The sequence below is a fragment of the Herpailurus yagouaroundi genome, unplaced genomic scaffold (genome assembly GCF_014898765.1).
Source record: "Herpailurus yagouaroundi ecotype Mexico unplaced genomic scaffold, PumYag 210, whole genome shotgun sequence".
Taxonomy (NCBI): domain Eukaryota; kingdom Metazoa; phylum Chordata; class Mammalia; order Carnivora; family Felidae; genus Herpailurus; species Herpailurus yagouaroundi.
Window position 1 is genome coordinate 13,819,086 of NW_024412441.1, and position 71,529 is coordinate 13,890,614.

The 71,529-nt window shown below is 45.3% G+C and overlaps 1 protein-coding gene and 1 pseudogene across 1 annotated transcript; one reads left to right on the forward strand and one right to left on the reverse strand.

Moving 5' to 3' along the window:
* Positions 1 to 14,381: 14,381 nt before the first annotated feature.
* On the reverse strand, positions 14,382 to 18,890 carry TMEM247 (transmembrane protein 247). The gene is made up of 3 exons (XM_040453845.1): positions 18,667 to 18,890; positions 17,653 to 17,991; positions 14,382 to 14,570 (listed from the first exon to the last, which is right to left on the reverse strand). The coding sequence occupies exons 1-3, from the start codon at positions 18,781 to 18,783 to the stop codon at positions 14,382 to 14,384; spliced, it is 645 nt and encodes a 214-aa protein (XP_040309779.1). The 5' UTR covers positions 18,784 to 18,890.
* Positions 18,891 to 30,666: 11,776 nt separating this feature from the next.
* On the forward strand, positions 30,667 to 57,620 carry LOC121016235 (keratinocyte-associated protein 2-like; annotated as a pseudogene).
* Positions 57,621 to 71,529: the final 13,909 nt, after the last annotated feature.

Here is a 71,529-nt window from a genome sequence, read left to right on the forward strand (position 1 = left end):
GAATTTTATCCTCCTATATTTTTATGATTGAATGACTTTTATGTATCACCTTATCATACTTCTCTCCTAAAACTATGTATATAAACTGAATTAATTTTTTAAATTTCCTGTGACCATAGATTCTAAATATTAGAGAATATTCTATCTGGGTTTGTACCATGACAACTAGTGAACAATTAATCAAAACAAATGCTATTAGGAATTTTAATAGATTCTAAGGAAGCATAAAAAAAGCTTAATTGGAAATACATTTCTTAAAGAGATGAAGCTTTTTTTCCTGCCCCAATTAGTTCATATATCCATGGATGAATATTACTCATTGCTAGATGAAGTCAGGGTTCAGCAGTAATTCTATTTGTGTGTGTGTGTGTGTGTGTGTGTGTGTGTGTGTGTGTGTGTGTGTTTTAATAGATGCAAGTGCTGACCTCAGAAACCTTTTCACAGAAGTACAAAGAAATATAAGGAGTTTTGTTACAGCAATGTCAATCAATTTTATAAATTCCTTTTGAGTTATATGTCAAAGATCATGTGAGTGGGTCATTGAAAATCTATCAGCTGACAATGAGAAGAGATTCTCCTTCGCTTTGAATGAAAGCAGAGAATTGGAAGCTCTTTGTTGATTTACCTAGTCATTAGTCATTCCTTTCCTCAACACGGATACCAGGATTCAGATTGAAGCTTCCTTGCACCATCCATTTTTTCCCCAAGTCAGTGCACCATGGTAACATTTAGGATGGGTGAGAAGAATGCCTTTCTTTTGAGAAGTGGCAGAAGGGTGATTATGAAATGGGAAGTGGGAGGGGAACCAGCAGCATCCCTGGACCATGACCTCAGTGACCTCCATGCGCCCAGGCAGCACATCCGAGGGGGAGGAGTGTGTGGAAGCTGAAGGCTCACTCTGTGAGGCTCTTACAATGACCCACGCCAAAATATGTGCCCTGTGACCATCTTCGTGTACCTCCAAGAGCACTGAACCCTGGTTTCTCCTGGCCCACTGCTGGCTGGATGGGCAGAGAAAGGGAAGTGATGGGGCAAGGGGTTTCTGGAGGTTCTGAATGTCTCTTTGTAGGAGGGGAGGTACTTGTGGGCAGAGGTTCCTCCCTGAGGAGTGGTTGCCTAACTGCAGGGCCTTTCCACGGAGGGGTGGCAGCGGCAGTGATCCCAACCCACACACTGGCTGCGGTCTGACTCCAGGTCCAGGCTCTTCTCTCAGAGCTTTCCTTCTCCTTTGGGTTCAGCCTGCTTTGAGCTCTTGAAAGAACTTCTGGTCATTCTTCCATGCAGGGCCCCTGCAGGGCAGGGCGGGGTCCCCACAGACCAGAGTGGAGAAGTGCAGTGGCCAACCAGGGCCAGAGAAAACTAGAGCCCCTGATGGAGTGGGGGCTACTTCACTGGCTTGCCTCTCCTCTCCATCCCAAGGCATGCTCGTTTGCAGGGCCTTGGCTGGCCTCTGTGGCGCTTGTGTGTCATTAGAAAAAGGGCCCCCTCTGGACAGATCCAGCATCATGAGCCTATGAGGTGGGGAACACAAGATACCTTTGTACGAGGAAAAAGGCTCCCTTTCCTCTGGGCTGACACAGCCCGGTGCCCAGGGGCCTGGCTTGGCTGGGGGAGGGTGGGCTGCATTTCACCTCCCACTTTCCCCTCAGCTGGGCACTTTGGGCATTGCACACACACCTGCATGGCCATGTGGGGTACGCTCTTGCCTCTGAGCACACTGTTTCCCCTACCTGGAATCCTCCCCATTCCTTTGTGGCCCAGTTCAGATGCCACTTCCTCCTCCTAGAGCCAAGCTCTTCTGGCCCACTCTCATCTCCCCCTCCTCTGGCTTCCTGTGATGTCTTCAGTCTATAGACTGAAGTTAATCTTACGGGGGAGATGGAGACGATGGGCCGGGATTTACATTAGAGCAGTAGTTCTCAACTGGGGACAATTTTGACCCTCCCCCCTCCCCCAGGGGATGTTTGGTGAGGTCTGAAGACATTTATTGCTGTCACAACTAAAATGGGGAGCCTGTTACTGGCATCTAGTGGGTAGAGGCCAGTGATGCTCTTAAATAACCTACAATGGGCTGGACAGCTCCCTACCTCTGACCCCCCCCCAGCAAGCGAAGAATTATCTGGCTCAAAATGTCAACAGTGGCCAGGAGAAACTCTGGACAAGATGATCTCTAGTCTTGAGAACACTTCGTGTCACACCCTAAATTATATTGTTGGTATTTTGATATTGTTTTAGTGATTTTAGTGTCAGTGTTATTTCCTCAACCAGGTGGCTTCTTCTTGGAGGACAGAACCATATATCTTTGCAGGTCCAACCTCAAGGGCATTCACATAGGATCCCCCAGGGTTTTCAGCCATCAGAAAGATATAGAAAAAAGATGAATGAATACTCTCTGGCCTGCCCCAGCCCTGCCCTCTGATGTTTCTCGTGAGCTTCTGCTATTATTCCTTGCTGGAACCCTATTACATCATATCTTAAAAATCAAGAACAAAAACAAAAAAAGAAAGAGAGCCAGACGGACACGGGAGTCCTCAGTATGGCTCACGGAGCCTCCCCAGCTTCCGACCGCACCTTAGTAAGGGCCTGAGCCGTAAGCTCAGGTGAAAGACGTTGAGAGGCGACTTTAAATTTCCAGGTTGTAGGCAGCCACACGTCAGCTTTCTCTTCAGCCTGGAGCAAGGGATCTATCAACTGTGTCTCCCAAATTGATAAATGCAGTCTGGGAATACCCCACACCAGGATTCATGAGAAAGAAAAGCTCTAAAAGATTTTTTTCCCCTTAAACGTAGCATCTCCCAGCAGGCCAGATCTTTCTATTTGTGGGGTCCAGTGCCAGAGGACAAATGCAGGTACACAAACTATATATTTAAATATCTTACAACAGTAAAGCAAGCCAACAATTGTTAAATGTTCAAAACTCTTATCTTGAAAAATATGTCTTCATCCTGAGCTGGAAGATCAAGTTTGAGTTGAGAATTCTCAGACTCCTCAGATCACCATACTGGAACAGGACCCCCAACCCCCTACTCATGGCCCATGGCCTGTGCCACTTCTCTTCTCACTCCTAGCTTGTCTCACCATTTGAGGGGCCTGATATGGGCATTCCAGCCTATGTATCCACATTCTAATCATACCCCTTGTATGCTTACCCCCAATTCAGTCTACCCTGGGAAGATGGACCTGGGGCACAGGACTGCAGGATCTAAAAAAAGGTTTGGGACCTTTTGGGCAAGGAATTTCTGGGTCCTGTATACCCAGGTTATGGTCTAGGTCTAAGGTGTGAGTGTGGTGGATATGTCCACTCGACCCCACAGGCTCCTTACCCCAGGGGGAGGGATGAGCCAGAGTGGAGCCTTCTTAAGGTGCCAGCCCAGAGCACTCTGGGTCTAAGGGAAGAAATGACTCCCCAGGTAGCAGCAGCTGCAAGATGTGCCCTGGGCCTTCTGGAGGCTGCCCCCCTCCCCACTCTCACCCCCACCATACACTGACTGGATAGGAATTTCAAGACCTTTTTTGGGTAACAGCTTTATCGAGATATAATTCATATACCATACAATTCACCCACTTAAAGTGTAGAATTCAATGGTTTTTTGTATATTCAGAGTTGGGTAACGATCGCCACAATCAATTTTGGAACATTTCACCACCCCAAAAGAGACCCTGCATCTCACCCTAATTCCCTTATTCCCCCAACCCTAAGCTGCTTTCTTCCTATAGATTTGCCTATTCTGGACATTTCATATACATGGAATCATACAACATGTGGTCCTTGGTGATTGGCTTCTTTCACTTAGCATAGTATTTTCAAGGTTCATTCATGTCATACCATGTGTTAGTGCTTTATTCCTTTTGTCACCAGATAATATTCCATTTTACAGATATCCCATGTTTTAGTTATCCTCCCACCAGTTGATGGACATTTGGGTTGCTCCAGACCTTTCACAGTCTTTTCCTGGATCCTCTTGTGAGGGCTCTGTATGTTGGTAGTGCACAGCCTATGCTTGCCCGGTGGGTGGGGGGTGGGTGGAGGGAGCTTCCCCCAGGAGGTCCCCTCACAGTGAGGCTCTGCAGCCATTTCCCCTGGCCCTGTCACCAGTCCCTCAACCCCTCATAGTGCCAGAGCAGGGCTGTCTTCCCTCAAGAAGTGGGGAGATGTCTCCCTTTCCTGCTGAGGTTGCGCACATGAGAATTCCACCTCTCTCCACGTCTCCTAGACTCCCTGGTTTAGGTTCATCTCCACATCTTTCTCCACAGGACAGGCTGGCAAGAGTTGCCATATTTCCAACTCATACAATCCTCCTTTATTTAGCCAAACGGGAAAGCCTTTACATGACTCAAAACACTTGGCTCCACGTGACAGACACCCAATTCAAATCAATGTTAAAAGCAACTGAAAAGGTTAGGGATGTTTCTCATTTTTGGAAGATCTAGGGGCTCAAATCATGCCAACAAGGACTCACTTTATTCTCTCTCCTCCTCCTCCTTCCCACCTGTCTCCCTGTCAGTGTCTCCTTATCTCTTCTTGGCTCTACTCTTCTCTTTGTAGTCTTTATTCTCAGGCAGGCTTTCCCCTAATGGAACAAGATGGCCACCAGCTGCTCTGGACATACGGTCTACTCGCTCAGAGCTTATCTTCCCAGGACCTCTAGCAAAAGTCCCAGGTTTGAGACTCCTTGGTCAGGCTTGGGTCATGTGTCCACACATGAACTAATCATTTGGAGCAGGAGGTGGAAAGCTCTGATTGGCTGGTCTGGGTCTTAGGCCCACCCTTGATTGGAAATCAGTTCACCTGTACCTCATGGACTAAGCTTAGGGAATAGGGAGCGCTCCAAAAGAAAATCAAGGGGAAATAAATGCTGGATATGCACAGCAGATATCACTGGAAACCATCCTATGAACTGGCCTATCTGGGGCCGGCCACATGAGTTTATCATACATGTTCAAATATGTCTGAACCTACTGGTAGACATGCCTAGGCTGAAGTGGAAACCCCTGCTCCATGTGATAGACTAATTCCTTATGAGATTCTAGAAATTGATATCCAGGATGTTAGCCTTCCTAATGAGGGTTTGTAATTGAACATGAACAAATCCTTATCCAAGAAATTTTGCCCTGTTGGTGGAATTATAGGCTTTATGGCAGGACAATGGAGAACCTATTGTTAATTCAAGAGGCCTTTTGGAGACCCAGGGGCACAGTAAGTAGATACTGGTCCATCCTCCCCATGTTTCGAATCTAAATGTCCTGGATGTAATTTCATAGTAATTTATCTGTGCCAGTGATGAGCAGAATCAGGTGGGGGAGGGACCAGGGGAGAGTCACAGACAAGGAGCCTGGGTGGAGAGGAGAGAGCTGGTTGTAGGCAGCAGCACAACATAGCTCTTCTCTCAGATCCCCCTCACTCTTTCTTCCCCTTTCCTTATTCCTCTGTCACCATGACAACTAATGATGCTCCCTCATCCTCGTCCCCTCTCTGGCTGGCTCTGGTCCCCAGGCCCCACCACTCTGTCTGACCAACCTCGCAGAGCCTTTGCCAGCCTCCTTCCACATCACTCAGCCTGGTACCCAGCCTAGCCCTCCACCCCCAATACACTCTCCTGTCTCATTTACCTGCTTCCAGGCCCCTGCCCTGCCCCTGCTTTAATCCTGATCCAGGCTTGAGCCAAATTCCCATCTTCCTTCAAGAAGTTGTATGGAAATTAGATTTTTGCCACTCTAACTGGATTTGAAATGCATTAAGAGATCTGTCTCTTGAAACACCTCAAGGTGAGGCAGTTGTGGAGAAGGATCCCTTACTGCTGCTTCCGTGCTTCAACACTGCTGGAATGAATCACATTCTATTTTTGTACTAGGAAAGCTTTCTGTTTCAAGAAATCCCCCAGCAGGTCTCTGAGTGAAACAGAGACTGTGACATAAGGGAAATCACATCTCAAGTTCAGAGATTGTGAGCCAGTGGGCCTGGCCCACAGACTTTTGTTAGGTCCCTAGTATGACAAGCAAAACAAAACAAAACAAAAAAACACAAACCAACAGTTCAAAATCAGCAGGTATTACATTTAAAAAAAAAAAAAAAAAAAGACTGGATTCCTGGCTGTTCTTGACCTGGACAGGGACCCAGCATCTTTACATGGTGAAAATGGGGGTGGGGGGAGGGGAGTAGGGGCTGCCTCAGTTGCACTGGCTCATCATTTCCTGTTAGCCACACATCTGACCAATTTCCCTGTTTTGCCTGCTCCACCTGGGCCCTCTGGGCACCCCAGCTTTTGATTCCTGCCCTAGCTGATTTGTTTTGAGAATCAGGATTGTTCTGCACTGTGTGGTTTGCTTAGGGCAGTTATCTGGAGTTCCTCTGAAGGTAGCCTGATATCAGCTTTCTACACTTTGCTGTGTTTCCCGGGTCTTCCAGTCAAAGCTCATCATTTTCTAGGAACCCACTCAGGCAAGTTCTGATGTGGGCTGGGTGGGAGAGTTGTGGCAGGTGCTTTGTGTTTATGAGGATACAGAAATCCCCAGAAGTGAAAGTCAGTGAGAGTAAACCCTAAGATTCCTCTCTGGGTCTGACCACCTCCCTCTTCTTTTACACACCTGTCATGGTACCCTGTTCTTGACAGAGCCAGGCATGGCTGATTCAAGAGGGAACACTCCTAGGCCAGCTACAGACTCTCACGTGATTTGAGGGATCCAGTAGAGGATGTTGGGTGGGGTCCAGAGGCGGCTCTCCAGGGCTTTGAGTGCGGATCTCCCACTCCCCTCCCAAGAAAATGGTGGATATGTGTGGAACAGGTGGGCCAGTGAGTGAGGACTTACATCCTCGTCCCCTCTCAAAGAAAGACAGTTCCCTCCACAGCCTTTGGTGGGAGGAAAGGAGACACTGGGTGGAACAGAAAGGTAGCTTTTTAAGCCAATAGCTTTGAAGCTGCTACCCCTAGATATACATATTTGGAGGGAACCAGTGGGTCTGCGCAAGATGATTGGAAATACACAGTACTCTTCATATATGTTATCAAATAAGCTCTGAATCTTCATCCACAAACCCAAATGGGCAAGACATAGATTTGCTCTTTTTAAATCAATTTTTAGCTCCTTCTCCTTGCCACACTTGGTCTCTGCCACCTTCTGGCTGAGTAAGCTCAGGCAAATCCTGAACCTCCCTGAGTGGGTTTTCCCATATGCAGAGTGGGGATGGGAATAGTGCTCCCTGGGGAGTGGCCTCGGATGAAATAGACACAGAGCACACTGGACAGGGCAGAATGCACCGTGGGTATTGAGTAAGTGTGTGCCCCCCTCTCCAGACGCCTTCACACAATGCTTTAGCTCTCCCAGCTTGTCTCAGGTTGCCTATTGCAGCCTTTTGTTCAGTGGATTGTTCATTTTTTCGGTAAGCACTGTTAAGTCCCCAGGTATTAGGTGTTAGCCGCTCTGACAACTTGGCCAGGGTTATTGGAGAAGAGCTGCTCCGTGTTTGAGAGCCTCCCCCCCCCCCCCCGGCGGGCACGGGCCCGTCCCGGTGTGGAGAGGCGCCCCCCCCAACCCCCCCCCCCCCCCCCCCCCCCCCCTTCTCATCCAGGGTCGCCTTGCTCAGCACTTTCTCCAGGGCTTCCTGGTGGCTGGCTTCCAATGCCTGCTCTCTGCACCAGGACCCTACAATGGCTCCTTTGATGAAAAGTTTGAGGGAAAAGGACTGTGTCATTTGATACAGTGAGGCTCATAGGGGTAAAAAATGGAGCTTTTTTTCCTCCTGTTTTGGGATTTTTGAGTCCAGAGAAAAATGATTAGTTGAGTGGGGCTGGGGGCAGAGGCCAAGAGGGGGAAATGCCCTGGAGGAAGACTTGGAGAGCCTGAGGTTTCTTGAGTCCTGTGATTAGCAGCTGCTAGCCTGGAGCTTCCTCCTGCCCAGACTCTGCTTCTAGAGCCAGTGGGTGGACAAGGGGTCCACGTGGCCCGGGAGAAGTCCTGTCCTCCCCACAGATCACCAGACTCAGCCTCCCAAGTCTGCTCCCAGGGTCCCCGCACCTTTTCAAAAGGCACAGAGCCCGCTCCCCTCCCTCTGGCTGATGGGGTGGCCTGGGATATAGCCTCTATACCCTGAGAGTCTCTTCACCTACCTCCAGGTCTGGCCTCATGGGCTTACTGTCAGGGCTGTGATCCCTGCTGTGCTTGGGAACCGCTGCCATTGTGGGGGTGGAGGGTACACTTGGTTTCCAGGCTCTTTGGAACAAGGAACCTAGCATTGTCCTTTCACGCTGGGCCCCACAAATCGGGAGCCTGTCCCCCCCACTTCCCCTAGCTCTCCCAGTCAGGTGGCAGTCAGGACACATTCCCTGCTCCTCTCTCACTAGCACCTCCCATTTGTATAGCTCTGCATTATCCATTCCCCCTCCTCTCCCCATCATCCATACCTGTCACTACAGCTTGTGACAGCTAAGACCACCAACTCACCGCTGAGGAAAAGGCCTTATGGGAGTATTTGTCCCTTCACCATAGGCTCCTTGATGCCACCCCTTTGTTCTCCTTGAGAAACAAAAGTGCTACCTGCTGGCACTATCTGTGACCCCCTCCTGCTTAAGGGTGGGTAATTTGCAAGTCCAAAGCTGATCCTGCTCTTTGCTCTAAAGAGCTACCAAACCCTTTGAGGGTGCTTAATAAATACTGACTAGTGAGCCTCAGCTGCTGCTCCTTTGGCTAATTAAATCTAAATAAGTCACAGACTTTAAATTATGCAACAAGGCTTGGCCAAAACAGCTGAAAAAATGCGGGAGCCCTAGCTTTGCTGCTGTGCCCTGTGGAAAAAGCCCATCTTTTAATCATGCTTAACCTTCCTGAAGGAACAGTGGCAACCTTTAAATAATGAATGAATGCATATTAGCAAGATTTTCCCAAGCTACACGTGTAGAAGCTAGATCAAAAAAGGGACAGAGGCAGAGACAGGCCTGGGGGGATTCCAGAAGTTTCTGGTAAATCCCTGAATGCTGGGATAAATCATTTGGTTCCTCAGAAGCCCAGAGCCAGGGCTCATGAAAAGGCACAGAGGGAGGAGGGGCGGACACAAGGCCACCCTGGGCTGTGCCAGATGTTGGTGGCCTGCCCCCCTCCCCCTCAGCACTTCTAGGGGCTACAGGCTCAGTCGTCCTCTTTCTCCTTCCCATCTTGCCTCCACATCCCCTTCTGGAAGATCCTCCAGGCCAAGAGCAGTATCCTTGCTCAGAGGACAGGTTGAATTGAATTGAATTGCATCACCTACAGTAATACTTCCCCTGAGAGTCCCTGGGGATATTGTCAAATGGAGCAGTTAACAGTGGGGTCTGGGCAGCTGGGGCTGGGATGCTGCATTTCTACGATGCCCCAGGCAATGCTGAAGCTGCCGGTCTTCAGATCACAGGTAGAGTAGCCAGGAGTTGGCCTGGGTGGCTCAGTTGGCTAAGCGTCCGACTCCGGCTCAGGTCACGATCTCACAGCCCGTGAGTTCGAGCCCCGCGTCAGGCTCTGGGCTGATGGCTCAGAGCCTGGAGCCTGCTTCCGATTCTGTGTCTCCCTCTCTCTCTGCCCCTCCCCCGTTCATGCTCTGTCTCTCTCTGTCTCAAAAATAAATAAACGTTAAAAAAATTTTTTTTTTTACAATACGGCTGCACATTGCAATCAACTGGAGCACTTTTGAAGCGACTGAACCCAGATCGTTTCAGTTAAATCAGAATTCTGAAGTCAGACCCTAGGATTTGGTCCTTTCTCTCCCTCACTAAGAGTTTCAGCAATTTACAGGTCATCCAAATGAAGCCTAGAAACCTTAACCAGCTTGCTTGCAGTCACCTGCTCAAGTGAGATTGGAGAGGCCAGGAAGTGGCCTTTGGAACCAAGCCTGTTCCCTCTTCCCTCCTGCAGATTCCAGCTGTCTTCAGGATTCTGCTTTTGTCCTTGGGCTTGGGGTAGCGACTTGTGTGATTCCATCTGGGGAACAGGAAAGATTCTTCTATCTTTCCCTCCAGAAGCCTGCCTGAAAGTTAACGATTAGTGTTTGTCTGTTTGGACTAAAGCTGAGTGGCCCTTTATAAGGCGTAGGATCTGTCATACCCTCAGTCTTTGGCAGCTTGGGGTGAGGGGACTGACCGGAGAGACGGGGAATGGGGGCACTGGGCTCAGTTCTGTGGAATCTGGGACTTGCGGGGGGGGTGGGGGACTCTAGGAGCAAACCTGCATCTTGCAGCTGTGCTGAGGGCACTCAGCACAGAGGGGTGTACCGTCTAGTGCCCCGGCCCCAGCCAGGGCTGCTGTCCTGGATGTGTAGGGCCTTGGGGCCTCAGGCAGAGGTCAGGAAGATGAAGGCAGAGCTGCTCCAGCCGCCCGTCCAGAGGAGAGGTCTGTGACCTTCCTGCTGTGGTATGTGAATGCCGCCTTAGGGCAGTAGTGCTGCAGTGCTCCAGGCCCGGACTGGCCACAACTGTGCCCCCAACCCATGTCTCAACCCCACTAAGACCGGCGCAGGGCTGGGAGTGGAAGCTGGGTCTAAGAAAGCAGGCTATGCTAGACATAGTTATTTGATTCTTTGATATCCATCTCTCCCTCCCCCACACTAATTCTCCCTCCCCAGAATCCTAATTTTGTTCAAGGCTGCAACGGTGCGCAGGTAAGAAACTTCCCATCTCAGAAAACATGCAGCTAAGAGCAGCCACATGACCCAGTCTGACCAATGAGATGTAAACAGAAGTCTCTGGGTGAGTCTTTCTAGAAAGCTTTTAAAAGCTGCCCCTTTTCTTTCCTCTCTTTTCTGAACTGGAGTTGTGGATGTGGTACTTGGGGCGGCCGCAACCATTTTATAATCATGGGGCTGAAGGCCATAGGGTGAGGAGGATAAAAGCTGAGTGCTAAGGAGCGAAAAGTGGTGGAGCAAAAAGCAGCCTGGGTCCCCTCTGATTTCCTAGAGCAATCTCACCAGTCGCAGACTGTCTTACCTGGGACTTCTGAGTATGTGAGAAACATAAGTCACTATATGGTTTAAGCCACTTTGGTTGAGTTTCTTTTACAGCTGAATGCAGTCCTCCACGTGGTCAAGGCAAGAACATGGTCCCCAGGAGAGAGGGGGAAAGGAAGTCTTTTTTTTTTTTTTTGAGGGAGGTTTCTAGCTCACACTACACTCTTCAGGGAATTCTCTGTTTCCCAAGGGATTAAGTTCATATTCCTCAGACCAACATTCAAGACCATAACACTTGGCCTCCTATCAATTTTCTAGGCCTCTTACCCTTCACACCATTTATTGGAGCAGAATGAGCCTTCTCTTTCTTCTGTACACTGTGTATACACTCCCGTCCTGACCTTAGTTTGTGTGAATTCCCTTTCTTCCTTTCTGCCTATCCCGGGCTTACCTGCTCTTGTGGGCTGCTCTTTTGAGAGGTCTTCCTATCACCCTGGGTTCCAGGAAACTCTCCTTTGATTTCCTTCATCACTAAGGTCTGTGTGCGACATTTTCACGTATGTTAACCTCATCCTGCCAGCAAGGCTGTGAAATCCTTCAAGGCAGGATCATGGGAGCATAGTCATGTAGGAAGATCACGTGTTTAGGAGTCAGACTTGAGATCTAAGACGATTTCGGGTAAGTTATTTAACCTCTCTGAGCCTCAGTATCCTTATCTGTGAAATGGAGATAGTAAACCCTTCCAGGGTTTGAAGAGCGTCTCCATAAGGCATTTAGCAAAGTGCCCGGCACGTTGGAAGTGTTCGAGATATTCTTGGATGTTGTCTGTTTCCAACCCCTTGACTGTGCCTTCTTCCTATGTTGTACAGCTCTCTCCACGTTCATCTCTCTCCCTTCTGATTTTCTGCTCTGAATTTGAACAAGGAGAACTTTACCACGTTTGGGGAGTGACCGTGAGCTGTTCTCATTTTCCCAGAGGGCAGATCTGACACTACCAGCTTCAGTCTTCAGTCACAGGACGAGGAATAGAAGGGAGATTTCATGCCCCTTCTAAGGATGGGATGCTAACTTAACTGTTCGAGGGAGTTAATTAAGTCTTTCTCTGAAGATTTGCAAGGAAAATGGATGTATTTAAGTCCAATTTACCTGGCAACAGGGCAGAGAACTAAATGGCCTTTTAGCACTTGGTATTTTTCTTTTTTTTTTTTTCAAATGTTTATTTTTGAGAGAGAGAGAGAGACAGACCATGAGCAGGGGAGGGGCAGAGAGAGAGGAAGACACAGAATCCGAAGCAGGCTCCAGGCTCCGAGCTGTCAGCACGGAGCCCGACGCGGGGCTCGAACTCACAAACTGTGAGATCATGACCTGAGCCGAAGTCAGACACTCAACCGACTGAGCCACCCAGGCACCCCAGCACTTGGTATTTTTCACAAACTCCCAGTTCCGTCTGCTATAACAAATACCTGGACCTTAAATCTTTTTGATACCCTGATTTCCTTCTCCTCTTACCTCAATTCCACCCCAGATCAAATAAGATGAGTGTGAGAGAGGACCCATAGCAAAGACACCTATCATTCGAAGTTTAACGAGAAAGGAGAGTTTTCCTACTTTCAGGTAAATACGCGGCGCATGCAACTATGAATGGGAGTGGTGCCCCGAGCTGGGCGGGAAATGATGAGTCACTGCAGACTCACGTGGCTCGATAATGTGTTCGGACATCGAGTCCCAGGGCAGTGCTCTTTTTTTCATGTGTCTTCACTGAGTATCTCTCACAGAGCCCGAGGAGACAGAACTGTATTCTTTCGTCCGTCTCAAGGCTGAGATCTATGCCCCAGAAAAAGAGGGGTTATGACAGACTTGACTGATTACAGAACTGTGTCCACCCTCGTTCAGTTTGCTGCATTTTCCTGAGGGCCTCCTGTGCCTTAGCCAGGTGCCAGTCCTCTCCAGGCAGGGCTGGTGGGGCCGGAGCAGCTGATGGCCTGCTAGCAGTGTGGTGTGTGTGTGTGTGTGTGTGAGGGGGGGGCGGGTAGGGTATTGGCGATGGGGGAGTTGAACTCTTTGTTACATACATACCGGGAACCCTATTTTGTGCCTACTCTGGACCCTCTAATGTTCAAAGTCGGCTCATTTTCATTGCTGCTGCCTGTTTATTTGGGGGTGGGGGACTGTGTGTGTCACTGTTATGGACAACTGCTTATTTGCTATGCATCTGCGTGTGTGTATATGTGTGTGTGTGTGTGTGTTTGGGATTTGAGGGTTGAGCTGTGTGGCCTGTTTTTTTTTTCTCTCCTCCTACTTTTCACTAATGAGCACTGCGGACTTGCTCTGGGCCCTGTCAGGCATTAGAGCCTCCCTTCCCCAGTCCCCTGGGAGCAGGCAGGGACTATGCTCTCGAAGTCTCACCCAGGCAAGCACTGCTCAGAGGTAGGGATAGCCTTTGCCTATCAGATTCTGACAGGCCTGTCCTGGGCTCCCTGGGGCCTCAGAGGCTTTCTCTGAACTGCCTGTTGCCTGAGGGTAGGGTCTTCGCCTACGTGACTGACTGTACAGTCCTGCTCATGCCCAGTGTTAAACCAACTCTTGCCCATGGCCTGGCGCTGCTCTCCTGACATGTGTGCGGAGCTGGAAAGAGCTCGGGGAGTCTTGGCTCCTGTATTAGTTCCGTGTTGCTGCTGTAACACTGTACTACTTAGTGCTTAAAGCAACTCAGATTTATTCTCTTTACAGTTATGGCGGTCTACAGGTCTGTCTAAAATGGGTTGGCAGAGTTATGTTCTTTCTGGTGGCTCTCAGAGAAAATTCATTTTTGTGCTTCTTCTAGTTTCTAAAGGCTGCTTGCATTCCTTGGCTCGTTCCAACCTCCACTTCTCCGAGGTCACATCCCCTTCTCTCTCTCCCTCCTGTCTCCCTCTTGCAAAACCCTTGTGATTACGTTGGACCCGTGGAATAGTCCAGGCTTATCTCCCCATTGGGAGGCCTTTAATCACATCCCAGAGCCTCTTTTACTATGTTAAGGTGAATTCACAGGTTCTGAGGATTGGGACAGGCACATCTTTGGGGGGGGCTTATCCCCGAGCCTACCACAGCATCCTCCACCTCAGAGAAGATCTGTGCAAATGAATAGATGTGGTGGATCCCGAACCAGCCTGGTCATAGTATGATTCCTGTGATTCTAACAAGGCTTTCCAAACCCCTTCTCCCTCTAGAAACCTCCCTAGCTTGATAACTTCCGAAGTCCTCCTCTTAGGGCGTAAAGTATCCTCAACCACACTGAGAACCCAGGCTTAGAATGAGGCCTGAACGCGTTTCTTCACACTAATATGTAAATGGTTGACAACAGAGCCTTTCCTAACAGCCAGTTCTGATTGGAGGGAGGCCCGTATGAGGGAAGGAGGAGGCAGGGAGGCCACAGGCCGACTTGGATCATGTCCTAATTACCCATGGAGGTTCCCAGTGATGGAGGGAGCGAAAGCACCTAGAAGTACGACCATAAAGTTTTAATCAAACAGAGCAGAATGGCCGCGATGCAGAACAGGTAGTGCTTGGAGAAGAGGAAGAAGACCATCTCCTTGGTGACATAGATTATGTGTATAAAGATGAAGCAGTACAGGAACATGGCAAACTGGTTCTGGGGGAGCAGGAGATCCTGGAGGCCTCCGGAGAACTGTGGGGGAAAGAAGAGAGTGGAGCTGGCCAAACTGGGCTCGGGTGCCAGGCAGGTCTGTGTGTCAGTCCTGCTCTTGTCCCCTCCGGAATGGGACCCGGGGCAGGTTGTCTTCCTCATCCCCTGCTCACAAGACTGCAAGAGGAAGAGTGGACCGAGAACCGAAACATTCCTAGTCAGGTCACTGGCACGTGGAGGAACTCATGGGTTTTCACTTCTTGAGTCTGCCTTTAGCCTTCCTGAGCCAGGCTCCAGGTGACACCTTCCCTTCTCTGTGCGTTCTGTGCTGTGGCTGAGTCACACAGGTGGCAGTCTCTCTCTGACTCTGAGGTCCCCAGATCTGGATGCTGGGTTCTTGGGAATGTTCTCTGCATGGTTTGCCCTGACACTCAGCCTTGTTTTCTGGACAGCGGCACAATGAGAGGATGTCCCTTGGGCGCAAGTGACTGTTTCGGACCTCTTGTACTGGCATATGTCTCCCAGGGTCAGTCTGTGGTCTATCAGTCTAAGGTTGGGTCTCCCTGGGGGATAGGTGGTGAGAGACAGGTGATAGAGCCTCCCTAAACCCTCACGGTATTGAGGAGGAGGAAAGCAGCTCAAGTTAGTTCTGGCTGATTCTGCCTGTGTTCTTGCTGCTCATTTCTGGAATCTATAGAATTGAGATCCAACAAGCCTCCATTTTAACTGTAGAAAGCATCAACATCGAAGTACAGCAAAAAAGCTGATATAACTATTTTGATCTGTAGTTAAGAAGCCATCACCCATGGTTTATTCTTTAAAATATCTTTTAAAATCATGCCATGTTTTTTTGTAAGCAGGCAGATGGCAGGAGCTGTGATACCCCAAGCTGGCTAGAAACAGACAGAGATACTTTTCAATACAATGAAATCGATCTACCCACCCATTCATCCAGAAAAAGAGAGTGGGGAGGGGCTTAAAAATCAAGTCAGCTCTCTACCTGTCAATAAATGCACAACATGTGAAATACTTTTGTAAACGATTATGAAAGACAGCAGTTTCGGACACACCATTGTTGGAGTAACCACATACAATGCGAGGGCAAATAAATAAACCCGAGGGGGCAGAAAATGACTCCAGGAATGCCATTTCCAAAATGAATAGCAAGGCAGGTTGAAGAGCAGAGGAAGAAACCCAGTGTTCTAGAGGGAGGGGTGGCTGCACGGGCCCTACTGGGCACCTATGGACCTGCTATGGCTCTGGGTCCATGGATTTCCAGCGGCCCCAAAGCAGCCAGCATATGCTTTCAGTCTAAAATGCTGATGGGTGATAATTATGATATTGACAACCAGACATGCATTTGTGAAACCTTTTAGACTTTTCACAACACTTTCCACGGTCTATCTTTTGAGCAGAAGATAGACAGCAGATAGGACCATACACCCAGGGTTTCAGCTCATCCAACAAGAGTAAGCTTTTCAAACTAAAAAAAGGGAAAACAAATATGGTTAGAAGGAAGCATAGAGCAAAGGCACAGTACCTTAACCACAGGTGCTTTAAGTAGTTTCAGTGTCCAACTCGGGACACATTTTATCCCAGGATACTGAGAATAAAACCCCAAGCCTGGACATGGAACTTACCTGTGAGAAATCAAAAATCTGAGGAATGTGCCAGAATCTTAGAGACAAGCAAATGTTTGTTCTATTTTTTCTTTAAAGAGGGAGTAAAAAAGATGGGATTCTGGAGATCCCACTTCCATCAGCTTGACTTGGCTTAGCAAAACCATTCGGTGTATAATTAAGCAGGCATTTTGTGAGCAAGAAAAAAGTGATTAATTGTTAAAAGCCAGCATGTGTTCATTGAAAACAAATCATGCAAAACCAATCTCATTTTCTTAGGGAAAAAAAATTGACCCGTCAATTAGGGAAATTCTATAGGTAGTGTAATAACAATTATGGGAAACTGTTTGACGGTGTGTCTGTCTCAAGATAGTTTTTCTGGACAAGGTAGAGAAATGTGAGCTGGATAAAATGTGACGCAAGGGTGGTGATTAATGGAACATTGCTAACCTGTAGGGAGATCTTTTAGTGGTATTTACTTTAGGTCATATCCTCCTCAACAATTACAGTGATGACTTGGATAAAGACAGAAGGCAAGTTTCTCAGAATTGAGGATGACCCAGAGCTGGGAAGCATGGCTAATACATTACATCCCAATAAAATTGCCAAGTGATGAGTGTAAGTTGTTGCATTTGGGTCAAGAAGTGAATTGCGTGAGTGCATAAAAAAGGTAATAGCTAACATTTATTGAGTGCTTACCTAATCTGCCAGGCTCATTGCAAAGCACCTCACATGCAGCCTATCACTGAATTCTCACGGCAACCCTATGAGGTAGGTACTGCTTTCCAGATGCGCAGAGCGAGGCTCAAGGAGGATTTGTAACTCGCCCAACGCCACGCAGTTCATACACGGGAGAAACAGAGTTTTAACCAATCCTGTCTGATTTTAAAGCCTGGGCAACCTGCTTTAAACAATGGCGTCTTGTGTAATTTAGGACTTGTGGTGGCCCAATCACACAGTGCTAAGTCCTTCACATCCCATTTAATCAAGAATAGGCTTTTTTATCCCCATTGAGTACAGGTTAGGGGAGAGCGGCCCATTTCTTGCCACAAGACGTCTAAGCCTTAGATGGCAACAAGGCAGAGCAAACAGAACCAATGCAGCTCTGATAAGGGGAAGGTGATGGTTTTATCAAAATCCACTGGCCAGACTGCAGGAGGGCTCACATCTCTTACACAACAGGCAGAGAGGAATAGAGAGTGGTGAAAAGATGTTGAAGACTTTTCCCTGAGGAGGGAAGCTGCCCGCAGGTGGGTGGACAGGTGGTTCTGGGCCCCCCCCCCCTCCAGGGTCAGGGTCAACTCTCCTTAAAGAGTTGATCTCAGCTGAGCAGGGCAGCTCTAAAGCAGCCGGCAACCCATCTCTGGCCCCGGGGCAGGGTGCAGGGGTGAAGCAGGTCAGGCGGGCTCCCCATGCAGGCAGCCCCCAGCCCTCGGGCGGGGAGGGGGCGCGGGGGGGGGGACCTGAGGGCCTCTGGCCAGCGCCCCCACCCTCCCGGCACCTACCAGGCGGGGCATGGCCTGCTGCTGCAACTGCTCCATCACCTCCTCGTGCTGCCGCTGGCGCTCGTTCTCCTCATGCAGGCACCTGAGCCTCGTCAGCTCAAACTCCATGCGCACCTTCTCCAGCTCCATCTCGGCATTGCGCTCGGTCCCCGGGGTCCCGGGGGTGGCCAGGGCCCGAGGCAGCTCTTCGAGTTCGGGTGCGTCGCCCGCCTGGCCCTTGGCGGTGGGACCGGCCTTGGAGCACAGTGACTTGGGCGGCCCTGGACAGCCTCCGTCCTCACGAGCTTCCATCTCCTCCAGGTAGTGGTAGGAAGAGTCTGGCTTCGGGGACTCCGCCTCCTGGAGCAGCAGCGAAGGGGCAATTCTGGGGCCTGGGGCCGCCCACATTCCCCCACAGCACATCTACAGCCCCAGGCCACAGTGGGCGGGGGCGTGTGAAAGAGGGCTATGACCTGTAAGGATCTAGAGTTCTAACCAGAGGTGCACTTACCTGGAGTTACACGGAAGGGCAGGGCACACTGACGGGAAGGAATGGCACCCTGGAGTTGCAGGGGGAGGCTTGGGGCGTTGAGGTAGAAGTCTGACTTCCTGATGACTTTCCAATCACCACTGGTGAAACTTTCCCACCCCCCACTCTATGTAACTCTGAGGCCAGTTATACACCCGGTCCTCTCTGGGCTACAGAGGGAGGAACCTCCACATAGAGGACCAACAAAAAAGGGCTACGGGGGAGCCAGATCCCAGTCACAGAGGGAGGAAAGGGCCCTGGATGGGGCGCTAGACGGGAGAGACCAAAGCCAGCTTCCAGTGACTTCACAATCTCATCAAGGGCTACCTGGTCCCTGGTGACAGCTGGGGGCCAGTTGTGGGGGTGGGGTGCACATCACCTGCTCTTGTTAGCAGCTCTCTGGGAACCCCTAGCACTTAGCTCCGATCCTGTGTTCCCTCAACACTGTCCTCCCCGTGTAGGGACAGGGTGGGGCAGTGAAATGAGGCACCCCCCCCCCCCCTTACCAAAGAAGGCCTTGACTTCCCTTCAGACATGGGGTCATCAGGCACCACCTTGGGGGAGGCTGGGCCGCTTTCTCCTGCTCCCCGGGCTTCCACTGATTCCCTGTCCTCTGCTGCCATCCAGAAAACTACAATGCTGTCAACTGCAGCCAAAGGACATCTTTTGAGGTGCTGACATTTGGTCTCGCTGGATTCCACAGCTGGGCCACCATCACAATCCCCTGCCCTCATAATAACCCACATTCTATTAGTTGCTAGGGCCCCTTTGGCAGAGGGTGTGACACACCTTTGAGGTCCAATATGAAGAACTGCAGGATAAGTCTTTGCCACCCTAGGGACTGCTTTAGAAACTAGAATTCCACCACTTGAAACCCAGAGTTCCATCATTTGAAATGTCTTCCCTTGGGTCCCTCTTTTATTTGTATGTATGTATGTGTGGCTATTGATTGAGGAGGGGAGGGGAGAGGGAGAGAGAATCCTAAACAGGCTCCATGCTCATCACAGAGCCCAACGCAGGGCTCGAGCTCACAAACCATGAGATCGTGACTTGAGCCGAAATCAAGAGTCAGACGCCTAACTGACTGAGCCACACAGGCGGCCCCCCACCCCCCACTAGGGTCCCTCTTTTAAAAGCAGACTGTATTGGGATGAGTTACAGTTGGCTCCACAAACCCTGTTATAGGCTGAATTGTGTCTCCCCTCCAAATTCATATGTTGAAGCCCTACCCCTCAGTTCCTTAGAATGTGCCCTTATTTAGAGATAGGGCCTTTAAAGAAGTGATTATGTTAACATGAGGTCATTAGGGTAGGTTCTAATCCAGTATGACTGATGTCCTTATATGAAGAGGAGATCTGGGCACAGACACGCACAGAAGGAAGGTGGTGTGAACATAAGGGAGAAGAAGCCCATCTACAAGCCAAGAAGAGAGGCCTTGTGTTAGTAGTCAGTGTTCTCCAGAGAAACAGAACCAATAGGGGCCATACATATATATGATCTATTATAAGGAATTGGCTCACGTGAAGAAGTGGCATGATCTGCTGGCTGCCAGTGGGACCTCCAGGAAAGCTGGTGGTGTGAATTCCAGTCCCAGTCCATGGCCGGGAGAAGACCGATGTCTCAGCTCAAGCATTCAGGCAGAGAGAACCAATTTAGTTTTCTCCCACTTTTTTCTACTCAGGCCCTCAAAGGATGAGATGATGCCCATGCACAATGGGTAGGGCCTTCTGCTTTACTCAGCCCTCCAATTTAAATGCTAATCTCTTCCAGAAATACCCTCACACACACTGAGAAGTTGGGTATCCCACGGCCCAGTCAGGTGCAGACAAAATTAGCCACTACAGGGCTGGAACAGACCCTTTCCTTACAGCCTTCAGAAGGAACCAGCCCTGCTGGCACCTTGATCTCGGACTTCCAGCCTCCAGAAGTGAGAAAATACATTTCTGTTGTTCAGGTCACCCAGTGACTTTGCACTTTGTCGTGGGAGCCCTAGCACACTGGTACAACTCCCATTATTCATAGAATGGATTGAGGGAGACCAGCAAAGAAACTGGGAGACTGGGGAATGTACTTTGCCCTCTTCAGTTTTGTGAAAATGACAAAAAGCATTTTTGGTAGCTGGAGGCAAAATTGCATTATGGAAAGAGAAAGGATTGTGTTTGAGTTTTAGCTTTACTACTCTCCCTAGCTGTTGTCCAAGGGAAAGTTATTTTATCTGTCTGTTGCTCGGTGTACTCATTTAGAAATGGGGGTAAGATTTAGCCACTTCCCTACACTGTGGCACTGACATGAAGACAAGAAAGTATATTTGCCTGCTACCTGCCTCTATAGGGGCTAAGGCAATGGTCATCATCATCACCATGATCATAGTGGGTTTGTCACTGGAGAGGAGAAAGTGCTTAAGTTCTGCCATCTTGCAAATCTTACAGTTTGAAAACCATGGCTCTTCCCTCCCAGCACTTTAATGGTGACCAGGAGAACTATGTCAAGATTATTGTGTAAGATGTTGATACTGCCTTAAGCACTAGAAGTAGGATTGCTAGATAAATAGGGGATGCCCAGTTAAATTTGAATTTTAGATAGTTTTTAGTATCAATATGTTCTAAAAATTACATGGGACACCCTTATATTAAAAAATGATTACTTGTTTTTCTGAACTTCAAATTTAACTGGGGATCCTGCAGTTTTATTTGCTAAATCTGGCGATCTTAACTAGGAGAGAGCTACCCAAAGAAACAATTATGTGTGACCAAATAATGAACTGTCGTTAAAAGTCACCAAGTACTGGGGTGCCTGGGTGGCTCAGTCAGTTAAGTGTCTGACTCTAGATTTCAGCTCAGGTCATGATCTCGTAGTTCATGAGTTCGAGCCCCATATCAGGCTCCATGCTAGCAGTGTGAGCCTGCTTGGGATTCTCTCTCTCTCTCTCTCTCTCTCTCTCTCTCTCTGCCCCTCCCCAGCTCTCTCTCTGTCTCTCAAATAAATTTTTTAAAAATCACCAAGTACTAAAAAGCATAATAAGGGTTATGGGTAGTTGTATTAGCTATCTATCAAAGAACCATAGAATCTCAGTGGTATAAAACAATAAACATGCATTTAGCTCAGGCATCTAAGAATTGGCTGATCTAGGCTGGGCTCAACCAGGGGGCTTGCCCAAGGCAACTTGCTTCCACATGTCCCTCATCCTCTTCTTGGGAACAGTGGGTTAGCCTGTGCATGCTTGTTTCATGGCAATGGAAGAAGCACAAGGGTCCTTGGAACTGGCACATCATCACCTCCATCTTGAGCTATTGGCATTGGCCAATAATATAAGGTGGTCATATGGCCAAACCCATGTGGTTTGCCCACTACCTGCAAAGGTGGGAGTCAAAGGTGGGAGACATGTACTCTGCCTTTTTAGTGGGAAGAACTGGAAAGACATACATTAAAAGGTATGGTAAAAAACATATGTGGTATGGCTAGAGGGCAAGATGAAGAGTTGGGGCCCTTAAGGCAATGTAGTCATGTTAGTAAGAAGACCAATGCTAATATGGTTGGAGCGGCTAGGGAGGGCTTAGTGGAAGAGGTGACATGAAGGGTGGGTGGAATTTGGGCAAGAGGGAAGGATCTGCATGAGCAAAATCTCAATTGCTAATTATTATCCATTTTCCTCTCCATTTCTGCTCTCTGTCCCTCTCCACTCTGACCTTTTCCCAGGAGGCTGACCTCCATGTAGCTGCATCAATTTCAGCAAAGCAGTATATTCTAAAGCAAAATGGAATCTATGACTCCCATTTCCCCTGCCCCGAGGTAAGATCTTCACACACCTGTCCTTTAGGGGACTCTGCAGGAAGCTGGGGATATGGGTCTCACAAGCCTTGGCCTGGTTTCACACTCCTGGCAGCACGAAGAGGGTCTTTCCTCCTCCGCTGTGCCCAGGGAAAGGCAGGGTATGGTGAAGTCACATGAGGGAGCGAGGGAGACAGGATCATATGGGAGCCCAACAGGGACTTGGATGACGGGGCCTCACCAGGGCCTTGTCATGTTGGCTTCAGCAGCTGAGCTGGTCACTGTTAGAATGCTTTGATTCTGGTGGTTCTGCTTCTCTGTGTCCTCTTTTTACCAGCATTCTCCACTTTTTTCCTACCTCATAGCTTCCGCGTATTCAGCTAACTCGTTTCAGGAACTGTGGCTTCTAGTGGCCCTCCAGGGCCCTGACTGCACGGCCTCTCACTGTGTATTCCGTCTTATGTTTGTCCTAACTATCTTAGTCACTCATGACTTCCTAGTAGACTTTTCCAAAGACAAGAGTCAGAATGAGTTGGGTTGTCTGGGCACCGCTTCTCATTCTAGCCACTGGGGAGCCTGTGGTCAGTGTGCCTCAGCCGGGTTCAGTCCCGAGGTGAAGTGGAAGCTTGGGGAGAGCAGGGACACACAGTGCACAGCAGCCTAGGGTTGTCCATAAGCAGGAGCTGTGTGTGTGGGGGTGGGGTGGGGTGGGAGGGTACGTTTCCTTTAGAGGGAGCACTGGGTGCCCCAGGCAGCATGTTGAGGATTTATGGGCACAGTCCTCGAGCAACATATCAACTGTAGGTTTGGCCAATAACCCGGTTAGAGGCTTGTGGATTAGCACAGTGCTCACCAGCTTTCATGCACCTTGTCTCATTTGATCCTCAGAATGCCCTTGTGAGGCCATTGAACGCAGGTACCACTATTGCCTGACAAGCAAGGAACCTGAGTGACACAGGGAGGTGAAGAAATTGGTGCCCGGGTGTGAAGGACATGATTAGTTGAGATGGGTCTGGAATGCAGGTTCTCAGCTCCTAACATGGTCATGTTAGACCATAAGGATAGCCTTTGGATCTCCAACTCTAAGAGGTGAGATGATTTTTCTACCTCATAAAAATAAAGAAGTCATTATGTACAGTAGATAACTTTTTTTTTTTTCAACGTTTATTTATTTTTGGGACAGAGAGAGACAGAGCATGAACGGGGGAGGGGCAGAGAGAGAGGGAGACACAGAATCGGAAGCAGGCTCCAGGCTCCGAGCCATCAGCCCAGAGCCTGACGCGGGGCTCGAACTCACGGACCGCGAGATCGTGACCTGGCTGAAGTCGGACGCTTAACCGACTGCGCCACCCAGGCGCCCCCAGTAGATAACTTTTGACAACATTGTTTATGACGGGAAAAGACCGGGGAGAAATAAAATTTCCACCAGAAGGGCTCTGGTTAAATACTTAGTGCTGTATCCATATCAAGAATACTATGCACATTTAAAAAAGAATAAGATGAAAGAAAAAAATGAATAAGGGAGCTGCATCAGTGCAAATATGGAATGCTCTCCAAGATATCTTATTCAGTGGAAAAGCAAAAATGGTGTTCCCGTATGTATTAAAATATGAAAACATATTATATTTGTATATGCCTAAAATATGCCTGGAAATACACATAGTAAATTGGCTCATGGTGACTGTCTCTGAGGTGGGAGAGATGACGGACTGGGGGTTTGGTGTGGGAGGGAGACATTCTTGACTGCATAGCATTTTGTACTCTGACGTTTAAAAAAATCATATGCATACATTACATTTTCAATTAAAAATTTTAAAAGGAATCTGGGTGAGAGAGCTGTGCTCAGTGTATGTGAAGGAAGTTTAGGGTATAAAACTCGTTCTGGTTGAGGACAGGCAGGGATTGGAGCCAATGGGGCATATCCAGGCTACACATCATCCTCTTACCCTCTGACTCCCTCCCCAGTCTTTACTTCAACTGGGGATGGAAGTCTTACTGCTGAAATGTCTTCTTCCCTTCTTGGCTGCCTCAGATACAGTGATGTGGCTTTGGGACCCTTCAGCTCAGATGTGCTGGAACATTTAGAGGATTATAATAGTGACACTAATAATAGCTTATAGTTCTTGGGCACTAACCATGTACCAGGCCCTGGGAGTTTTTCATGGACTATTTTACATAAGTTTTCAGAGGTACCATATGAGTTAGGTGTTATTTTTATCTCTATCCTTATAGAAGTGGTAACTGAGTTTCAGAGAGGCCAAGTCACCTGCCCACAGGGACAGTTAGGAACAGGCGGAGACTGTTAAGCACCAGAGTCCCTGTATTAAATTCCTTCCTGCTTGAAATACTTGGGATGGTTCCTGTCTTCTTGGTGGAAGCCTGATTGATACCAGGGATATTCAAGAGGAGGAGGTGACTCAAGATGCTCAGAGGATTTACGAGGGGGGAGAATCCATCTGAGGAGGGAGCAAGGAGCCCCTCCAAAGAGTCTGTATATATGTGTGTGAGTGTTTTATCCATCGGGGCCAAATCAGGAGACAGAAACCACATGGTAATTCCAACAGGGAAGGTAGACTATCAAGAATTATTACCTAGTGACAGGAGATTGACTACTTAGAGCTAAAAAGAACTCTAAACATATAGGAAGGAATAAAATGGGAGAGGTGTCTCTCTAAAGCTGAGATTCAGGTCTCATTGGAGAGGGTGTGGCTGGTGCCACTGAACAGTATAAAAGTTCACAAAAGCCAAGGTCAAGTAGGTCAAGGCTGGTAAGCAGGAAACTGCCTAGTGGGGGGCCAACAAAACTCCCCACTCACCTAGGGTTCGGTGTTGCACTCACCAGGATGTCACTGGAGAGAACCTCAGCTTGTTGTGAAGCTGTCCCTTAGGTGCCTCTGAGACTCTCGAGAGGTTTGTGTCACCGGATGTGCCCACCAGCGAGCATTGCAGCATTGAGGGATCAAGAAAAGAGAAGCCTCACCTTTTCCTGTGACGTCTCTCCGTCGCCCTCTACTGACAAAGCATAACGTCGCGCACGGGCAAGAGGAATGTTTATAAACTCTGGCTTCATTACCAAGACCAAGGCAATGAAGGGTAGAATTGCAGCCCAGAGGCAGTAACACTGCAGTGTGTGCAGTTCCAGGAATTCAGTTCCCTTTCAACATAGCTACTCCAATGCCCTGGGGGAATGTCCTGTCTTTTGAGAAGTTCACCCAAAACAGTAACTGGCCCCTTCCAGGTTCCTGACCCTGTGCTAGTTACTGATGGGAGCACCAAGGATCATCATATGCAGTTCTTATCTTTGTGGAATACATAATCTGGATGGAGACAGAAGGGGTGCTTCTCTCTGTTCCCTAAAAACACCCTAGCCTTCCTGCCTTCCAGGCTTTTTGCTGGCACTTTTGTCAGCCTATAAAATGCTCTCTCCTTTATCTCTGACTATGAAAGTCCCTGCAACCTTTGGGGTCCATCCCAGCCACTGCCACCTGTGAAACTGTGTGCTTTGTGTCTCTGGCTGCTTGGTGTTAACATGATCTGGTGTTTGTTTCACCTCTCCCCCTAGATTAGAGGCTTGGTGAGGGCAGGGCATACTGCTTCACTCACGGTAGGCACCGAATGGGTTAGTGTGGCCCCTGGCCCCTGGCCAGGCTGTGGCTCCCTTCTGGCTAGTGAGCGTAACATAGACAGACCAGAAGGTCAAGGAACTATATCATTTCCTGTTTGTCTCTACATGCCCAGCCGAACCAGAGGCCTCACTTCCTACCCACTTTTCCTGTTTGATCCCTCGACTTTGATGTGGGTGAGTTAGCAATCGAGGGATTCACACACAGCTGGGTGTAAATTAAACCCTTGTCCCTTTAACTCTATTTTAAATGCTTGGGAAGTAGGATGATGGGTGCAGGAACTTTGCCATTTCAAGGAATTTTGTGCATCGTTTCACAAAGCTCCTTTCCCCCAATCTACAACATAGGCAAATCCAATGGCCATTCATATCCTGGGCTTGTTCAAGCAAAGCCCACCTGTGGTGACCTCAGAGAAACCAAAATATAGGTGCTTTTGTGCTCTAACCAGGTTCGAGCTCTTGATGGGAGGAATATTCCAATGGAGAACCTTCTTAAGGCTGAGATTCTGGATTTTCATCATTCAGAGCTGAAAGGGCTATGGAGACCCTACAGCCTGGGCCACAGTGGCTCTCAATAACAATGAGAATCCATTTGGGGTCAGAGAAGAGGACCAGTGGAGTGCAGTGGAAAATGTTCTGCACTGGTGAATAGGGGTCCTGGGGTTCTGGCCCAAGCTATGCCACTGGCTAAGCCACGATCTCAGTAAGTCATTGAAACACTCCAAAGATGCAGCTTCTGTGTGTAAAAACTGGGGCAATTTAGGCCTGCCCTGCTTCCTACAGGCCCATTATCCTTGTTTCCGCTTGATGACAGGTGGGCTTGCAGGTGGTGGTGCGTCTGCTATTAGAACTGCCCCCAGCTGGCCTTTTGGAGCGTGCCGAATGAGGTGATGGAAGGTCTCCCCTCACGTTGTTGAAGTTGCCCTCAAAAATCCTCCTTGAATGTTTCATCTGATACTCTTCTTTCGTTTCACATAAGTTAACATAAAACAAATTTGTTCCGGGAAAGACCTTTACTCTCCTCATCTTTGTCCCCCTCCATCCTCCTCCTCCCTGGCGACAAGAGGTGGGGAACCAACTCTGTGAAGCAGGGGTTGGCCAATACTGCCCCCTTGTGGTCCAGCTTGTCCTCACTGGGAGGCTTTCAGCTCCGTTCTCCAGAGATTCCTAATTCTGACCATTTGCAGAATTATCAGAAGGCCACCCAGAAAAGCTGACCCACAAGACCCTTGGAAGGGGTTCCAGATCCAGAGAATTCCTGGTGGCAACCCAAATGTCTACACTGGCTTTGTGGATGTCTGTGTTCCAGGGAGGACTTTGGGGGTGGAGAGGGAAGGAATACATCATAAATATCTGGCAGGTGTAAGGGTGCCTCTGGGAACAATTGAGCACAGAGCTCTACAGAGCCATACTAGGACCTTGGCACTATGCCTTGCCACCACCACAGCCAGTCATATATGAAGGGCTGTGTGTGCTAGGCCTGGGCTGGGGCTCCGCATGTGTGCATTGCCACATTTAATTCCCCTCTGGAGGGATTATTTATTATCATCACCCCTATTTGTGCGGGAGGCAACTGTGGCTCACAGAAGTTCAGCGATTTGCCCATGTTGCGGCTGTGAAGTGGTAAACTGATGACCAAAGCCAATCTGGTGTCTTACTTCCTCTTGGCCGTAGGGCTCACTGTCCCACACCCGCGGGCTGAGCCGGGGGCCTGATAGCCCCCCCAAGTCATCTCCAACCAGACCCCATAACTTTCCATCTCTCCCCTTCTCTAGACACCCTGCAAGGGTCCCGGTCACCAGGGTCCTACTAACAGTGCTGCCTACCATGATGGGGAGTGAAGGCAGTGGTAGGACTCAGCAAGACATGCTTGAGCCTTCTCTGCCCTCCCTTTCTGCTGCCCACCCCCAAGTGTCACCTTCTCTGTTCCCATGGGACCATGTCCTCTCTCTGCTCCCAGCAGATTTTTCTCTTTTGAGTATTGTGTCCCGTGGTACATCTCCCTCATGACACTAATCACAGTGAAATGTTACTATTGGCTCTCGTGTCTCTGGACTTCTGAAACTCAGGCTTTTTTATTTTTTAATTTTTTAAGTTAATTTTTTAAGAGACATTTTACGTTCATAGAAAAAGACTTTAGGTTTTTTCTAGGACAGAAACTATCCAACTTATCTCCACCCCATCACCTAGCATGGAGTCTGGCACATAGTAGGTGCTCAACTATGAGCTTGTTGAGCGATGAGTAAGGGCAAAACACACGGAACATGGGTAAAAAACAGCAGCGAAGTATATCATTCAATTGTATCTTTGCTGTAGCACGTGAAATCAATTACTGGTTTCTTGGCAGTTAAAAGTGATTTTTTTTTCACGGCCCTCCCCTGGTTGATTTTCAAGTTTGCTCCAGAAGCTGCTGTGACCAAGGAGAGGCCTCTCCCTGGCGGCAGTACCACCTTTGTCCAGAAGATGGCGGTCAAGGCCAGGAGAACACACCTTGCAGCCCTCCAGAGCCAGGCCTGCGCAGGTGTGACCCCTTTTTGTAAAAGATGCGGGGATCTGAACCTAGTTGCCAACCCTATAAATGCGCATGGGCGATAAGAATTGGCTTTCGAGGTGGGTTCTCTGGCTGATCCCTGTGAAAAGGAGCTTTTTTTGAAGACGTCTTTAAAGGGAAAATGTGGAAACTGGCTGTGAGGGGACTGCCCCTCATAAACCCTCTTTCAGTAGTTTCTTGAAACACGGTGGAAGATGAACTTAACATAAAGCAGACACAGTCCTCAAACTCTAGATGACTCAGGACAACATCTTTTTTTTGCCTCTTAGAGCTCATTTCTTTAGAGATCCTTCCCAGCTCTGTGGCCACCTGTCCAGTTGACTGGAAGCTTCTCTCCTGCCACGTCTCTGCAAGTCTTCACCCTTAAGAGAGGTAAGTAAAGGCTTTCTGACTCGAACTGACTGAAAAGAGGTTAACAGCCTAACAAAACGGCCTCGGTCTTTCTAGCACGATGGGAGGTTGCCAAACAGCTTTTTGGCAGAATTAATAAGACCTACCAATATTTTCTCCTCAGATTCAGCATAATTACTAAGGTAAGGCCAGGCCTCCCCTTCCCCCTGCTCCAGGGGACATGGGTGTGACCGTGGGAAGAGGGAAACATCTCCCTAATCTTGTGCTAAAACAGATTTTAAGGCTGCGGCCACCCCCACCCCCATTTTCCTTCTGACCTAAATCCTCCCCTGAATCTGAGCTGGGCTCTGGGCCAGGGTGTCAGCTGTGGACAAAGGCGCCCTGTTTGGGAGGCCTGGCTACTGTGTTTTCCTACCCAGTCTAACAAACGGTGTTGAACTCCCCCAAGTCAATGTGATAACACAGAGACATGCAAAGATAGGCAGTGGCCTCAGTGCTACCTCCCAGGAAACCAGAAACACTGTCCCCTCATATTTCTACCACCTGGCAACAGGGCTGTTCCTATGAAGCCGCCCACTCCTCTGCCCTGGGTGTGGCTGCTTACATGGAGGGCGCTGTGCTGGAGGCCTCCTCAGGCCAAGCTTGCCCTATTTTTTCTGGCTGACTGGGGAGCCAACGGTTACTCATTGCTTCTCCTCAGGGTCTTTGGAGCGTGAGTGCTGTTCCCCCTCCTCCCCATCTCTTTCTCTTTTCAGCACCCTGGCTCCTCTGCCTCTGGTATTGCAGGAGTGGTTGGGGAGGGCTGGGCTGGACACCGGGACCAGCTCTGCTCAAACAACCCATTGCCTTGCAAACTTGAGGGGACAGATCTTTTACTTCTGCAGGCATCGCTCCTGCTTCGGCAACGTGGGCATAACACACAGGCCCTAACTCGCGAGTTGGCCAGATGCCACTTTCATGTAGATGGTGCCGATGACAAATGGGGTGTTCGTTCGAGATGGACAGGGCTCTCTGTGGGCCTGGAAGGAAGACCCGAGATGGAAGGAGGAGGGAGGGTCAGAAGGATGAGAGGGATTTTGACCTGTGTTCGTTTGGTGGGACGGTATGCCAGGTGGGGAAATGGTGGGAACGGCGGCACAGTGGCAGAAATCCACGGAACATTTCCTAGGAACAGGGACCACATCATTCTGGCTTAATCAGAAGTTGTGTGTGTACACGCATGCAAGTCTGCCCGTGGTGGGAACTTGGTGTGAGATCCAATTATGGAAGGCCTTGAGGTCCTGGCTCAATACTTTGGGGAATATTGCAAGTTTATGAGCAAGGTTCACCTGTCAAGTAGCATGAGGAAGATGAATGTGGCCATTTATGTATGAGAGAGGGTTGGAGAGACCGAAGGTAGCCGTTTGGGACAGAGAGGAGAGTGTGTGAGACCAAGATGTCGCCCAAGGGACCATTGTAAGGGCCATTATGCACGAAGATCAGTAGGACTTGAGTCCAGGCCTGAGACGAGAGGCCGGTGGTACCCTGGCAGAAACTGGCAAGGCCAAGGAAGAAAGCCTGGTGTGGGCAGAAAGTTCAGCTTTCAGGTCTTCCACCTGAGGGGACTGGGTTCCTTTGGCCAAATAGAAGCGGTGACCAGTGAGAAGGAGGGCAGAAGCTTCCAATGGCCCTGCTTGAATGAGCTCTCTCTACCACTCTGGGTGCCTTGTCCTTTCAGAACGTGCTCTCCACCCTGACCCTGTGTCTGGACTTGGCCTCTACCAACAATCAGTTTAAGAAACTGGGCCTGCTGACCTCTGACCTGGGCCTAGGTGGAAAGATCTTTGGCTATGGCTGGGCTTAGCATCACTAGGAGCTGGTGTCCTCTCCCTGCAAAGCCAGGCTTCAGCTGTTTTTTTCTGGGTTGGTAGAAAGTCTAGCCACTTTTGGCAGGCTCTATATGGGAAATAGAGGCCGGGAGTTCTGCCGAAGAAGGAGGAGAGAAACAACAATGATCATTTTCTGGGAAAGAGCAAAAGGCAGAAGGGGGCATTTTGTTTCTCCAATTCAGGCCCTTTAGGACAGCCGCTCATATGATTGATGGAGACATTTATTTGCAGCAGTTTTCTTGGAATCCCTAATCTCTAGTAAATGCTCAGCACCGTGCAGGAGAACACTGGTAGTTTTGTAAGGTATGCATTTCAATTCTGAGGGAGTCACAGATGCAGTCAGGACATGGACGGAGCAGTGGCAGTAGAAGGTAGGTGTGAGCACCCACAAGGAGGAGTCTGGTGGAGAGGGAGAGCCCGCCCAGCTCTGCGGCAGACTAGTCCCTCCCTCCCTCCCGACCTCCATCTTCTCATCTGTAAAGTGACAGCACTGGGCTGGAGGACCTCCAAGCCCCTTGTGTACCCTGACATTTTGTGACTTCTTTTGTGTCGCGGTCTCAGCCTGGACCTGGGCTCTGTGGGCAGTGCTGGAGAACAATGCACCGACTGTGCTATCTGGAAAAGACCCCATCAAAACTGGCCGTCTCCAGCCTCTCAAAAGCTTTTGAATCAGTCTTGATCAGCTGAACAGAATTCTGGTCTTGTGAGCCAGTATCAAAGCTCACGCTGCCCACGGTGTGGCCCCTCCCACAAGCTGACCATAAGAAATAATTTTTATGACAGATGGTCAAAGACTAATTTTCAAACATTTTAAAAAGCAATTAAATCCTTGTTTTCAAAGGACTTGTTTTATGTGGACTCGAGACAAGAAGATAAAACTCTGGCTGCTCTAGTGGCAAGAACTTGCGGTCCCCAGGCCTCTGCAAACCCACAGGCTCTGAGCAGCGTGGTGTGAAAGGGGCCGACCGAGGGGGCAATCTAATGACAGATACGGGGACAAGCAAGGTCCTCATCCATGTTCATGTCCTGCCTTTGCATTTTAGCAAAAGCTGCTTTGAGGACCAGCCATGAATGCTCCCCTGCTTTAGAATGCTCTAAAGCTTTCATTGAAGACACTGCACGTATAACATCACACGATGTCCACTAAGGAATGCCACCACGTGAGAAATGGCTTTCAGCAGTTCAGAGTAGGAAAAACTTTATCTTTTCCCCAGGAACTCCGATGTCCTTTAGTTCTTTGTTCTAAAACAAACAACCAACAGGCAAACAATCACTTTGTCTCCCCTGAGAGGAACTTCACCATAATAAGATATGTATCATTTATTGCATTTCCCTCCCTGTGCTGTCTGGTGGATGTGGTAGATGGGCACTTGGCATCCATTTCCAACTCCTTCCCTGTGCCTTCCTGTACCTGAGGGGCTGGAAAGCTAACAATGGCATTTCCCGGATTCCCCTGCTCCGAGGGTTCTGGATTTAAAGTAGTTTCTGTCCGTAGGGCACTAATGCACTCTCTGGACGTGAAAGTGGAGGGGAGACCATCTTCACTCTGTTCTGGCTCTTGCTGGGAACCAGCGTGGTTTTGGGGTGTGGATGTTCCTGCAGTCGTGACTTGACGTCCAGCCACAACCTCCAAGAGTGGTCTTGGCACATTGGTGGGGTGGCAGTGCGTCCCTGATCCTGGGGTTGGAGGTTAGATGGTGTGTTCTTGACTTCAATAATTCTGTGTGATGGTCTTCGGTTCTCTATCATCCTGATGACGGCAGAGGTGGGAGCTCCCTTGGCAGGCAGGTTGCATGGCGAGATTCTGATCATCCTGTCTGACAGCCCAGCCTGGAGCCTTTTTATCCCCCGCTCTTTCCATGACCCATTCTGTAAGCACAAATTCTTTGTGTTACACTGTCTTTGTTTAATAAACAAATGAGCAAGAAGGGATTGTTTCCTTTTTTAAAAAATTCTTTTTTAATGTTTATTTCTGACAGAGCGCACATGAGTGTGCGCGCACTAGCAGGGGAGGGGCAGAGAGAGAGAGGGGGAGACACAGACTCTGAGGCAGGCTCCAGGCTCTGAGCTGTTGGCACAGAACCCAATGCAGGGCTTGAACTCACGAACTGTGAGATCGTGACCTGAGCTGAAGTCAGATGCCCAACTGACTGAGCCACCCAGGCACCCCTTCCTATTCTTGATCTCTGACTAATACTCCTCGGTTACCAGCATATGCTTGGATCCAAGTCATCTTGCCCTTTGCTCCTCAGTGAAGCTTGAAGGGTCTGAGCCTCAGTTTCCACATGTATAGCTCTGTGATAGTAGTAATCTCATTGTATTGTATCCTTGAATCCCTCACTATGGGCTCCAGTCTCCTTCCATGACTAACATCTGTTTGAGGTTTTACAGCTTGTCAAGCCTTTCCTTTCCCCTGTTATCACTTGACCCTCACAACCACCCTAGGAGGTCAATAGGGAATGTTGTTAGAATTACAAGACTACAAGGTAATTGCCAAGGCAGAGAGAGGCATGTGCAAAATGTGGCCAGAGAATGGGTGGAATGCTTCGGGTTGCTTGGGGCAATCAGACAAGGCTTTAGGAGGACCTGGTGCCTGAGCAAACTTTGAAGAATGAGATGTCTGAAGGGAGATAGGCAGGGGAACACTTTACCAGCAGAGGGAAAGCATGTGCAAAGGCCGGTGGGGTGCACATTCAGGGGAGTCTGTGAGTGTGAGTTCAGGGCTGTTGGAGTGGAGAGTAGGAGGGATGGGCTAGAGACGAGGCAGGTGTGGAGGACCCATGTGAAGTCCTGGCATTCCTGACTGAAAGGGTTCAGATTTGCCCTGTAGATGGCTGAGAAGCAGGGGAACAACCTGATGGAGCAACCATGTTGGGACAGCATCGAGGGTGGGCTAGAGGGGTGAGACCAGTATGGGTGGAAACAAGGGGGCTGGTGAATGATCTGATGTGGAGCATGAGAGAGGGAGGGGTGATGTGGGTTCCTCCCTGTTTCTGGCTTTGATGGTTGGGCAGGTAGTGCTCACTGAGAAAGGGAACTCTGGAAGAAGAGCAGATTTGGACATATTGAATTTGAGATTATCTGGTAACTAGCTAGCTACATGGCTCTGAAACTTGGGGGAGAGAGTTCTGTCTGAATGTATGAAGTTTAGGTAAGTCTATGTTCAGGTGGTGGTCAGAGCCTTGAGTGATGACCTTGTTTAAGGAGAGTGAGAGGACTAGGGAAGAGGGGGAATTGAAGATAGAGCTGGGAGGACCATCCGTACTTAATGGGAGAGAAACCTGTAAATAAGCAGGGATGAGTGGCCAGAGATGAAGAGGGGAGAAAACTGAAGGAGAGAGGTTCAAGGAAGATGCAGTGGTCAGCAGTGTCCCAGTTGCAGAGAGATCCAAAAAGGTGAAGACTAGAACGTTCCCCTTGGACCTGGCAGAAATTCACTGGTGACCTTGGTGATTCAATTCATTTGTAACAAACACTTACTGAATGCTTACTATGTGGCAGGCACTGTTCTTAGACTTTGGGGTATTATCAGTAAATGATCTCATTCTAGTGAGGGGAGACAGCTAATAAAGAACGAACATAACAAATAAGTATTTTTATAGCATGCCAAGAAGGTGGTAAGTGCTATAAAGGAAAAAAAAAAAAGCTGAAAATATAAGGGGAAAATCAGGAATGTTGGACAGAGGTTGCAATTTTAAATATGGTGGCCAGAAAGTTACATGTGAGCAAAGACTTGAAAGTGGTGAAAAGTTGACCATGTAACGATCTGGGGGAAAAGTATTTCAGATGAAAGGCATAGCCAGTGAATAGGCCTTAAGGTGGGATGTGCCTGACATGTTCTAGGAATAGCGAAGAAGCCAGCATGGCTGGAGGGAAGGGAGTGAGGGGAAAATAGTGGGAGATAACATCAAGGAGATAAGGTGTAGGGTGGAGGCCTCTTTCAGGACTTAGCAGACGTGGGGAGGACTTTGACTTTGAGGAGCCACTGGGGGCTTTTGAGCCAAAGCATGACACAGTCTAACTTACACTTTTAAAAAGATAATTCTGGGGTGCCTGGGTGGCTCATTCGGTTAAAGCGTCCGACTTCGGTTCAGGTCATGACCTCACAATCTGTGAGTTCAAGCCCCATGTCGGGCTCTATGCTCACAGCTCAGAGCCTGGAGCCTGCTTTGGATTCTGTGTCTCCCCGTCTCTGCCCCTGCCCTGCTCACACTCTGTCTCTCTCAGAAAGTGAATAAATGTTAAAAAAAAAATATTAAAAAAAAATTTCTGGCTACTGCATTGACAACAGACTATAGGGAGGGTAGGGTAGCAGCAGGGAAACCTGTTGCAATGACCCAGGCAAGGGACGATGGTATCTTAAGTCAGGATGGTGGCACTGGCAGTGGTCAAATGGGTCAGATTCTGGATATATGTTGAAGGTAGAGCCAACGGAATGCCTGATGAGTTGGGCCGTGGGGTATGGGAGAAAGAAAAGGATTACTTCAAATCTCTCGTCATGTCACCAGTTCCTCATGCTGTTTCCCTCAACTGAGATGGTGGGAATCGTAGGGGAAGAAGGGTTGGGTTCAAAGATCGGAAGTTTAATTTGGGGCATGTTGAGTTTGAACTGCCCACTACACACTTGAATGTGGATATTGACTAGGCGTTTTCAGTGGTGTGGGAGGAGGTGGAAGCCAGATTGTCCCCCTTGGGGGAGTGGATTGGAGTTGTGTAAGTGGAGGCTGAAATAGAGCCGTATGTCCTAGAAACCTGGCTATGGGAGCAAAGTGTATTGTATGTGAACGTGAGGGGATGGATAGGTGGAAGAATTTTTTTTTCTTTTAAGAGGTGTGTGTTCACAGAAGTGAAGAATCGAGTGAGAGCCCATAGGTTTTTGATCCTAGAAGAGAAATTGTTCTTGATGGCTCCAACTCCTTAAAGAAGTCAGTGATAATGGGTACATCTGGGCATCAGGAATACCTTTTCTTCTGAGAAGGGGTAATGCTGAGCACAGATGTAGATAGATAGGTTTCTTGGTAGTAGCAAGGAAGCTGAGAGATTTTAATTTACGTTTCTGCAAAAGAAGAATTTGGTTCAACCAGGAGAGAAGGGAGTGGAGCTGGGGACTGGGGGGTGGGGGGGAACAGGAAGTCAGAAGAGACCCTGAGGGGAGAAGTTGGGGAGGGGGTTGCTGACAGTGGTGAGGGTGTAGCTGAGGCTATTGCCAGGAAGACAAACAGATGATTGAGCTGAGGTAGTTGAAGTGAGGCTCTGGAGGGTCCCTGCTAGTTGGGGGAGGAAGCGAAGTCAGGAGATGCTGATAGATAGGGAGGACCAGGTGGAATCAGGAACTCAGAGGTCAAGGTGAGGTCAGAGAGTAGGTGTGGTGGGAGGACCCAAGTGAGAGCTGGAGGAATTGATTGTGACCTGGGAGTGGAGTATTGAGGTTAAAGTGGGGTATTGGGGTCAAAGATGAAATGGTTCTGGGTGGTTGTAATCAAGAAGGTGGGACCTCCAGGGGGATGGGCAGTTCAACCTAGACAGGAGATGAAGGTCACTGGAGCTGAGAATGTTAAGGACCTGGAGACTGGGATGTTAGATATCATTCACGCATATGTGAAATTCTCTTGAGATGATGCTGGGAATTGGGGTGAAAAGGAAGTCAGTGGGTCTGGATGATAAACTTTTCAATCTAAGTTGGGGGAAGTTCAGGCGGTACCTAAAAAATCATGATAATGGGGAGTTGGGGACAACGAGATGCTTGGCTTAGTACCAAGGAGAGGGGGGTGTTGCCCAAAAGCTGAAGAGGAATTTGTTTCTCTTTCTGAAGTTTCTCTGCATATTTTTGGCACCTCTATAGATAGGCTATGTTTCATATGGCCTCCTGCTATAACTGACCTCTTTTCAGTGTCTTTGTTTTACAACATTGTTAGGTCCTTGGGGACAGGTATAATATACTCTCACATTGAAGGTACTTAATAAATGCTGGTCTAAAAATGGAGAGTTGGACAGATTGGGACTTGTGTTGGGTACATTACCTGAAACAAATTGGTGAGAGATGTATTTTTTTTCTCCACCAATTTGTGTTTTCAATGGGAATACCCCATCCCCTAAATTCAAGGTCTGAGGATGGCTGGCCTCACCTGGAAAATACCAGAAATGTTAGATTCCCATATGTATCCCTGCCTGGGACCTTGGGGTCTGGAAGTGTCCCTGAAACCTGAGTGTGCTCAGGCTCTTGGTGACCTGACACCTGATGGGGAAACACAAGGAAGTGGAAAAGAAGCCAAACCCAGAAGTGGCTGCTGAAAACCAGAGACTCCAACAGAAGATGAGTTGTACAATGAACAGCAAACTGTATACAAAGGCAAATATTTAATTTGAGGTGGAGCCTTATTTTCCTTACATCAAAATAATACAGACCTTGGATCAAAGCCTCTGGGATTAATGACAAAAAAATTAAATTAAATGTAATTATATGCCACTCAAAGACTCCTGGGAAGCCATTCAAATATGCAAGAGTCCTTTGTGAAAGGTGGTGTTAGTTCTTCCTGATTGGGAAGGGCAAACTGAGGAGGAGGTTGGTTGAGTAGAGGTAATTATGTTTGATAAACTCAATTACCTCTTCTCAGCAGCTGTAATGGGTTCTGCTCAAACAATGGAAAAATGATTATGTACCCTGTCCCTTTGATGATCCAAGTGAATAAAAGAAGAAATCACAGAGTTTTTAGAACCTGGCAACTTCAAGGCAAGACCAGATCCTAAATTTTGAAAGATACTTCAGGACTCGTTAGTACACAGGGGACTGACCCATTTAGCCAGCTGGTGGATAGCAGGTATTGGATGCCAGGGATGTTGGTAGCCCCCTGTAGGCAGGTACTATGTTTAACACTCTTTGGTATTCTGCACATGGCGTGGGCATTGGCCACAGTTGGTTTGGGAATGCTCTGTTTTGCTCCCCTGAATAAGGAGGGATGGATTCTTTGTTTGTTTTTTGATATAGTTGGTTGCACATTTTTCCCTTTGTGGTGGCTGTAAGAGGCAGCTTTAGTTCACACCTTGATTCTATGGTTAGCCCTTAGAGAATTAGGTTTGTAAAAATAAACAAAACAAAAGCTAGCTTTAGCCATGAACGAGTTAAGAGTTGCCTGGATTCATAGTAGTCTTTTCTTATCACTATGAGTGAGTGCCCCAAAATGTTTTGCCTTCCTGATTTGTTTACCCCATCTTTCTTTTAACCTTCTGACCCACATGCCCAGTGGTTTACGGACACCTTACACAGGTATTTGAGATTCAATCCTCCCCTTCTCTACCCTGTGCCTAGCTATCCTCCCCTGGCACCCCTGCCCAAGCCCTCAGGGTGACCTAGGGACCCCTTTCTCTCTCTCTCAGTCCGATTGTGACTTTCCAAGTTGTCTTCTGCCAACTTCCCTCTAAAGTCTGTCCTCTTTCCTCCAACCCCCTTGACACAGTCCTAACTCCTGCCCTTGGTACTTGTCACATTGATGGGGGCAGCCCATCTCTAGCTGTCCTCCCTGACTGTCCTCCTGCTGAACTATCCTCTGTGATGTTGCTGGAATACTCTTTGAAAACAAAGGGGAACAAAAGACAAATGGATCACACTGCTCATGGCCTATTGGTGGAGGATGCAGACTCTGGATTAAGAGGCCCACTCCACCATGTCCTGGTTGCAAAACTTACTTGTAAAGCCAGGCTCAAAAACGATCCCGACTTACTGTGACAGTTCAGCGAACAAACCTTTCTTGGCTAAGAAAATGAAGCTTGAGACGTTGCCATTTTATGAAGTTTCTCACATGCATATAACCCTTGGAGCAAGCTGTGGCAGCTTCAGATAAAAATCAGATGAGCCAAACCAGCCACAGTTTATACATGAGTATGTCTTGGGGGAAGGAAACTGGCCTTCAAAAGGTAAGGGGAAAAAAAAAGATAATGTTAAAATGATTGTTTGCATGGCAAGTAATAGCTTAAATAATTTTAAGTTATTAATGAAAATTTTATTTTTTAAATGTTATTTATTTAGAGAGAGAGCAAGCGAGTATGGGGGAGGGGTGGAGAGAGAGAATTCAAAGCAGACTTTGTGCTGTCAGTGCAGAGCCTGACGCAGGGCTTGATCTCAGGTACCAGGAGGTCATGACCTGAGCCAAAATCAAGAGTCGGACTTTTAACTGACTGAGCCACCCAGGCACCCCTGCTGTGACATCTTTACATGCAGCTTCATTTAATGATTCTTGCTCAGGGCTGTGTAATATTGCAATGAATGGACAGCTCATAGTTTAACAAAATAGTCCCCTTTCATTGGAAAGTTAGGTTGTCTCTGTTTAAATTTGACATGGCAACACTGGTGATAATGAGTTTCTGAAAAAGGAATGTCTTGAGGGCTAACTAGGGAACAGTTTACGAAAGGAAAACTAAGCTGAGGACCCCAAAGGTGGTCAAGAAAATGACACCGGCATAAGAGTGGACCATTGTCCGTCTGTCTCCCCGGATGATGCTTGAGGTGTTATGTTCTTCTGGATGCGGTGGAGTTCTGAATACCTGTCACTGTACTGTGTTAGGTCCACTCAGATGCTGTGTAAAAGTGACTGTATTTTATCAATCTCTGCACAGCAGGAGAAGGGTGGGCCTTTCTCTATATAATAGTCTGATCCTAAAAATCCAAGCACCACATTTTTGCTTTGCATAAGGATAATTCCCTTTACAAGACCTGTACCTAATTATCTCTAACTAAAATGTTTTATTCCTGATTACATTGGTGGGGCTTCTGATTGGGAAAGGAGATGGAAAGTAGGGAGACTTTAAGCTAAAAGCCTGGGATTCCCTGTCTCCTTAAAGATTGATGGAAAAACAGTAAATTAAAAACAAACAAACAGCTAGAAAGTAAGGCGAACCACATTTACTAAACTTCAGAGTCCACTGTGGTAGATTCTGAGAATCTCAGCCTTGGAAAGGACACTTGGTCCCTCGCTCTGCTGAGTGTATGCTCTCTGAGGTCTCTTAAAGGATGGCATGGAGCCTTTGGGGCCAGAACATTTGCTGGGGTGGGGAGGTCACTACCTCCATGAGATGCTCTAATTGCGGGCAGGCTCTTCTTCCAGTGGTGATGTCTTCTGCCTCCCTTGGAGCTTCCTGTGGTGGTCCTTGGTTCTGCCCTGTGTGGCGGCCCCAAGCAAACCTATTTCCTCTCTCCACCTTCCAGCTGTTTGTGGCAGTTATTATGCCTGTCTGGAGTCAGCTCCTGTCCAGTCTAAATACCCTCATTCCTACTTGTTCCTCAGCAGACGAGGTTCCCAGCTTGCCATTCTGCTCTGTCTCCTCAGGGCAAAGGCCACCCCGTCAATGTCTAGCAAAGGAGTGGTACTCATGAGGTTTCTGGGACGTGGACTTGAGTAATCCCACCCGATGAGAGTAAAGCCTCATTGGATAGAAGAAACCTTCCTGCACTGATTTTTTTTTTCTTCTTCTTTGTGGGACAGTGAGAGTAAGAAACAGGAAAAACAGACCGACTGATTCCACCCAAATTTAGTTATTCATGGGCTCTCTCCAATGATGAGGCCAGTTACTTCTCTGGGTCACTAGGGGTCATGAGGGGGAGGATGGATAAAGGTGTATCAGAAAAGAAGAGGTAGACTTGATCCATTTCTTCCCAGAACAGAAAAAAGAATCTCTTTTATTTGTGGTCCTAGAACATAAGAGCTGGAAAATTCTTAGACGCCATATCCACCAATCTCTAGATGTTCATACAACAAAACTGATACCAGGCTGATCTGCCCAAGGTCACAGAGAGATTTAACAACAGGCCTGAAACTATAGCCCAAATCTCTAGGGTACTTTCCATCAATTTCTGCTGCCTCTTCATCTCTACCTGCTCTCAGACTTTACCTTTGTGGGCAATCCCCCAGTCCCCAAACCTCTTTGTCCCTCTGACCATTATTTTTATCTGAAAACTTCATTGTGAAAACACAAGCACCAAAGTAAAAAGATGCCTTGGCACCTTCCCCCCCCCCCCATGAGAATCTTTTGCACTGTGGTTTGTGGAGGAAGCTGACGTTAGCAATGTAGGTGACGTGGTGGTTATCAAGAGAGAACAGTGGCCGTTGAGATAATGTATGTGTCTAAATATGTCAGCAGGTGCAAGAGCTGTCTTGTCCCACTGGGGCTACAGGAAATGTATACACCCAAATATTCGGGTCACAGATAGGTCAGAGAGATAGTACCAGGGGTCAAACCAACCACAGTGTGGTTTTGATAGACACATAGCCTTCCCAGAGCCAGGGAAACAGAAATGCCCATCTCTAGAAAATGTCTTGAGTGTTCATATGGGCACCCAGAAGGAGAAAACTCATTTAAATGGGAATTTTTGCAGAGTCAAGGGCCATCTTTAATTTTAATCTGTGGTCTACTCACTGCCTCTAGAATATATCTTGGACATTACAATTTGTTCTTTTGTTTCTCCAGGCTTTGCATTCATTCTCTTATCCAATAATTATTTCAAGTGAACCCTTTAAGATTCACCTGGAATTCTAAGTCCTTTGGGATGCCTCTGTTGTCCACCCCAGCCCTCAGGGTTCTCTCTCTGCTCTTCACACTGCCTATACTCCCATCTGCTTTGGACACTTACTGCTCTCATGGGTAGGCTTGAACTCACTAACTGGATAACCAAACCAAACATTTGTTTAGCCATTGGTAGCCAATCAAGTTCATGTCTATCTTCATATTTCATTGCCAGAGCATAAGGTAGATATTATTATCATTCTCATTGCAAAAGTGACAGCATTGAGGGCTCCGAGAGATCGAGAAACTTGCTGGTCACATGGCTGGAAGTGATGGTGCAAGACTCAAAACTCAGCTCTGTCTGGCTGAAATCTTCTACTTTTTCTTTTTAACCACATTATACTTGTCTTTTTATGGACTATGTTTTAGACACTTTTATTGTGAAATATACACTGAAAAAGTGCATAAAGTGCATCTGTATATATAGTTTGTTATAAAGTGAATGTCTGTATAATGAAATAGCCAACACTCCACACACCTCTGTGTATCTTTTTCTAGTATAATCCAGCCCCTCTGGTCCCCCTACAGGTAGCCATTAGCCTGAGTTTCTGTGTATATAAAGCTAAACAAAAAATTAGTTTGCTTGTTTCTGAACTTTATTGAAATGAAATTAAACTATATTCTTTCTGGCCTTGCTTTTCTTGTTTGACATGATATCAGGAATATTTTTCCATGATCACATGTACAGTTGCAACCTGCTCACTTTCACCACTTTATAATATCCCCTTGTATGAATATAGTAAGAAGAATTCATTCACACTATACTTGTCTTAAACTTCCTTTTTTTCTGTTGATTCTTACACACCGTACCCAACTACGTTCTCACTGATTGAATTGTTCCGATGTTTTTCCACTCCAGTTTGATAGTTATAGAAGGACATATTCACTTGGAAACCGTCATGGAAATATGGAAATGTTGGATTGTACTTGTGGCCATTTTTGTTTCTAGTGTTATGCTAATTGCTTGGGCTGAGCCTGGCAGAAGATGAAATACATACATTGCCACCATAAAGCAACTTGTTAGTACACAGCAATCACATTATGCCCTACCCTCCAAAACAGAAGTCAGTTTCTGGGGCAGAGGAGGAGAAGAAGAGGGCTACTGAGGTGGCCTAAACAGAACAGATGACTTGGTATCTGAGATCTAGTGAAATCTCTCAGTTTTCATCTATGTGTCTTAGGATCCATATCAATTCAGTTCAAGTTTTCTATTTAAACTGGGAGTTTGGTTTTGTTTGTTTCTCCGGTTGTTTTTTTTTTGTTTGTTTGTTTGTTTTTTTGTTTTTTTTTAATGTGGGCTCTGGTTGGGCTCTAGGATGAACTTGAAAAAAGAGTTCCAACTTCTTAATTTGAAATTATGTTACCAAATTAGTAAGAGTCCGTCTTATACTGGGTGCCAGATCTGATAGGCAATCTTGCTAACTGTGAATGAAGATCGTTTCATTTCTTTTTTTTTTTTTTTTTACCCCATCTGTATACTTATTATTTTCTTTTCTTACTGCAGTAGCTAGACTTCGAGTGTGATTGTGAAGAGGAGAGATGAGGGGGCACATCTCTACGTTGTTACTGATCTTAAGGGGAAAGCAACCCATTTCTCCCCATTAAATGTGATGTTAGCTATAGGTTTCTTGTAGATGTTGTATATCAGGTTGATGAAGTTGCCCTCTATTCCTAGTTTGCTGAGCGTTTCCTTTTTTTAAAACCACAAATGGGTGTTGGATTCTGTCAAATGCCTTTTCTGAATCAATTAATATGACTATATGATTTTACTTCTTTAGCCTGGTGATGTGGGTCACATTGACTTTTGGATGTTGAACCAGCCTTGCATACCTGGGATAAATTCTGCTGGATCATGGTACACAATTCTTTTTATACATTGTTGGATTATATTTAATATTTTATTGAGTATTCACCTTGATTGATTTAAGCCCCAGCCATGAATAAATCATTCCCTTGTTCAAAAGCCTGAACGGCTCTTAATTTCAAGCAACTAAAATCCAGATTTCTTACTCATTCAATGCCCTCTATCATCTGGCCTCATACTGCCCTTCTGTGCTTCCTCTCTCCCACTACTTTCCATGATATACTATTTCTGTAAACATTTTCCTTTTCTTTCTTTCTTTTTTTTTCAAGCTTTTATTGAAATTCTACTTAGTTAACATACAGTTTCAGGAGTAGAAATTAGTGATTTATCACTTACATAAAACATCTAGTGCACCTTACAACAAATACCCTCTTTAATACCCATCACACATTTAGCCATTTCCCCTGCCCACCTCCCCTCCAGCAACCCTCGATGTGTTCTCTGTAGTTAAGAGTCTGTTTTATGGCTTGTCTCTCTTTTTTCCCCCATGTTCATCTGTTTTGTTTCTTAAATTGCACATAGGACTGTCCCTAAACATTTTCTATACTTTCTTATCATCCTGTGTCGAATTATCTTATTCCCTTCATTTGGGACTAGGCATAACGTTCAACATTTTCCCACTCCCATTTTTTTAAAATCCCATTTTTCTTCAATACCCAGCTCAAATTACATTGGGAATTGTGTCTTTTCATCTCTGTACCTCCTGAAACACAGTGTCTCCTATATAAGGTGCTTAAGAAAGGATCCTGGAATTCAACTTTGCTTCATTTCTCAGAATCTGACTTTCAGTCTTTGTTTTTTTGATCTCAGATATTGAGGTCATCTAGTTCAGCAGTTCAAGCAAAGTGGCGATCCCCCTCTCTATTATCTCAGAAAAGTCATTTCTGTGATGAAGCATCTACTACCTCATGGCTGGTTCTGTTGCTGGATTTTGTAACTGTGAGAAAATTTACATGATATTGAGCCAAGTTTTGCCCACTTACGACTTCTGTCATTGGTGTAGCAATCACTAGCTTTCATGAAGTGGTTTCAGGGAGACAGCTTGGTGGAATGGAAAGGGCCTAGGATTTAGCATTGGGTGGTCAGAGTCCACTCTGCTGCTTACTAACTGTACTGTCTTGGATGAGTCCAGGGATTTGCCAGTGCCTCTGTTTTCCCATCTTTAAAATGGGGGTAGTGCTACTTTTTGTAGAATTGTCAGAACAACAAAATGTATGTGTGAAATAAATGATGTAAAGCTTCAAGCATAGCAGCTGGAATAAAGTACTCACCAATTCAGCAATTATTGAGCTCCTACAGTACACACAATACTAGGTGTCATGAGGAATCAAACATGTATAAACTTATCCTCCTCACTTAAGGCTAGTTTGAGTTAAATTAAATTTGGTTTCAAATTTGTTGCTCCAGATGAATAACAGGAGAAACTTAGTTCCTTCACTTGCCTGTGGGATGAGGCCAGCTTGGTAGATGAGGATTGTGATTTCTGTTGGGGGCAATGTCATAGTTTCTTGGCATCAGGAATGAATCAGAATTAATTGATCCATGATCAGTTTAATTTAAATTGCCAGTGGCAGGTTTGGAAAGGCCCAACTGTCAGTACGATGCCTGTGTGGAAAGGAAAAAGTGAGACAGACCCTCAGGGTGTTTGGTGAGTTGAGTGAGCTGCGGCCACGTTGCGCCCGGCCGGGCCCCGCCCCAAGTGAGAATTCCTTAGAACTTTCTTTTCACGTCATCAGAAGACTTTGTGGTGACAAGTGTCTATTTTCATAGACCATAATTCATAGTGATGTCCAAACCTTTTTTTCATTTTAGCATTGGTATATTGTTCCCCCTTCTTTCTCACGCTAGCGTTCTCATTTTTTTTTTTTTAATGTCTTGTAAAGATAACTGCGTGTGTAGCTCATTTTAGTTAGATCCTGCAGTGTTTCTTGTTTGTTTGTTTGTTCGTTTTTTAAATCCACGAGCTGGTATTAAGGTTCTAAGTGTCCTGGGCACTTCATTAAATGTTTTGTGGTCTTCGTGGGCAATTGGTAATGGCTGTTTTGAACATTTCCTAGGCTAATGTGCTAGTGGTCACTCTCTATGACATTTAGCTTTTGGGACCTTGCCACAGGTTGGAAGAGATGCAGAACCAATTCCTGTGGGAAACTTTGCTGCTGGTCTTGGCCCTGTTCTGGGTAGGGGTTCAGTGGATTTTTATGCTGGCTCCAATCCTGATTAGGCTCCATAACTTGGCAAAAGAGGACACTGGCTCCATCCTCCACTTGGCTTATGGCCAGAGCATATTCAGCCGTCCTTTAAGAGGAAAAATAAAGCTTTTGCCTGATAGTATAACTTCAAACTCTGCAGCTATCTTCTTATCAGTAGCTCATTTTTAAGAAATGTTTATGGAGGATTACTTGAAGGATAAACCATTCATCTGTTTCTCTATATTCTAAATATTATCCTTGGGTCAAAGGCTACCATCAGGTGTCTGTAGGCTTGGACTGCAATGTCCTGGTCTTTCAAATAATTCAGTCTGATGATTTGAACTTTGGCCTGTGCCATTAATCTATACTGAAGGATAGCCCCTTGAAACCTGCTGTTGTATTCAGTATGGGTCATTCTTTTTATTATTACTATTTTTTGGATACTGTTTTTAATTTTATTTTCTTAATATCTATCCAAATTAGTTAGCATATAGTGCAACAATGATTTCAGGAGTAGATTCCTTAATGCTGCTTACCCATTTAGCCCATTATGGGTCATTCTTGAAGGTGGAATTCATTCCAAACAACTACCTTTGGGGCAGGGAGAAGATTCTCCCTGATTTCAGTACCAGCATAAGCTATGCTTCATCTAGGCACCTATTTTTATCTTTTAGAAGCCAGGAAACTTGTAACTAATGTTATCCTCTGTGTTTGCCCTGGGGAGCATACTGTCAAATTTGTGGTCCTCTCTCTACCTAGCATTGTGTCTTACTCCTTTGCTTTATCTCTTTTGCCTACTTTATTTTTCCTTCAGGCCAATTTTCTCATTGAAACAAAACTCTCATTGTGTTGTATGGATATCTGTACCTGGTAACTGGCACAAATCCCTCCATGAGCAGGTCAGGGCAAGTCTAAATCTTTAAAAGACTACTCTCCTTTGACGAAGGTCAGCACAGCATATGGGAAATTCCAGAGGAAAGAGCAAAGGGAGGCACTCTTTAGAGAACAGAGGTCAGCATTTGCTTGCATCTCAGTTCTGCAGAACTCTCATCTGTCATTTGTTGCATGCAGTAAACTCAGGCCGCAAGGTTCGGCTTTCTCAGGAAATCATGGAGATGCTGCAGAAATGAAAGTCTGGGCCCACTGACCAGAAATGCAGTTATACTGGGTGGGTGTTCGGGGCCACAACCAAAACCAAACACACCCTTTGTCAGAACCCCACAGCCCCAGCCTGCCTCACCTCTCGGGTGACCAGCAGCTGCTGTGAATACCCACCTACCCCCTGCATGGCGGAGTCTTCAGAGTTCCGTGTGTCTGTGTATCTGCCTGCATCTGCGGGCCTCTGATTAATTTCTCTAATTAATCCTTTCACCTGCCAAACAGACAGATGGGCCAGTGAGCTCTGTGTAATCCTGGCAAAGAGGTAGATGACCCCTAGAAGAAGTCATGGACTCCTTAAGGTGAGAATGTCTTCCTCAGCCATCGCCTCTTTCCTTGAGATGCCCTCCCTCCTGTGCTCTGTGCCCATCACTCAGGCCGTTGTAGGCTATGCTCTGCATATGTGTGCTATGGCTTCCTTCAAGCTCACTCAAGTTCTTTAAGTTCAGTCCACACCACTAACAGCCCCCCCACACCTGCAATTACTCTGGACTTTGGTCTGGAGCATGCTTGGCCCTTAAATTCTGCTGTCCCTGTGGCTAGGCCATTTCATTTGTCCATGGCTCCACTCTAACTAGATTTGAAACTTCTAGAGGGCAGCATGTATACCCAGACCTTGATCTTCTATTTCTCACAGACATTAACATGGTTCGAAGCACCAGTAGGTACTCAAAAATGTCTCCTCCTCTCCTCCTGCTGTTCCACATCGTCCTCTTCCTCCTGTTTCTCCTTATGCCTGTGGGTCTCTCTCTGTAGGGACAGTTCTGCCGTGGTAACATGTAATTCCCAAATCTCAGTGGCTTATAAAACATAGGTTTGTTTCTGCGTCATGAAGGCCACTCTGGCTCTGCCCCATGTGTCTTCTCTTCTAGGAACCCTGCTGAAGGGGTGCCCTGATTTGAGATGAGCCATGGCTGTAGGAAAGAGTGAGAGAGAACTGGAAGAAATTCCCATTGTCCTTAAGGCTTCTGTCCTTCCCGTTCACATCTCATTGTCCCAAGCCACGTCATGCGGCCCAACCTGACTTAGGTGGAGACTGTGAACTCCACCTGCAGGAAGGCAATGGTGGGATGTATGATCAATTTTCAAGGAAGGGAGCCAACGGTTGGGCACGATGAGACGTTTTACCATAGACTCCTTCTAGGTGCCTGGCCCTCCTGGGAGCATCACATAAGGCATGTATGACTATCTCCAGGCACAGTAGTTTTATGGCATGTGACAATTTTAGACCTGTTTTTTTTTTAAGTTTATTTATTTATTTTGAGAGAGAGAGCGAGCAAGCAGGAGTGGGGGCAGAGAGAGAGAATTCCAAGCAGGCTCTGCACTGTCAGCGCAGATCCTGATGCGGGGCTGGAACTGTGAGATCATGACCTGTGCTGAAACCAAGAGTCAGATGCTTAACCGACTGAGCCACCCAGGCACCTCAGCCCTGTTTTATAACAAGGAAACAGAGGCTCAAGTAATTTATTTAAGCAGCTCTGAAATGAATGAATGAATGAATGAATGAATGAGTGTCCACATTACTTTCAGCTTTTCTTGGCAACTGCTAATGCCCAGGTCCCATCAGCACTTTTCTTCTCCAGATGAGGCTACCATTATCACTCTTACAGTTCTCCGTGTGATCCTGTAGAAGAGCACCCCATAGGTCTCAGGATGTTATTTGTTATCTCTCCAGATTAAGTTATTTTCATTTCAGTGGGGATTTCTAAAGATGCCTCCATCCCCAGTGGTGAGTCTAGTGGTGGAAACTTCAAGTACTAGCCACATGTAAGACTAAGGGAAGCTTGTTGATAATATCTGTTAAGCCTCTCTCTCTCTCTCTCTCTCTCTCTCTCTTTTAATGTTTGTATTTAAATTCCAACTAGTTAACATACAGTGTAATATCAGTTTCAGGTATATAATATAGTGATTCAACACTTCCATACAACACCCAGTACGCATCACATCAAGTACACTTCTTAATCCCTATCACCTATTTCACCCATCCCCCCACCCTGCTCCCCTCCGGAAACCATGAGTTCATTCTCTATTATAGTTAAGAGTCTGTTTCTTGGTTTGTACCCCCTCTTTTTTTCCTCTTTCCTCATTTGTTTCGTAAATTCTACATATGAGTGAAATCATCGTATTTGTCTTTCTCTGACTGACTTATCGCACTTAGCATAATATTCTCTAGCTCCATTCACATTGTTGCAAGTGGCAAGATTTCATTCTTTTTTAATCGCTGAATAATATTTCATTGTGTGTGTGTGTGCGTGTGTGCGCGCGCGCATGTAAGGCCTCTTCTTTATTCATTCATCAGTCGATGGACCCTGGGCTGTTTCCATAATTTGACTATTGTAGATAATGCTGCTATAAAGATCGGGGCGCATGTATCCCATTGAATTAGTGTTTTTGTATTCTTTGGATAAATATCCAGTACTGCAATTGCTTGATGGTAGGGTAGTTCTATTTTTAACTTTTTAACAGAAATTTCATACTGTTTTCCATTGTGGCTGCACCATTTGCATTCCCACCACAAGGGGATTCTCCTTTCCCCACATCCTTGCTAACAGCTGTTGGTTCTGGCGTTGTTATTAGCCATTCTGACATGTGTGAGCTATTATTTCATTGTGGTTTTGATTGGCATTTCCCTGATGATCAATGATACTGAGCATCTTTTCATGTCTCCATTGGCTATCTGTATGTCTTCTTTGGAAAAATGTCTATTCATGTCTTCTCATTTTTCCTCTCTCTCTCTCTCTCTCTCTCTCTAAAGCTTATTTTATTTTGAGAGAGATGGAGAGCAAGCAGGGGTGGGACAGAGAGAGAGGGAGACAGAACTCCAAACAGGCCCTGCCTCATCAGCAGAGCCCAATGCAGGGCTCAAATCCATGAAGTGCGAGATCATGACCTCAGCTGAAATCAAGAGTCAGACTCTTAACCAACTGAGCCACCCAGACACCCCAAAAAGGTGATTTTATTAAAGCATAGGGACAGGACCCGTGGGCAGGAAGAGCTGCCTCATTTTTCTTCTCTTAATAAACGTTCCTAATTGCTGGTCTCAAATAATTAATGGGTCTTGACTTGAAAGCATTTTCATGGGTGATCAAAGATGTATTTTAAAACATGAAATAAAATAGAATGGGGTGAAGAGTATCAGATTGCATCACGTACAATAAGGCTAAGTTTCATCAAACTACTGTCTCTATTATGTATGTGTATGTGTTATATGTATGCAGAATTGCAGTGTAAAACGTATTTTTTGTTGTTGAGTTTACATCAAAAAAGCTTTGAAAGCCATTGCTTTAAACAATGTCTTTTTCAGTTGATTCACTGGGTCTATCCTGAGATCCAGTTCAATGAATATCCTTCAAGGCCAAAGTTCACCTTCATTGTGCTGTTTCACCGTGGAGGTCTAACCTGGATGACAAGGATGGCTTCTCCCTCTCTTCCAGGTGTCCAGACCCTAACCTACAACTAGGATGCTGTAGGCTTCTAGAAAAAGATGTGTTTATTAGGTTACCTTATATCTGTAAGAATGAAGTGGTTGATCAAGACACTCCTTAAAAAAATTTTTTTTTAAGTTTTTTTATTTTTGAGAGAGACAGAGCATGAGGAGGGGAGGGGAAGAGAGAGAGGTAGACACAGAATCCAAAGCAGGCTCCAGGCTCTGCGCTGTCAGCACAGGGCCTGACACGGGGTTCGAGCCCATGAACTATGGGATCATGACCTGAGCCAAAGTCAGATGCTAAACCAGGCACCCCTGATCAAGACACTCTTTAAGGCCACTTTCAGCTCTATGATTCCACAATCCTACATGTTTTGTTGCAGAAAAGGGCAATCCACCACAATGTTATGGTTTGATAATGTGAAACCCAAAACATTTTGTATCTTTTGGACTGTGACCTCCTACCTCACTCCTATGTCTGTGTCACCAGATGTTTTCAAATACCCAAATGTTTGCCAATTCATAGGGAGAGTGGACATTTGTTGTTTTTGTCTAACCCCCTTTCCTGCCAGTTCTGCTCTTACTCTCTGTTAACCACATTGAACTGTGACAATTAGACAATGGATAAGTGTGTGGCCCAAAGCCAGTCAGAAACTTTCCTTGAGGTCTTTCTCTGATGAAGTGGAGATAATTTTCTCTTGTTCTGGACTCCTAGATGGACACTCAGAATGATGTTAAGCCCGGGGCCTGATGTGCCTCTCCTGTCCCCCATCTCCACGAGGAGGTTGTATGCAGTAGAGGATGAGGGCCACACTCAAAGAATGGATACGTGGTGGTAGCTTGAGAGTGAAAGACAGACTCATCAGAGCATCCTGGGTTGAAGATAACATGGTTTGAGCTCTTGGATCCATCTGACCTCCTGCCAGACCTATGTCCTTTTTCTGTGTCACATGTACCAACGTATTTCTCTTTTGGGTGTAAACTAGTTTCAGTTTGGTCTCTGTCCCTTGCATCAGAAGGAGTCCAAATCAAACAGTGGATTACAACATTTGGGTGATTTTCTAAAAATATCACTTTTGATCCAATCTGTTCACATGGCTTTCGTTAAAAACCCTCCCTTCTTTCCAAAAGTGTTGAAGCACAAAACATGTGCTCTAAACAATGTTAGATCTAGATAATAATGACTGCAACTGCTGTGTGTAGCAAGTTGTGCTTCAGGGTTTTTTTTCCGACGTTTGCTTAGTGCAAAAAATAACGTGACATGGCTAAAGAGAACCTTCCGGAGAGTAAGATTTATCTCTATTTCTGCCAAAGTAGTTTTTCTGTTTTCCATCTTTTCACGTAGTGTTCCCTGCTATGCAAGATAGTATTCCATGATGAAAATCATGGTGTACTCCAAGTTTAGATTTCTATTTTTTTTCTCTTAACATAAAATAGAGTCTTCATATCAATCATGATTTCTGTATAACAGAGTTTCTCAACCTCTGCCCTATTGACATTTGGGGGCCTGTCCTATGCATTGTGGCCAGTTTAGCCACTCCTCTGGCTGGAGGGGTGCCCTTAGGTACCTATGGAACTCATTCCCTTCCCTCTCTCCCATTAGGACCACCAAAAATGTTTTCAGACACTGCCAAATGTCCCTGGGTGGGGAAAAATTGTTTCCAGTTGAGAACCATTGCTCTACATTAGTCCTTTGACTCCACACCATGGTCTTCTTAAGTAGGCTCCTATGTTTGGACGTTGAGATTACTCCTAATGAATTGCTGTTACAAATAATGCAGCAATGTATCCCCTGGGCATGCACCTTTTTCTATTACAAAACTGATTTCCTGAAAAGAAATTCATCAAGATCAAGTCGTAAGAACACTTTTAGGAGCTTTCAACTTGATCTTCAAAATAATTCCACTAGTGTGTACTTTCCTGTAGGAAGTACAATGTTAATTAATGAATGTAATTCTTTCCCTGCCATCTTGCTAGTATAGAGTCGAATATGTTGCAATTTCAGCTTCATGTGGTAAATGGAATCTAGAATTTGGAGTTAGCCTGGTCTGGACCCAAACCTAACATTAGCACTGACAGCAAGTTGACCTCGGGTAGTTTCCTCATCTTTCAGCCCCTATGTCTCATTTGTAAAATGTGCTCAAAAACAACTATTTACTGTCTTTGCCTTTTATCACCTTGGATGCTTGAAGTACCTCTGCCTATGAGTAGTATGCACTGAAAAATATCATTTCTGTTTTACAAAGGCCATAAAGGGGCAGGACTTTACCATGATCAGACCTGTGCTTCCGAGGTGGAGGTTTATTGCATCCGTCAGTTTCCTGCTTCATTTCAGCCATCTGTATGTGCTATGCCGGGTGCCTGCCCTCCTGTAGGCTGTGGGGCCCGCAGAGAAAGGGGTGGGAGGGGTCACTGTCAGACACCTGAGATTATAGGGACGGTAGGCAGAAACAGCAAAGCCAGGGGCTAAATGGGGCAGAAGCCTTTGGTAAGAGCTATGGGTGTGCCCAGGAGGATGGGAGCACCAGGGGCCATAGGGCAGGGGTGGAAGGCTTTATGGGGACCTGGGATGGGCTGCAGGTAAGAGGTATGCTATGGAGACAGAGGAGGACACACAGAGATGGAAATGGGTGTGGCAGTTAGTGGGGACAGCTAGAAGCCAAGAAGGGCCAGGAGCCTGAGCCAGCACAGAGGGGAGGATGAGTGTCCTTGGAGCCAGTGGGATGGGGTGGTAAAGAGGGGGCAGGTAGGGGAGAGCTCGGGGCGAATCAGGACAAGGTGATATAACTGGCCCTGTCCTGTCCTGCTCCTGCTGTTTGGGTGGGTTGGACCAGGTATTTCCAAAGGAATTGCTGAGCGGACCAGAAATCTGGTTTGAGCCCCTAACAGCAGGACTCTTCTTGCTGAAAGTGACAGAAATACGATGTGTGCAACTTTCAGTAAAAAGAAGATACTATTGGTGGTTCCTCAAAAAGTTGAAAAGAATTCCTGTATGACTCAGCAATTCTAGCCCAAAGTGTATGCCCATCCCCCAAATGAAAATAGATTCAAAAACTTGCACGTGCACACTCGTGGCAGCACTACCCACAGTAGCCAAAAGGTGGGGACGACTCAAACGTCCACCAGTGGGTGACTGGATAAACCAAATGTGGTATATGCATACCATGGAATATGGCCCAGCCACAAAATGAAATTCTGATACAGGCTTCAAGGATGAAACTTGAAGACCTTATGCTCAGTGAAGAAGCCAGAGACAAAAGTCAACATGTTGTAGGTCTGTTTATAGGAAATGTCCACAACAGGTAAATCCATAGAGGCAGAAAACAGACTAGTGGTTGCTAGGGGGCAGCAGGGAGGATAGAGAGTGACTGCTTAATGGTATGGGGTTTTCTCTTGGGATGATGCAAGTGTGTTTGGAATGAGCAGTAGTGGTTGCACAACACTGTAAGTGTGCTAAATGCCACTAAATTGTTCTTTCTTTTCTTTTTCTTTTCTTCCTTTCTCTTTCTTTTTCTCTTTCTTTCCTTCTCTCTCTCTCTCTCTCTTTCCCTCCCTCTTTCCCTTCCTTCCTTCCTTTTTGAGAGAGTATTTGGGTAGAGAGGCAGAGGGAGAGAATCTTAAGCAGTCTCCATGCTCAGCACGGAGCTCAACCTCAGGCCCATGGGATCATGACCTGAGCCAAAATCAAGAATCGGGACACTCCGTGGACTGAGCCACCCAGGGGTCCTTAAATTGTACACTTTAAAGTGGTTGCTTTTATGCCGTGTGAATTTCACCTCCTTAAGAGTCACTCCCATAGCCTCAGGAAGGGCAGGCTCATGGCTGGTCCTCAGGAACAGCCGGAAGCAGGGGGTTCCAAGGCCTCTAGGAGGCTTCTCTCTGTGGTTCTCTGTGTGTCTGTGTCATGCTCACTCTTCATGGAGGAAATGTGGCAGCGGACAGTTCCAGGGTGCCCTGAGCACACAGCCTCCCAGCTTCTCCAGCTTTATGACAGCGTTCCCTTATTGGCCCAGCACTGACCAACGGCCCGGTCCTGTGTCCTTCAAATGCAGCAGAGATAGGGTCAAAAGAGCCTTGGGGGAGTGGAGGAACAGAGGGAGCCAGCAACGGTGCTGTAAGGTCAGCTCCGGGGCCCACGCATAGATTAGATTGCCAGGGGAGCATTAAAAGGTCTCACCAAACTAAGTCCACCTTGCAAATGTAATGTGAAGGTTCAGAGTAAATGTCCCCTTTCACCTTTCTGAGGAGCAGCGCCCTTCCTCAGCCTGTGCGCAGTATACGTCCTGATTCTCCATACTCTCTCTCACTGGTAGGACCTAACTAGGGCTCCTGCCTCTGCTGTCCCCTCTCTATAGTCTGTTTTCCACAAAGCATCAGCCCTTAAAAGGCCAATCAGATCACGTCACACCTTTCCCTAAACCCATCGATACCTTCCTACTGCATTTAAAATAAATGCAAACCTTCTTCTGGATGGTACCTCAGTGGCTCTCAACACTGCCTACACTTTAGAATCACCTGGAGTGGTTTTTAAAAGTCCTGATTCTTGGCTTTCCATAGACTAATTGAATCGGAACCTCAAAGTGAGCACATGGGCAGCTGGGCATGAATATTTTCTACAAGCTGTAGAGCTGTTTCTCTATTGCAGTCAGAATTGAGAGCTACTGCCCCACGTGGTCTGGTCTCTGGCTACTTGCCTCCCTGAAGTCTCCCTTATCACTATTTCCTTCATTCCAACACTCCTGCCACATTGGCTTTCTTTCTGCTGTGCAAGCTCAGACAAGTTCATCCTGACCGCAGGGCATTTGCACTGACTCGTTGGCTTGGAATGCCTCACGCTCATGTCTTCACTTGACTGGCTCCTTTTTGCTTTTGCAGATCTGTGCTCGGATTTCACCTTCTGACCCTCTGCCTGTTTTATCTGAAGTTGTTTCTACCTTTTCCTCTTCAGTTGCTTTCTGTCAGGTTACTCTGTTTCCCCTTTTTCACAGCACTTGTTACCAGCTGAAGTAAACTTAAAAGGAAATCTGTCCATGCCCTGTGTCTCCCATGGAAATGTCAATTTCATGAGAAAAGGGGCCTTTCATGATTTATCCTCAGAATCTATAACTGTGCCTGACATTTAGTGTATGGCTGAACCCTTGCATCTCAAATTCCACATCGTGTAGACATGGGCTATCTACATGGCTATTGAGCACTTGATATACGGCTAGTTCGAATAGAGATTAAAAGTAAAATACACACTAAATGTTAAAGTCTTAGTGTGAAAGAATGTAAAGTACCTTATTAATAGTTGATCATTTCAATATGTAATAAGTTTTTAATGTTTCTGATAAACTGAGTTAACTAAAACATTGAAATTAATCTCACCCGTTTCTTTTTACTTTTTGTAATGTGGTTATTAGAGAACATTACATTATACTCAGTTCAGATTAGGTTTCTATTGGCCCACTAAGGAGTTGAAGGGGCACTTTGTCCAGGGTTCATCTCCACTGGCCCCCACAATTTCATAGCCCTGCACTTGGAGTTCTGGTTCCAAGAAGCCTCGTGGGTTTCTGGTTTCTGCATACAACATCCATGGAGCTGCCAGGCTAAGGACATTTATCACCTTGGCTTGAGCCCCCTCCCTTGCCTCTGGTGTTTCGTCCCTTTCTCACTGTTAGTCCCTCATTATATTCTTTTGAATTTTTCCTGTAATCTTTTCTATCAAAATCAATGCTATGCTACTTGGCAATCGTGTTTTCTGTTTTTCATTCTATCTTTATTCATCTTTATAAAGTTCATTTATTTTGAGAGAGTGCGCATGAGCAGGGGAGGGACAGAGAGAGAGGGAGAGAGCATCCCAAGCAGGCTCCACGATGTCAGCTCAGAGCCTGACACGGGGTTCGAACTTATGAACTATGAAATCATGACCTGGGGCCGAAATCAAGAGTTGGACGCTTAACCGACTGAGCCATCCAGGCACCCCTTCTGTCTTTAAAAGGGCCACAAAAAACTATTCAAAAAAGAACCAGAGTTGTGAGCTGGATGGGACTGTAGGGAAAATTTTATAAATTATGAGACTTGACTTCAACGAGGCTTCACTTAAGGTCACCAGGGAGATCATCAGGGAGTCCAGACTCAAGTGCAGAGGTCAGTAAGGTGTGTAAATTAAGAAGTGATGTATGAGCTGCAGCCCCTGTGCTCTGGAGACCTTCAGTACAGGTGGACAGGCAGGTGTGAACAGATGAGGACATAATAATACACTTGCTCCAGGACATGAGAAGGAGGGGGCTTGCTGGGGATCCAAGGGTTGGGGCTGGTGCACAAGGGGGATTCATAACAGGAGGGAGCTCAGGAGATGGGAGACATCTACTTAAAGAGACCGGTTTGGCTCCTTCCCAAGCCCCGTTGTGACCCAGGCCACAGGATTGTGGTTTGCCTAGACTTAGACAATTTTCTGAGGGAGTCCATCATCTTTGTGTCCAGGGGTTTCTGAGGATATGAACCAAGGCTTTAAAATCCTTACTTTGTCAGTCTGATGGGACTTCTAAGTCTATGAAAAACCATGAAATAAACCCATTCACTCATTCATTCATTCTCCAAGGACACTTGGAGAACCTGCTATGTGTTGGACACTGTGCACACAGAGTTGACTGAGACATGGTCATGTGGTACCACAAGGGAGGTCGTCTGAGGACAAGGTGAGGGATGGAAAGAACCCGGGTCCTCAGTGGTTGTCTGAATGAGCCAGTCCTGCACTTTGCTCTGTGTCTGGATCTTCTTATTTTAAGGCATTGTCAGTCAAGCTTCCTTGTTGCTTAAGCTGAAGCTGTCTTGATGGGACCAGTGTTTCTCTGGTGACATTTTTACCCCTGGCTGTGTCCCTAGGAGCCTTCTTCATCTCTCTTGTAGATCCCCATCGCTCTGAGGGAGATAAGTATAAAAGGTACAGAATTAAGTGAGAAAGATGAAAAGACATGGTTTTCTGTGGGACATTCACTTTTCATTGATTTCTTTCCTACCTTCCAGCTCACCGGCATCCCTATTCCTCGTGTCCTTTTAATCCAGCTTAGACACTCCCACCTGTCATTGCAGAACCCTGAAACCCCACCTGGGTCAGTTTTACTGGCCACTGTCTTTGTACACTCATGCTTTCCAATCTCAGGTAGACTCTTGGGACTGGTCAGCAGTTGTACTACATTTCTCTTGTCAACTCATTCTCTCACATCCCACAAGGGCTACTTTTAAAACCCTTTATTTTTGCAAAATTCCATTTCACTCTTCAGCATCTCTGATATTGCTAGGAAAATTCAATTCCCACACCAAATCTACAAACCAATTAGTATTTTTACTCCCCCTTCCCCTTTCTATTCTTATAAACAAGGTGCTCCCTTTTCTTTCTAAAGCCATCCATTCCTCTTTGCTTGGCTTTTACCCCTTGCACCAATTATCAATCATTTCTCACTTTTGTAAGCATTTTTAATTTTCTCCTATCTTAAGAAAAAAAAAAATCCCAAGCCCTCCTTCCTTGATCCCATGACCGATTATAGCTATCACCCTATTTTTTACCCTCCCCCCGCCCCCATACAACCAAACCTCTTGCAAGAGTTGTCTGCCCTTGTTGCAAGACCGTTGGGATTTTGAGCCAACTGCTTCGGTTGGGCTCCCCTCTTTCTTGGCCTGAGGCACTGACTAGGCCCAAGGACAGAACATGATGGCTGTAGGACAGCCTCGCTCGCACTCTCCTCCCTCCTGCCTTCACTGCTGCTCTTCATGGAGATGCAGATGTATAGCCCTCAGCTGGCCTCCACCGAGTGACTCACCATCCAGGGCACCCTGCTGGGCTCTGGCCTTTTCATCTTCTCTCTTACTGCCTTCAGTAATCTGGAAAATCTTGTCTTTGGCAAAGATTCCAAGCAAAGATCTTCCCTGAGATTCTTCTCTGCCTCCTGTTGGCTCTCTCTGCATCTAGCCTCATCCACCGAGTCTGCGTCACCACCTGCTTCGTCTTCTCCAGGGTTGGCCTGTTCTACGTCAACAAGATCTCCTCCACTGTGTATCAGGCAACAGCTCCAGGGCTCACACTGGCCAAGGCCACTAGGAAGGGCAAAAAGAGAAACTGTACTTGAATGTCCAATAAAGTTGATTCTTCGTTTAAAAAAAAATATTGTTGGGATTTTGACTGGGATTGCATTGAATCTATAGATCAATATGGGGAGAAATAATCTTTTCAATATTGTCATCAAACCACGAATGTTTTCATCTTTCCTTTGTTTTCATCTTTAATTTTTCTATTTTATACTTTTCTGTGTGGAAGTCTTACTGTGTGGAACTTGTGTTGCATCCCAGAAATTTCATATTTCTTTTTGCTACCGGATATGGTATTTAAAATTTTTTATTTTCTGTTTCTTGCTTATATATAGAAATATAGATGAAACTTGTTTGTTGACTCTGTGGCAGCATTCTTGCCCAATTTACTTATAAGTTGCAATGATATGTCTGTAGATGCCTTTGGATTTTTCATGTACACAATTATATCATCTGCAAATAATATTTCTTGTTTTCCAGTCATTACTGACTTACGTACTTGCTTAGTACCTCCAGTGCAATGGTGACTCGGAATAGTGATAGTGTGAAAACTTGACTCATGTTTTACTTTTTAAAATGGAAGTATAATTGACACACAGTATTATATTAGTTTCAGGTGTATGACATAGTGATTCAACATTTATATACATTATGAAATGATCACCATAATATGTCTAGTTACCATCTATCATCATACATACTTAGTACAATATTATTGACTATATTTTATTTACATGCCCATGACTTATAACTGGACGTTTGTACCTCTTAACCCCCTTCACCTATTTTGCCCATCCCTCTACCACTTTCCCCTCTTGCAGCCACTGGTGTGTTATGTGACTCTGTTTCTGTTTTATTCATTTGTTTTTTTTTTTTTTTTAATATCCCCCATATAAGTGAAATCATAATGGTGTTTGTCTTGCTCTGACTTATCTCACTTAGCATAATACCCTTCATGTCCATCCATGTTGTTGCAAATGGTAAAATTTTATTATTTTATGGCTGAGTAATGTGTATGTATGTATGCATATGTGTATATGTATGTGTGTGTGTGTGTGTATATATATATATATATATATATATATATATATTAGCAAATCTTTGTGTGTGTGTGTGTATAGCAAATCTTTATCCATCCGTCAGTGGACACTTAAGTTACTTCCATATCTTGGTTATTGTAAATAATGCTGTAATGAATATAGGGGTGCATATATATCTTTTCCAATTGGTGTTTTCACTTTGTTTTTTATTTTTATTTTTTTTAATGTTTGCTTTGAGCGAGAGAGAGAGAGAGAGAGAGAGAGAGAGAGCGCGTGAGCAAGTGGGGAAGGGTCAGAGAGAGAAGGAGAAAGAAGACAGAATCCCAAGCATGTTCTATGCAATCAGCACAGAGCCTGAAGTGGGGCTCCATCTCACGAACCATGAGATCATGATCTGAGCCAAAATCAAGAGTCTGATGATGGACTGAGCCACCCTGTGGCCTCTTCATTTGGCATAAATACCCAGAAGTGGAATTGTTATGTGGTGGTGTCATATGAGAGTTCCTTTTTTAATTTTTTGAGGAACAGCCATACTGTTTTCACAGTGGCTGTGCCAATTTACATTCCTACTGACAGAGCACAAAGTTTCCCCTTACTCCTCATCCTCACCAACACTGGATATCTCTTGTCTTTTTGATGATAGCCATACCGACCGTGTACCGTGATATATCATTGTGGTTTTTTTTTTGCATTTCTCTGATGACTGATGTTGAGCATCTTTTCGTTATCTGTATGTCTCCTTTGGAAAATGTCCGTTCAGGCTCTCTGCCCAGTATTTAAATTGTTTGTGGTTCTTTTGGTGTTGAGTTGTAGAAGTTCTTTATATAGTTTGCATATTAATTCCTTATTGAATGTATCATTTGCAAATATCTTCTTCCATTCAGTAGGCTGCATTTTCATTTTGTCGATGGTTTCCTTCATTGTACAAAAAGTTTTTTAGTTTGATCTAGTTCTATCTATTTATTTTTGCTTTTGCTCTTGCACGAGGAGATAGATCCAAAAAATTGTTGCTAAGACTGACACCCAAGAGTTTACTGCCTATGTTTTCTTTGAGGAGTTGTATGGTTTCAGATCTTACATTCAGGTCTTTGTTCCATTTTGAGTTTATTTTTATATATGGTGTAAGAAAGTTGTCCTGTTTCATTCTTTTGCATGTATCTGTCCAGTTTTTCCAACACCATTTATTGAAGAGATGGTCTTTTCCCCATTGTATATGGTTGCCTCCTTTGTCATAGATAATTGACCATAGAAGTGTGGGTTTACATCTGGGCTTTCTACTCTGTCCCATTGATCTATGTTTCTATTTTTGTGCCAGTATCATCCTATTTTGATTACTGTAGTTTGAGTGTAGTTTAAAATCAGGGTCCCTTGATACCTCCAGCTGTGTTCTTCTTTCTCAAGATTACTTTGGCTATTCAGAGTCTTTTGTGGTTCCATACAAATTTTAGGATTATTTGTTATAGTTCTTTGGAGAATGCTATTGGTATTTTGATAGGGCTTTCATTGAATCTGTAGGTTGCTTTGGGTGTATGGACATTTTAACAATACGAATTCTTCTACTCCATGAGCATGGAATATCTTCTCATTTATTTGTGTCATCTTCACTTTCTTTCATCAATGTCTTCTGGTTTTTAGAGTAGTGGTGTTTAACCTCCTAGATTAAATTTATTCCTAGGTATTGTATTTTTTTGATGTAATTGAAAATGGGATTATTTTTTAATTTTAATTATTTTAATTTTAATTGTTTTTTAAATTTCTCTGTTATTGTATAACGATAATAGTAATTGTTGTATATAGAAACACAACAGATTTCTTTCTTTTTTGTACTGAAGTGTAGTTGATATACAAGATTACATTGGTTTCGGATGTACAACATAGTGGGTCAGCAAGTCCACACATTATGCTGTGCTCACCACAAGTGCAGCTGCCATCTGTCCCCACACAATGGTATTACAATACCATTAACTATATTCCCTATGCTGTATGTTATTCCATAACTGGAAGCCTGTATCTCCCATACCTATTTACTCATTTTGCCCATACCTGCACCCCCCGCCCCCTCTTTCTGGCAACTATCATTTGTTCTAGGTCTATTTCTGCTTTTGTTTGTTTTGCCTTTTGGATTCTACATATAAGTGAGATCATATGATACTTACCTTACTCTGTCTGACTTATGTCACTTAGCATAACACCCTTGACGTTCATCCATGTTGTTGCAATGGCAAGATCTCATCCTTTTTTTTTTATGGTTGAATAATACTCCATTATAGAATATCTGTATATATGTACACACACACACACACACACACACACACACACACCCTAAATCTTCATCCATTCATCTATTGAAGGATACTTGGACTGCTTCCATATGTTGATTATTATAAATAATGTTGCAATAAACATGGGGGTGTATATATTTTTTTAATTAGTTTTGGTTTTCTTTGGATAAATCCCTAGTAGTGGCATTACTGAATCATATGCTATTTCTGTTTTGTATTTTTGAGGAAACTCCATACTGTTTCCCACATCAATTTACGCTCCCACCAACAGTGCATGCACAAGGGTTCCTTTTTCTCTACATCCTTACCAACAACTTGTTCTTTCTTGTCTTTTTGATCCTAGCTATTCTAACAGGTGTAAAGTGATATCTCTTTATGGTTTTGACTTGCATTTCCCTGATGAGTGACATTGAGCATCTTTTCATGTATCTGTTGGCCATCTGTATGTCTTCTTTGGAAAAATGTCTGTTAAATTCCTCTGCCTATTTTTTAATTAGATTATTATTACTTGTGTGTGTGTGTGTGTGTGTGTGTGTGTGTGTGTGTGTCTGTGTGTGTGTTGAGTTGTATAAATTCTTCATATATTTTGGATATCAACCTTTTATTGGATATATCATTTGCAATATCTTCTCTCATTCAGTAGGTTCCCTTTTCATTTTGTTGACATTCTCCTTTGCTGTGCAAAAGCTTTTATTTTGGTGTAGTCTCAGTATTTATTTTTGCTTTTGTTTGCCTCACCTGAGAAGATGTAGCCATAAATAAGTTGCAAAGGCTGATATTAAAGTGATTACTACCTATGTTTTCTTCTAGGAATCTTATGGTTTCAGGTATTACGTTTAGGTCTTTTATCCATTCCAAGTTGACTTTTGTGTATGGTATAAGAAAGTATCCCACTTTCATTCTTTTGCATGTAGCTTACCAGTTTTTCCAAAGCCATTTGTTGAAGAACTGTCTTTTGCCCATTATATGTCCTTGCCTCCTTTGTCCTAGATTAATTGACCATATAAGCTTGGATTTATTTCCAGGCTTTTTATTCTGTTCTAATGATTTAGGTATCTATTTTTGTGTTAGTAACATACTGTTTTGATATTATAGCTTTGTAGTATATCCTGAAATTTACAATTGTGATAACTTGAGCTTGTTCTTTCTCAAGTTAGCTTTGGTTATTCAGGGTCTTTTTGTGCTTCCATACAAATTTTAGTATTGTTTGTTCTCATTCTGAGTTTTGTATTTTTATAGGCATGACTTTGCTTTGGGTACTATGGACATTTTAGCGACAGTAATTCTTGTAATCAATGAACATAGAATATCTTTTCATTCGTTTGTGTTGTCTTCAATTTCTTTCATCAATGTTTAGAGTTATAGTTTTCAGAGTATAGGTCTCTCACCTCCTTGGTTAAGTTTACTCATAGATATTTTATTCTTTTTGGTTCATTTGTAAATTGAATTGTTTCTTATTTTCTCTTCTGATAGTTTGTTATTAGTATATAGAAACACAACAGATTTCTGTATATTCACTGTGTATCTGGCAACTTGACTGAATTCATTTATTACTTCTAATAGTGTTTTTTGGTGGAGTCTTTAGGGTTTTCTATGTATAGTACTATTATGTTATCTATCAATAGTGACAGTTTAATTTCTTCATTGCCAATTTGGATGCTTTTTATTTCTTTTTGTTCTCTGATTACTGTGGCTAGGGCTTCCACGACTGTGTTGAATAAAAGTGGTGAGAGTAGACATCCTTGTCTTGTTCCTGATCTTAAAGGAAAAGCTCTCAGTTTTTTGCCATTGAGTATGGTGTTAGCTGTGGGTTTGTCATATAAAGCATTTATTATGTTCCTTTTATTTTCAACCATTTTGTTGAGAGTTTTTATCATGAGTGGATGTTGAATTTTGTGCTTTTTCTGCATCTATTGAGATGATCATAAGATTTTTATCCTTTATTTTTTAATGTGGTTTGATTTTTGGATATTGAAACATCTTTGCATCCCTGGAATAAATCCCACTTGATCATGGTGATTGATTTTTTAATGTACTGTTGAATTTGGGTTGGTGATAGTTGGTTGAGGGTTTTTGCATCTATGTTCATCAGGGATATTGACCTGTATTTCTCTTCTTTTCTTTTTTCTTCTTTTCTCTTCTTTCTTTCTTTCTTTCTTTCTTTCTTTCTTTCTTTCTTTCTTTCTTTCTTTCTTTCTTTCTTTTAGTATCTTTGTCTGGTTTTGGTATCCAGGGTAATGCTGGCCTCATAGAATGAGCTTGTAAGCATTCCTTTCTTTTCAGTGTTTTGGTATAGTTTGAGAAGGATAGGTGTTAATGCCTCTATAAATCTTTGATAGAATTCACCTGCAAAGCCATCTGGTCCTAGACTTTTGTTTGTTGGGAATTTTTTGATTACTGATTCAATTTTGTTACAATAATTGGTCTGTTCAGATTTTCTATGTCTTCCTCATTAATTTTTGGAAGATTGGATGTTTCTAGGAATTTATTAATTTCTTCTTCGAGGTTGTCCAATTTGTTGACATATAATTGTTCATAGTAGTCTCTTACAATCCTTTGTATTTCTGTGGTGTCAGTTGTTACTTCTACTCTTTCATTTCTGATTTTATTTATTTGGGTCCTCTTTTTTTCTTTAAGTCTGGATATAGGTCTATAAATTTTGTTTATCTTTTCAAAGAACCAGCTTTTGGTTTTATTGATCTTTTGTTTTTTTAGTCTTTGTCATTTACTTCTGCTCTGAACCTTACTATTTCCTTCCTTCTAATCTTGGGCTTTGTTCTTTACTAGTTCCTTTAAGTGTAAGGTTAGATTGTTTATCTGAACTTTCTCTTGTTTCTTGAGGTAGGTCTGTATTGGTATAAATTTCCCTCTTAGAATTGTTTCTGCTGTGTTCCAAAGATTTTGGGCTGTTGTGCTTTTATTTTCATTTTCATTTCATTTATTTCACTTTTTGATTTCCATTGACCCATTGGTTGTTTACTAGCATGTTGTTTAGCCTCCATGTGTTTCCAGTTTTTTCTTGTGATTGACTTCTAGTTTCATATCATTGCGGTTGGAAAAGATACATGATATGATTTTAGTCTTCTTAAATTTATTGAGACTTGTTTTGTGGCCTAACTTGTGATCTACCCTGGAGAATGTTCTATGTGCAGTTGGAAAGAATGTGCATTCTGTTCATGGATGGAATGTTCTATATTTACTTTTTGAGTCCATTTTGTCTAATGTGTCATTTAAAAACACTGTGTCTGTATTGATTTTATGACTGGATGATCCATCTATTGATGTAAGTAAAGTGTTAAAGTTTCATTATTATTGTATTACTGTCAATTTCTCCTTTGATGTCTCTTAATATTTGCTTTGCATATTTAGGTGTTTCAATGTTGGGTGCATAGATATTTACAGTTGTTAATTCCTCCAATTGGATTGGTCCCTTTATCATTGTGTAGTGCCTTTCTTTGATTCTTATTTCAGTCTTTGTTTTAAAGTCTATTTTGTCTGATATAAGTATTGCTAAGCCGGCTTTTTCCCCCCCCACTTCCATTTGCATGGGATATCTTTCTCCATCCTTTCATTTTACACTCTGCTTGTGCCTTTAAGTCAGAAATGAATCTCTTGCAGGCAGCATACAGATGAGTCTTGTTTTTTTTTCATCCATTCTGCCATCCTATGTCTTGTGACTAGAACATTCAGATCATTTACATTTAAAGTAATTATCGGGGCGCCTGGGTGGCGCAGTCGGTTAAGCGTCCGACTTCAGCCAGGTCACGATCTCGCGGTCCGTGAGTTCGAGCCCCGCGTCAGGCTCTGGGCTGATGGCTCAGAGCCTGGAGCCTGTTTCCGATTCTGTGTCTCCCTCTCTCTCTGCCCCTCCCCCGTTCATGCTCTGTCTCTCTCTGTCCCAAAAATAAATAAACGTTGAAAAAAAAATTTTTTTTTTAAGTAATTATCAATAGGTATGTACTTATTGCCATTTTGTCATTTGTTTTCTGGTTGTTTTTGTAGTTCTATTTCTTCTCTTGCTCTTTTTCCCTTGTGATTTGGTGGTATGCTTGGCTCTCCTTTTGTGTGTGCGTGTGTATGTGTGTATCTGTTATAGGTTTTGTGTTTGTGGTTACCATGAGATTCATATATAATATCCTAAGTACATAGCGGTTTATATTAAGTTGATGGTCATTCTAAAAGAACCTTTTTATTCTCTGCCTGCACATTAAAAATTTTTAAATATTTATTTATTTTTGAGAGAGAGAGAGAGAGAGAGAGAGAGGGAGAGAGAGAGAGAAAGAGAGAATGTGAGCAGGAGAGGGGCAGAGAGAGAGGGAGACACAGAATCCGAAGCAGGCTCCAGGCTCTGAGCTGTCAGCACAGAGCCTGATGCAGGGTCTTATAAGACCAATGTAGTGGTGATGAACTCCTTTAACTTTTGTTTGCCTTGGAAACTCTTTACCTCTCCTTTATTCTGTCAGGGTTTTTTTTTGTTTTTTGTTTTTTTGTTTTTGTTTTTTTGGTTTTGTTTGTTTGTTTGTTTGTTTGTTTGTTTTGGAGGAAGAGCGAGAGTGTGTGAGCAGGGAAGAGCAGAGAGAAAATGTGGAGCCTGACTCAGGGCTCCATCTCATGACTGGGATCATGACCTGAGCCAAAATCAAGTCAGATGCTTAACTGACTGAGCTACCCAGGCACCCCTCTCCTTCATTCTGAATGATAATCTTGCTGCATAGAGTATTCTTGGTTGTGGAGTTTTTTCCTTTCTGCACTTGGAATATATCATGCCACTTCTGTATGGCCTGAAAAATTTCTGCTGAAAAAATTAGCTGATAATCTTATGGGGTTTCCCTTCTACCTATTTGCTTATCTCTTGCTGCGTTTAAAAATCTCTCTTTAGCTTTCTTGAGAAAAAAAAATTTTTAATGTTACTTATTTTTGAGAGAGAAAGAGACAGACTGCAAGTGGGGGAGAGACAGAGAGAGAGGAAGACACAAAATCTGAAGCAGCCTCCAGGTTCTGAGCTGTCAGCACAGAGCCTGACACGGGGCTCAAACCCATGAACTATGAGATCATGACCTGAGCCAAAGTGGGATGCTTCACCTACTGAACTACCGAGGTGCCCCTCTCTTTATCCTTAGTCTTTGGCATTTTAATTATCGTATGTTGTGGTGTGGAAGTCTTTGGGTTCATCTTGTTTGGAACTCTCTGTGCTTCCTGAACCTGGATATCTGTTTCCTTCCCCAGGATAGGGACATTTTCAGCTATTATTTCTCTAAGATTTCTGTCCCTTTTTCTCTTCTCTTTCTGGGACCCCTATAATGTGAATGTTCTCTTGATGTTTTCCAAGAAATCCCTTAACCTATCCCCAGTTTTTCTTTTAGAAATTCTTTTTTTCTTTTTGATGTTCTGTGTGGGTGCTCTCCATTATCCTGTGTTCCATATCACTCCATTCCTCTGCATCTGCTAATCTATTGTCAATTCTCTCTAGTGTATTTTTGTTTCATTGATTGTATTCTTCAACTCTGATTTTATTCTTTTTTAATATTTTCTATCTCCTTGTTAAAATTCCCACTGAGTTCTTCCACTCTTCTGTTCAGTACAGTGAGCATCTTTATGGTTATTACTTTAAACTCTTTGTCAGGCACATTGCATATCTCCATTTCATGCAGTTCTTTTTCTGAGGTTTTGTCATGTTCTTTCATTTGAAACGTATTCCAATGTCTCCTCATTTTACTTGACTTTCTGTATTTGTTTCTATGAATTAGGCAGTGTTGCTACTTCTCCTAAACTTGGAAGAATAGTCTTGTGTATGGTTGTCCCCTGGTAGACTGTGTATGCCCAGTGACTTTGGCTGACTGGCTGGCTTGAGCTATAGCTGGTGTAGGCTGGGGGTCCTGGGGCATTCTGCTGGGGATGCCCTGGTGGGTGGTTGGAGCTGAAATGGGCATAAGCCAGGGCACTCCTGGAGCTCTCCATGCAGAGTGCTCTGGCAGGACAGCTGAAGCTGAAGTAGGTACCAACCAGGGAGCCCCAAGGCTCTCTGTGCAGAGGGTGTGCTGGAAGGACAGCTAAAACTCAAGTGGGCGTGGGTTGGGCAGTGTCTGGGCTGTTCACACAGAGGGTGCCCTGGCAGGATAGCTGAGCCCAAAGTGGGTGCAAGCCAGGGTATCTTGGGGCTCTCTGCATAGGGGGCACCCTAGCAGGGCAGCTGGAGCTGACTCAGGCGTAGGAAAAGGGAGAATCTGTGTAGAGGGTGTCCTGGTTGGCAGCTGGGGCTGAGATGGGGTATAGGTTCTAGGAGTCCTAGGGTGCTGCATATAGGAGGCACCCTGGTAGGATAGCTGTAGCTGAAGTGGCATGGGATGGGGTGGTCCCACGGTTCTCTTTCTGTAGGGTACCCTTGAAGGATGACTGAAGCTGAAGTGGGTGCAAGCTGAATGGTCCTGGGGTGTTTAGGCACAGGGAGCAAGCACCCTGGTGGGGTGTGGGCCAGGGGTCCTAGGGTTCTCAGTGCAGGGTTGCTCTGGTGGGGTGGTGGGAGCCAAGGTAGTGTGTAGGTCAGTGGGTTCCTGGGTGCTCCACATAAGGGGTACCCTGGTGGGATGGCCGAAACCAAGGCAGGCATGGGACAAGTGTTCCTGTGGCCCTCTACGCAGGGGGTAGCCGGGTGCTGTGGCTGGAACTGAAGCAGGCATGAGCCAGGAGATCCTGGTGTGCCCTGCACCTGTTGTGCCCCAGTAAGCCTTCTAGAGCCAAAGTGATGCAAGCCTGGAGTGTTCTGGTGTGTTTTGCACCTGTGTCACATTGGTGAGCTGGCCAAAACTATAGTGAGTGCTGACCAGGGGTGTCCCATATGTGCCACACTGGGCCACCTTGGTGGCATCACAGGGGCTGGTGTGGGCTAGAGCCCTGGGGCTCACGAAGGTGGCAAGCCAGTGATGGCATCGAGACCATGTTCCCGGCTGTTCTGTCAGGTTGGAGAGGGAGCATGACCATGCTGCTGGCCAGTCCCTCCGATGTGGAGAGAGTTCCAACAGCTCCCCCACCTTTAGGCAGGGTTCTAAGGCTGGTTTCTTCCTATTCTAATTGTCCTTTTAAACTGCAGCTTTTTTTTTTTTCCTGTGCCCCAGGGCAGATGAATCTGTTCACAGTCCCTCAGTATTATCCCTCCCCACTGCAATTCACAGCATTGGGGGTCCCTACCCTTCATTACTGTGTGTCTGTCTCTCTATCTTTTGTTGTGAAGAAGCTGTTCAGTCACCCCCCAGTTCTTCCTCAGGAGGAATTGGTCTATAAGTAGATTTAGATTTGGTGTTTTCATGGAGGAGCTGAGTTCAGGGTCAGCCTGTGATGCCATCTTGGGTCAGAATTTCTTTCGTTATTAATGATCGTAAGTAATTCAATTATGATATTGTTTGGTGTGGTGTTCTTGTTTCTTTTTCCTGGGATTTGTTGAGCTCTGGACTTACGGTTTGCATCATTTTTGGAAAATTTGGCCATTATTTCTTCAAACAGTACTTCGGTCTTCACTTCTCCAATTACATGTATTTTGTTCACTCAGTTCACGGATGCTCTTTTACATTTCGATTTTTTTTCTCTAATTTTCTTAATTTTTGATACTTTCTATTTCTATGCCTTTGAGTTCACACATATTTTCTTTGGCATGGTCTGATTTCTTTCATGAATCTTATCTAGTGTCTATTTCAGACTTTGAAGTTTTCATTTTTAGAGTTGGATTTGGTTCTCCTTTACATTTTCAATGTAAAGTATGACATGAGTTATACTTTCTTTTTTTCTTTGCATGCCTGGTAACTTTTATTGGATGCCAGACATTACGAATTTTACCTCTTTGGGTGCTGGGTATTCTGCATTGCTCTAACTATTCTTGAATTTTGTTCTGGGGTGCTGCAATTTAGAGAAAGTCTGATACTGTGTGCTTGCTTTAAGTTAGCTGAGAGCATCATATCCTTTAGTCTAAGGCTACATTTCTCCACACTTCTGAAGCGATGCTCTTCTGAGTCCTCCGTCTGATATATCATGAATCACAAGGCTTTCTGTTTTGCCTTATGGGAATGCAAACTTCTCCAAGTCCTGTGTGAGTTCCATTGATGGTTTTTCTCCTTCTGAGTGGTCCTTTTCCCAGCTTCAGGTTATTTTCTCAACTGAATGCCTTAATTCTTAGCTGAAGTATCAAGGCGGTTGGGGGGGAACTGTCTACAGATCTTTAGATTTCCCCCTCTCCCATCTCTTTTTAAAAAAGTTTTTTTTAATGTTTATTTATTTTTGAGACAGAGAGAGACAGAGCATGAACAGGGGAGGGTCAGAGAGAGAGGGAGACACAGAATCTGAAGCAGGCTCCAGGCTCTGAGCTGTCAGCACAAAGCCTGACGTGGGGCTCGAACTCACGGACCATGAGGTCATGACCTGAGCCGAAGTCAGACGCTTAACCGACTGAGCCACCCCGGCGGCCCCCCCCCCGATCTCTTGTGCAGCTCTCTCCCTTCTGCTACCACCCCCCTGCAAACTCTAGCTTCCAGGGGCTCCGTAGACTCCCATCTCTGTCTCCTCAACTCAGAGACTGTCAGGCTCTGCCTGGGTCCCCCACCCTGCACTGTGCCCTGGAAGTGCTCTCCAGTAAGCTTGGCAATAATAGGGCTCACCTCGTTTTGTTTCCCATCTCTCAGGGATCCTTGTTATGCATTGCCTGATACCTGAAAACTATTGTTTCCTTTCTTCCTCCCAGTTTTTTTCTTTTTTCTTTTATTATTTTATTTAATTTTTTTTTATTATGAAATGTATTGTCAAATTGGTTTCCATACAACACCCAGTGCTCATCCCAACAGGTGCCCTCCTCAATACCTGTCACCCACCCTCCCCTCCCTCCCACCCCCCATCAACCCTCAGTTTGTTCTCAGTTTTTAGGAGTCTCTTATGTTTTGGCTCCCTCCCTCTCTAACCTTTTTTTTTTCCTTCCCCTCCCCCATGGTCTTCTGTTAAGTTTCTCAGGATCCACATAAGAGTGAAAACATATGCTATCTGTCTTTCTCTGTATGACTTATTTCACTTAGCATAACACTCTCCAGTTCCATCCACGTTGCTGCAAAAGGCAAGAATTTCATTCTTTCTCATTGCCACGTAGTATTCCATAAGTGTAATAAAAGCTAGAAGCCATAGAGGGAACATTTGTAGGTTCTCTTTTTATTTATTTATTTATTTATTTATTTATTTATTTATTTATTAAATTTATTGTCAAATTGGTTTCATACAACACCCAGTGCTCATCCCAAAAGGTGCCCTCCTCAATGCCCATCACCCACCCACCCCTCCCTCCCATCCCCCATAAACCCTCAGTTTGTTCTCAGTTTTTAGGAGTTTCTTATGTTTTGGCTCCCTCCCTCTCTAACCATTTTTTTTCCTTCCCCTCCCCCATGGTCTTCTGTTAAGTTTCTCAGGATCCACATAGGAGTGAAAACATATGGAATCTGTCCTTCTCTGTATGACTTATTTCACTTAGCATAACACTCTCCAGTTCCATCCATGTTGCTACAAAAGGCCATATTGATCTCCAGGGTTGATTTGGCTGATCTGGCTGGCTAGGCAGGTGCCCCCTTCCTCCATTACCACTCCATGTGCGTCCCTCCAGAAGCTGCACGCTCGGTCGAAGAGGACAACCTTCCCCGATAGAGGAGGACCATTCTTCGGTCAAGGGTATACGAGTAGCTGTCCTCCCCTGCTAGAACCTCCAAATACAAGCTCTCCCAGTTTTTTGTTTTTTTTTTCTATTGTTGAAGCTGGGAGGATAAACCTAGTGTGTATTAATCGGGGCCAGAAACAGAAGCTCATGTAGATGTTAAGGCCTCCAGACACGAACCACTGTCTTTTGAACTCAGTGGATATTTCCATTCTGCTTCCTCAAATTAATTGTCCCAAATTTAGCCCATACTGGAAACACCATACAGCAGTTTGAGCTAAAGCCGATGTTTAAATTTTCCTTGCTTTTAAAGTTGTGAGTACAGTAGATGCACACTGGACTTCCTAAATTAATCCTAAAAGATTAATTCAGTGCTGATTGCTTGCCTGCCATGCAGTAGGCCCTATTCTCAGTACTGGGAGGACAACAACGAACAAGTCATATGAGAATTTTTGCCCTTCTGGACCTTACCTTGCAGTGAAAGATGGATAGATTGGACCATGTAATAGCTAACGTTTATTGAGTGATTGCTATGTGCCAGGAGTTATTTAGGTTCTTTAGACATAGAAATTTATTCTATCCTTACAACAACCCTCTGTGGCAGGTATTATTATGCCCATTTTATAAAGAAAAAGATCCATTATGTGCCCAGAATGGCAAAGTTAATAGGGGATAGAGCTGACAGTAAATTCTCGCTGTTGGTTTCAGAGTCTGGCTAAGCACCTTGGTATGCTGCCTCTCGGTATATGGTAACTCGGATGATTTCTGGGGTCGACTCACCTCAGTTATAATTTTTGAGCTCAGACCTCCGTTAACACACAGCTTTGCCAAATCAAGGTCAGTTGATCCAAATTATGCAAAACTCAGACCTCAGACCATTCTCTAATTGTTCTCTATTTTCTTGCTAGTAAATATGATGTTACCTTGAGAAGATGTCTTGTTCCAGAGCCAATTA

Bases quoted from the DNA above. Each gene is read 5' to 3' on its own strand.
- TMEM247 (XM_040453845.1), bottom strand. From the start codon at position 18,783: ATGGCAGCAGAGGACAGGGAATCAGTGGAAGCCCGGGGAGCAGGAGAA. The intron at 17,992-18,666 runs GTAAGGGGGGGG...CTGCTGCTCCAG, and splicing joins GGAAGTCAAGGCCTTCTTTG to GAGGCGGAGTCCCCGAAGCC. The intron at 14,571-17,652 runs GTAGGTGCCGGG...TTTCCCCCACAG, and splicing joins AGCAGGCCATGCCCCGCCTG to TTCTCCGGAGGCCTCCAGGA.